The 72,089-nt window shown below is 46.2% G+C and overlaps 1 pseudogene across 1 annotated transcript; it reads right to left on the minus strand.

Annotated features, from left to right (window-relative positions):
• Positions 1-28,320: 28,320 nt before the first annotated feature.
• LOC149349090 (uncharacterized) lies at positions 28,321-49,900 on the minus strand (annotated as a pseudogene). Its single transcript, XR_016289378.1, has 2 exons — positions 49,780-49,900; positions 28,321-30,157 (listed from the first exon to the last, which is right to left on the minus strand). The product of XR_016289378.1 is annotated as an uncharacterized LOC149349090 (transcript).
• Between the last annotated feature and the right edge of the window lie 22,189 nt (positions 49,901-72,089).

The raw sequence follows: 72,089 nt of genomic DNA on the forward strand, positions 1-72,089 counted from the left end.
TTTCCATTCCTCAAAAATCGTTGCGTTCAAAGGGCAAGGCATCGCGCCGAACGGGTGGTGGCGTTCCGTGGAATCCTTGGCAGCGCTACAGCACGCTGTCGCGTTCCACTCCTAAAGGCGAAGCTTAAGCGTCATTCGTTAGCAGTTAATTAGTGTTGAGTCATAATAAATAATTAAAAATTAATTAGCAATTTGCCATTACTTAGTAATTAGTCATTAATTACGTGTGATACCATCAAGTGGTGGCGTCACCAGTGCCACAGAGGCAGTCAAAGTGGTGCGGAAAACGCTTTCGCCTCTACGCACTTTAGACACTCAAAATGCCCCTGAGTTTATTTTCAACCCTTAGGTAGTTTTCCAAGTTTCCATATTTTGTTGAAGAACTGTAAATGTGCTTCAACTGAAGCTTCGGTAAGAAGGGCCAGCATCTCGTAATGTATTTCATCAGGGCCTAGTGCTGTCTGTTTACCAGTCGACAGTACTTTAGGGATTTCCTGCAGTGTATTGAGTTGCTATATGGCTCGTGCGAACTGCCGCTTGTTGGAAGTCTGTTTTTCGGCTGAGTTTCTCTACTTTAAACACGTCTCCGTGTAATCTGGAACTAGAAATTGTAGAAAAATGTTCCGCTAGTATGTCTGAATGTTCTTTTATACTTGTTTTTGTACCTGGGGCTGTGAGAAAAGGGGGTTTGAAGGGGAGTATGTGCCGTCTATTTTATGGACTTGCTAACACAATTTCTTAGATGTGATTAAGCTGTTTACAGTTGATATACAGTTCTGGAATGATGTTTTTCAGTGCTTCGACGCATCTGCCTTGCTTTCGCTCTTGCCTTTTTAATTTTTTTTAGTTTCTTATCTCTTGGGTACATACGAAAAACTCGCCAGGCTTTATTTTGCTTCCTTTTTGCTTCTTTACACTCTTGTAAATACCACTCCTTATGATTTTGTCGTACCATGCCCGAGGACTGAGGAATAGAGAGGTGTGCAGCAGTAATTATGCAGACTGTGAACATTCCAGTAGGTTCGTCAACACCTAGATCATCCGAAAACAGTTTCTCCAGACTGGCATTTTCACGGAACAGTGCCCCGTCAGCGAAGTGTGACTTGTAACGGCGAGACTTGCTCGGGATGATTGACAGATAGGATGACTGTCTAATAATGGTTGGCGAACGATCACTTCCGTACCGGCTGTCCAGGACAACCCACTTAATATCAGTAATGGTGAACTAAACATTAAATCTAAATAGCTTACTTTTCAAGTGCTTGTGGAGCAGTACGTGTGCTCTCTTGAGTTCAGTAGGCACAAATTATTCCACAGAATAAAATCTTCTAAAATGCGACCTGTAGTGCTAGTTTCTTCACTTCCCCAGAAAGAGGAGTAGGCATTAAAACCCCCAAACTAGAAGATATGACTTGACTTCACGGGCTGCAACACCAGACTGGATGACAATATAACGCCTCCAGAAAGCCTACTCGCTTGCTCTCGGTCACACTGAAAGACTTTGTACTTTTTAAAAATGCTTGTATGTTTAGACCCTAGGTTAGTTTCTCGTGGACATAAAGCCGCAAGGGAAAGCGAGTTTAAAAGATCTGGCACATCACTCTAATTTTGAAATGTCCCCGACAGTGCCAACTGATTAGGAACACCGTGTTGGATACGCTTTGGCGGGAGGGGAGGCGCAGTTAAAAATTTGTTCCCGGTTTTAGGATCTCGTTACGCGGGTCCTGTTTTTTTTTTCTCGCTCAAGAGAGCTCTGGCGCCGCTGCAGCGGTGGCTAGTTCTATGTTGTCCAGTGCCTTCTTAGAGGCTCTGGAGGGCCGCGGGGAACCCGTGGGTGTACGGTTTAGAGGCCTCTCCCGACAGGGGGAAGCCTTCTGGGCGGCCCACTGAAATGCCGACGGGTTTTTTTGGGCTGGCAGAGCAGCCTTCGCGACACCTGCCGGGGGCGGGGATGGCCCTACCAGAGGCTTTGCCTGAGCAGTGGCCAGGGCAGAGGCGTGGTGCTCCGCTACTGCGCACCACATCGGCGAAGTTTGTCTTTACCATGAATACAAATAAATTTCGAGTGCCAACTTTTTCCTGGCTTTTCTGAACGTTTTCTTTTGTTTTCAATGTTATGATTTCTTTTTCGTTTTTCTATCTTGAATAAGACCTGGAGTATGCAGGATAGTCTCCTTCTCAGCTGGCACAGAGGAGCGAAATTGCATCGCAGTTCTCAGTAGCGTGCTCTTTCGAAGCACAATTCGCGGGTTCTGTGACCGTGGCACCTCTTTGTCCCATGGCCGTATCTTTGACAGTTTATGCATCTGTGGGGTAAGGTATACATGGATGGACTTGAATTTTAAGGTTACCTACGTCGTTTCTTTCGGGTGATGTGCTTATATGGAATGTGAGAATCAGGTGCGGAGTAAGGATTTCTTTGTCGCCTTTTCTGATTGTGACTCTTTGAACATTTAACATACTTGGTGAACGAGACCATCCAATAAAACGGAGAGTTGAGCGAGTCATACTTGAAGAAAACAGCGCAGCAATAGGGACAAGAGAGAAAACGAGACAGGCGCTGACTAGGAACTGAAGGTTTATTGAAAACGAACATATAAATATACTCTTAACAACTAGAAGCACGCTTGAGCAACACCAACAACACTGATATGATGTCAACTTAAGTCATGGTGGTGAAGATACAATAGTTCACAGTCATGAACGAGGATGGATGGGGTGCTTACGTATGTGTGGGGGTTTTTGTGAATATGAAATGCTTCGCTGATTTCTCTAGTCCGTTTATCTTTATGATTGTACAAGACCTTAGTATCGTTAAAAGTAAAGTACACGGTTCTGCAGTAGCCCTTAAGGTGTTACGACGACCTTCATTGTAGTGCAAGGCTAGGTTTGAGGAAGGGGCCCCTTCCAAAGAGGTGTTCTGTTTACGTAAGCGGGTTTTCAGGCACCTTCCCGTCCGTTCGATATAGTTCTTGCCAGACATGAAGGGAACACTATACACCGTACCCATGGCACGAGGGACGAACTTTAAGTTATGATTTACTTGACACGCTTTTTAAGGCGGAAGCCTTTAATGCCTCATCGTTGTAAGCAGCAGTTGTCGACAGAAATGTCACGCTTTTCAATTGGTCGAAACGGTCGTGACGTCACAGTGCGCGAATTTCAATCGGGGCCAATTGTACTTGGCTACTAACCATGCAACCACTTAAAGGGATTGTATAGTGATGCTCCAAGTAAGTTTGACTGAGTTTAGTTAATTGCTTACATAACACCAATTAGTCTAATTAACCTTTCTAGTCACACCAGATAAATAAATAAAACCGAGTAAGAAATTCGCCGAGCTTGGGAATCGAACCCCGGCCTCCGGAGTGCGAGTCGAGCACGCTACCACTCCGCCATGCCAGCACGATGGTTTGGAATGAACAAAGGTGCGTCTAGTGAATACGGTGTCTTCGTTCACTCCCATCTTCCTCCCTTCCCGTTACGGTGATGTTTAGGTGTCCACTGAGATATGAGAGACAAATACATTTCCTTTCCTCAGAAACCAATTTACCGACGAGCAAGGCGTATTTGACCGCGTTTCAGATTGGTCCAAATTATCGTTACGTCACCGATTGTGAATTTTGACGGGTGTCCACCGAAATATGTGAGACAGTTACTGCGCAACTTCCTTTCCTCAAATACAATTTTCGACTGGTGTCTACAGAGATATGTGAGACAGTTAATGCGCAATTTCCTTTCCTGAAATACAATTTTCATTTTCTTCATTACGGCCCCTCTTTCTTCTTTCACTCACACTTCCTCCCTTCCTGTACGGTGCGGCTCAGGTGTCCACCGAGATGACAGATAATTACAGCCCCATTTCCTTTCCTCAAAAAGCGTTGCGTTCAAAGGGCAACGCATCGCGCCGAACGGGTGGTGGCGTTCCTTGGACTCCGTGGCAGCGCTACAACACGCTGTCGCGTTCCGCTCCTAAAGGGGAAGCTTAAGCGTCATTAATTGGCAGTTAATTAATGCACCAACAAAATGTGCAGTGAACAACCGCGTAGCAGAATGCAGCACTCAGGCTTTCGCCTTTCAGCACTTTAGCCGCTAAAGTTCCTCGTAATTTTTTGTTTTTCCTCGTTTTTGTCTTTCTAGAGCGCAGCTCTTAGGCGCCCGTTTCTGCGTTTCGCGGCGTCGCCGTAGTCCGTTGTAACCAGTAGAGGACACCCTTTAAGCAGCGAAAGCAATGGAGCGGGAGCTTGGAAAGGAGAAAGTAAAAGCGCAACCTCTTCACCTCTTTAGCAACCGGCGCGCCAGTGGGGGGGGGGGGGCGCAGCTGTGCATAACAACCGTGACGTCACACAGTAGCGGCAGAACGGGCGCGCGCGTCGGCAGAGAGTTTTAGCTGAGCGGGTTTGCGCTCTCGCTCCGCTCAGCGAGCTAGCGGGAGCGCTACTGCGCATGCGCGAAGCGCTTAGGCGGGAGCGCGCGAGCGGAACGGCTCCTCCGCCCCGCTCCCGCGGGAGCCAAGCGGTGTCCGGAGCGGCCCGACGAGCGGGCCTCGCGCAAAGCCTTCTGGGCTCGCGCTAGCCGAACCAAACGTAAACATTCAACATGGCGGCCGCCAGCGCGAGTCTTGCCGGATACTTTTTGGCATGGCGAACAGATTGCAGGCGGTGTCGGATAACTTGCGAACGTAACTCGATCACGATCGACGCTCGCACGCGTAGAGGATGAACGTAGAGGATCGACGCTAGACAACGCTACAAATGCGTACACGCGCACGCTGGGAGGGGTGACTTGCGTGGTCTTGGCTTGGCTCTCGCAGTGGCAGACATTTAAATTTTTTTTGTAATACGAAAGCTTCACTGCTAAAACCAAATCACTGTTGTTACCAGAAAGCATACAGCAAACGTAAACAGCTATTATTTATTTATTCACGCGTATATCAGAGAGGCTTACTTATAACCATTTTCTGGCAAGTCCAGTTACCACCACTAGGAGGCGCAATGAGTCGCCTCGCTTGAGCGGACGGGGAAGACGCAGCGCTAAAACTCTAGTCTTGCACGACGCTCCGCTGTGGCTCCGCTGGGAACTGCGAGCGGAGCGGACAGTAAACCCGCTCAGCTAAAACTCTTATTATGACAGCTACACAGCCGCTCCTTCGCCAGACGTCTCGTTGCAGTCGAGTGAGTGAGACGTATGGCTCCGAAGAGGCCCAGTGATTCCGTGCCAAGCGGTTCGGGGAAGCGGCAGTGGGTTGACCGCAAGGCTTTCTCCAAGCATACTTTAGAATTTTCAAAGTGTCTTCGGTATTTTTTTAGGACAAGAAATGCGCAGTATCTGTCTCCCACAGCTGCGAAACCAATAGAGCGGGGGCTTGGAAAGAAGACGGTAAAATTTGTAAATTGGTTTTCAAGGAAAGGAAATGCGCAGTATCTGTCTCACGCATCTCGGTGGACACTTGAACCAGAGCGAAGGCGCATAACTGCCCTCTGGGAACAGCGGACACCTCAATCGTGCTTTAAAGGGAGACTGAAGCACTTTTTTTTTTAAATCAGGCTGGCAGCGGCGTCCTATAGCTTTTTGTGTTGTATACTGGAATATAGCATCCAAATAAGGCAAAAACAAGCGTGAATTGCCTTTTTTTTTAGCAGAAATATGCGGCCTGTGCCGGGCACACCGTGCGGCGCGCCGCCGGCCGTGATTGGTCAAGAGGTCGTGACGACACTTTGAGGACTGGAGAAGCTGCCGTGCGGATCCGGCGCTGCGTTGAGTGCAGATCGCAGCTTTCCGTCCTGTTGTAAAAGCGAATACGGGGGCTATTTTTTTACTGACCTCCAGAAAAAAGGATACTACATTTCTTTCATTCCACGTATCACCTGAAACCAAAAAAGACACAAGGAAAAAATTCTACGCCTAGCACAAGCATACGCCAGCGTGAAATACGCGCATGCAGACCATGCGTAAAAGGTGCCAGTACAACCTCGGCTCGTATTCTCGGAACGGAAGGGGTGCGAACAATACTCAAGTCAATCGGACGGATCCTGGCTCGCCCAAAAGGGCGTCATCCTAAAGAAAAGGCCCAAAGCGCTCTGTACGAAAAATCCTGTTCTCAGTACCCGGCGTTGTAGGTTGGGGCAAGAAAATATTTCAAGGAAACGACGAAGCAGCACAAAACTGAAGTCAAAATGAGGGAAGCGCAGTGGCCAAGCACTGAGAGGCATGCATGTATGTGACCACAGGATAGTGACGCAATCATTGTGCGCTCGAAACCAAGCCAAATACGAGCACAAGGCTACTGCTTCACTCGTGGTGCGTTAAGCAGATGCCAGAAAGTATTAATCGCTCCCTCGGAAACGTTCGCCCTTCCTACATTAGCAGTTTAGGTCAGTGAACTGGTGGACAACTATATGTGTGTAATTTAGCAATACGTTTTGCTGGGAAAGTTGAAGTAATTCATATTGTGGACGAGCGCAAAAACGGACAAGGGGCCAAGGAAAGCGAAGCGTCCGTGTCGTCTTCTTGGTCCCTTGTCCGTTTTTGCGCTGGTCCACAATATGTATATGTGTGTCTAAGCTATCTGCAAATGGCCTGCTGCCACAGCTTGATGAAGAAACCGAGTAAGGTTGCGAAACATGGTGTTTTTTTGCAAAAACTTGGTTGCCATTCATTTCTCTCTTAAATTTGCATCCGAAATCAGACAGACATCTGTCGAACGCTTTCATTTGAATCGCTTAGCTACGATTAATCGAGATGCCGGATACGAAGAGCTTCGGTGCTTGCTTGCTTTGCTTTATTGTGCTTTGCTGTGCTTGCTTGCTTGCTTGCTTGGACACGTCGAACCGAGTGTAAAATCAATAACCGAGCATTGCAGAACACCCCTCAGGTGGTCTGGCGGCACCTAAGCTGAGGAGAGCGGCACATGCTTGAGCCTCTATAACGTTTCTGCAGGAGCTAACTGAGCATGTTTCTACTTTGAGAAGAGGCGCTTCATTGCAATGGTGACACGCATCTCAGACGCGAAAAAATTGAAGGAACTGTGTAATGGTGGAGCCGTTTCTCTTTGACACAAATCACTAGAGATCGCACTAAAAACAAGATCTGCATGCAGCCGCTGTGACGAAAGTGCTTCGAGAAGAGTACGCTTGCTTTGGTCCGCTTGAATTATCCCTCATCACAGCAGCAAGCGCCTGCGCTTTGAGCTTATGATCTTGTGGAAAACAGTGAAAGATGACACAGTCGCGGCCGTAGTTGTTCGTGGGCACGAAAGTAGAGCAGTACCTCGTGTTGAACCTGACTCTCAAGGTCGGCTGACACGCTCTGTACGTCGCAACGCACGTAATATGAGGAACAATGCACGCAGCACGAGAAACAACGCTGGCTGAAAGTTCACTCGGGTGCGTCGAAGTACCCCCGGCTCCTCAACGTAACGTCACGTTGGCCAACCTGGACGCGGTTTCTTTCTCTGCTGTTCTCTATTGCGCTCGCGCGGGACGCGGGAGGTTTAAACATCGCGCTTTCAATTGGTGATTGCGTCACTCTTTTAGCCAAAATCTAAAAAGTAACTTCACAGACGTTATTAGCAATGACACTACTTGAAAACCATAGAAGGATAGCTCATCCGAAAATCGCCTCAGTATCCCTTTAAGCTACGTGGCGGTAGTGACAGGTGTGCGCTGCATGCTTTGGCATTGACAACGTTGTGCAAGAAACACTGCCACCTGCCAGGGTGGCAGGGTGGGTGGGGACTTTAATGTAGACATAAAGACAAGCGGCAATTTCTTAACACTTATGCGGGAGAACAGCCCGTTCCTCTGGTTCGTAACGGCTCTCACGGCTGTGACAACCTCGCGAAATACTTGATGCAGACCTCGTCTTTGAGAACCAGGCATTGGGGCAGCAAGTCGAGCATATATCCATCTATTTCTCCGTCCAGAAAGCTTACTTCACGACAATCAAGAACTGCTAGTGGAGTGTTTCTTGAAGAAGGAATATGTGTGAAAAGTAACAAGTTGTCTGTAATTGGGCATACATGTCTTGCTCGAATTCTTTGCCTAAATCTATCGAAAGCTGAAACAGCTGATGAGCTGTTTCTCTTTAGGAAGTAACGTAATCATCGGCAATTTTTGTTCTCTGGTTTTCTTATCAACCATGGCGAAAATCTTGCCCAGCGTATTAAGAACTGACGAAAGCATGTCTACCCCATATCTGCGGCCTACCTGCTTTAGCAGCTGGTGAACGTAGGGCAACACAGCAAATTTCTTTTTTTCCCGATTTGGAGGTTCTGGCGTCTCCTGCCTACAAGATGACTTCATCTTTTGTAGCGAACGCTACATTGGCCACTAACTTGCGATTTCGCTGTGGCGGTGCTCCGAGGAGGCACAGAGACTGACCTTGAGCCGTCCCCTAGCAAACGCCGCAGCTGGCGGGCGCCGCGCGCTAGCCGCGCCATCTGGCATGACGTCACGCCCGCACCTCACCGCGGAGCCGCCGACGCCGTTTGGTATGACGTCACATCACTTGACTCGTCGTTGCCCTCGCTTCGCCAGCTGTGTCGCATGCCTGGTAACAAGTCGTAGGATTGAAAAGGAGATCTCGCGTTCGCCGCAAACACAGTTGAGGCGGCAGTATGGCAGAGTATTTCACGCTGAAAAGGGCGGCGGATGCTGCCAACGCCTCCGCGTCGACATCGGCCACTGGTTCGGTTGACTTTCGCTCCGTATAACCCGGCTCAGCCGAGCTGAGCCACAGCCATTTTTTAAGTATTTTATTGCATGCAAGAATTATAGCACCATCCGGAAAGCCTGCTGACATCAGGCTCTGAACCTGTTGATTAAAACTCTGATAGCATGCCCACATTGCTTATTAATCGCAGAACCTAAACAAGGAACAGCTATACCACATTTGACTATCTTGGAATGGCCAGGACGGTAACTGAGCAAGGGCTTCAATTACCTCTGAAAGATAGACGAGCAAACATGGTCTGGCTTTAAAAACAGTCTTATATCAAGGCACTGTAGCTCATTCTTTTGCGGTGATTCAATGGCGAATTTTAAGCCTTGTCTGCATTCCTCAAACATCTTTAAAATACTTTCTATCCGTCCCTGGAAGTCACTGCTTTAAACAAAAACAAGATAATCACCTACATACCTGAATATCTCTTTTGTTCGGGTGCCCAAATTACTTTCAATGGCCTTAGCGACGTAAGTCAGAAAAATATTACCCAATATCGGAGCCACTTTCGAGCAGTAAGTGTTTTTTCCCGTGTTCAGTAGGCAGACATTGTTGCTGAGAATAAAATATTCTAGAATTCGGCCTCTGACTCAGTTTGTTCGCTGCCCCAGAAGGAAAGTAAATGAAATTGGTGCAACACTGAGTCTGGAACCCCTCGTCACGCACGACGTCACAGCAATCCACAGGCTGCCGTCGAAACGCGACAAAATACCTGGTGTCATCGTTCGTTTTGCCCGTCAGGAATTAAGGGATAAATGGTTTGCCAAGAAACGTGCCTTGAGTGACGAGAATAGTGACCAGTACATCCTGGAAAACCTGACAAAGCACGCTCGTAATCTTCTCTTTGTCACAAAGAACTGGGCTAAGGAGCATGGTTATGCGTTTGTTTGGCACGCAAACGGCAGGATCCTTATCAGAAAGAAGCAAGGTGATTCAGTCGTCGTCGTCCGATCTGAAGCGGACCTCGCTCAGCTATCTTAAGCTTTTTACACATTATGCAGTACCACGAGCTTCTCCTACCGCACGAAGTTAAGAGCAGCTTAGCAATAGAAAACAGCTTTTCAGCTTTACACCTAAACATTCGCTCGATAAGAAACAAGGCCGACCACTTGCCCTATCTCTTAGCACACCTTCAACATAGCTTTGATGTGCTGTTGTTCACAGAAACGTGGGCGGTGCATGAAATTGATTTTATAAACCTTCCTGATTATTCTCTTTTCTATTTGAACCGAAGCACGCGTGGTGGCGGTGTAGCCATTTATGTCAAAAGCGGTCTTAAAGCAGACCTGCTACCCGAGTTTTCTGTTATGAAGGATGATTTTGAGATACTTACAGTCAAAATTGCTGACAGTATTGTCTCAGTGGTATATAGGCCCCCGTCAGGTTGCACTGATACCTTTATTGAGTTTTTTGATGCCTTTCTTGACTTTTGCTCTCGGGAAAAATCTACGCTTATTGGTGGCGATTTTAATCTTAACATTGAAGATAATAGTCGTAACAGCAGTGCATTTTTAGAAGCTGTCTGGTCCAATGGATTTTTGAATTTAATAACCACACCTACCAGATTTACAGCTACTTCTTCGAGTACACTTGATCTTTTGATTGTTGACATCGCTTCGTATGTCAATTGTGCTGGAACTATAGTTTCGGATATTAGTGATCACTGCGCTGTATTTGCTTCTGTTGTTGCCCAAACACCTGCTGTCAATTGTGAACATAACGTATTTACTTACCAGTGCATTAATGAAGAATCCCTTAACCGTTTTAGGCTGTCAATAATTTCTGAAGGCTGGAGCTCGATTTTCAATTACTCTCAGCCGGACGATTGCTATAAGCACTTTCTTAATAAATTAAAAGTACACTACACACGCTGCTTTCCATGGAAGACAAAAACTAAAAAATCTAAGATCCGAAAACCATGGGTAACCCCCCTTCACATGAAAATGATGAACCGCAAAAGTAAGCTTTTCAAGCGTTTTATGCTCACTAAGGATCCTGCTGATTTAGTTTCATTCAAAAAATATCGTAATAATCTAACAAGTGAGCTAAGGAGCGCTAAGCAAGCTTACCAGCAGCGCTTAGTTAGTAATAACAAGCACAATCCCCGACAGCTATGGAAAGTTTTGAATGAAGCTTTTGTCCACAAAAAACATAACAAAACACTAGGTGAACTATTTGTCGAAAATGAGCTTTTATCCGGGGCCCCCCTTGCAGAAAAATTTAACTGTTTTTTTACTGCCTTTAAGCCAACCGGAGATGTAAAACCTGCCACTAGTACAATTAGCAATATGCCTAATGAATCACTATGAAAGAAGCCAACAGCCACAGAAACCAAGGGGCACAGGGGAATTTTTTTTTAAATTAATTTATTTATTTTGTGGTGTTGATCAATTTAGAATATTACTAAACATGTTATCGCTTAAACCTAATTGATTAGAAAAGCAGAAGAAAAAACAACCACTGCCGCCGGTGGGATCCGAACCCACGACCTCCGAATTACGCGTCCGGTGCTCTACCTCTGAGCTACGGCGACGGCTGTCAAATCTCCTGCTTTCGGGGGTATTTATGTTTACAAGTAACCTAACCTTGAGAGTGTTCATCAGCGCCACCCACGTTCATAAGCGGCGGACGTAGAACGTCCTGAGTTACCGCAGGTAGTGACGTAGAACGTCATCGAACGGAGAGGGTGGAAGCTGCGTGAGAACCCTCTTATGCTTCCTATGGAGTCAAGGCTGCCAGAACCGAGGCCCTCGCTAAGCAATTAAGCAAACAAGGGAAGGGGAATGAGGGGCTCGTTATAAATATGAAAGAAGCCAACAGCCACAGAAACCAAGGGGCACAGGGGAACTTTTTTTAAATTAATTTATTTATTTTGTGGTGTTGATCAAATTAGAATATTACTAAACATGTTATCGCTTAAACCTAATTGATTAGAAAAGCAGAAGAAAAAACAACCACTGCCGCCGGTGGGATCCGAACCCACGACCTCCGAATTACGCGTCCGGTGCTCTACCTCTGAGCTACGGCGACGGCTGTCAAATCTTCTGCTTTCGGGGGTATTTATGTGTGGTGTCCCCTTATTGCTTTTGTGTGTGTGCGCCCCCGCGTCCTCCTCCTAACGACAGTTCGCATCCTCCTCCTAACGACCACTCAATCCTCCTCCTAACGACCACTCGCATCCTCCTCCTAACGACCGCTTGCCCCTCGTCGCACGCTGTCGCCGGATGCCCCCCCACGGTGCGCCCCCGCACCCTCCTCCTGTTCTGGGAAGCCACTCCCTTCCGTGGACGCTTCTCCACTCCCTCCTTTCTTCGGGCGGCCAGTTCGGCTCCTGCCTCGGTCGACGCTGGTCGCACCCTCATCGGCTTTAAATAAACGAAGTCTTAAAGTACCGTGTGCGTCTTTCGCTGCATTCAACACAGCGACCGGACACGACAGTGGCGACGAGAAAGTGGATTCGACCCGCGCTACGCAACGCTATTGACAAGCCATGGCTACGCGAGGGTTTCCCAATCAGATACCAGAGTTCAACGGCTCATCGTGGTCATCGTGGGTTGGACGCCTTCAGTTCTACTTTGAAGCTAACAACATCACAGACCCAGCCTTGAAGAGGGCCAACCTGCTGACGCTGTGCGGGGAGCAGACCTACGATACTGTCTGCGCCCTTATTCAGCCAAGCACACCAGCGGCAGTGTCTTACGACGACATCGTAAAAGCGCTGCAAAAGCACTACGACCCAAGGCCATCCGAGGTCTACAGCCGGGCTCGTTTCCAACGACGAGATCAACTGGGAGGAGAAACTGTGAGCGCCTACGTAGCCGCGCTCAAGAAGCTCGCTGCCGACTGCAATTTTGGAACGCTGTCGACAACAGCTACCGGGCAGGAGGGAGACGCAGCTTCTTCTGCTAACACCACCATGCTCCCCTTGGACGTGATGTTACGCGACAGATTTGTGTGCGGACTGAGTGACGAGTCACTGCAGCAGCGCCTGTTCGCTGAGAAGGACCTCACATTCAGCAAAGCTTACGACATCGCCGTTCGAGCGGAGAGCGCCGGTCACCAGCAGAGAGGGATTCGCCGGAACACCGAGCCGGTACACCAGACAAGCAACCAGGTGCGCAAGCCTTCTGTTGTTGTAAAATCGGTCAAAAAGGCACAACGCTGCTGGCGGTGTGACGACCAACACAACCCCCAGGGATGTCGATTCCAGTCAGCCACGTGTAATTTTTGCCACAAGCGAGGGCATATCGAAAGAGCATGCATTACGAAACGGAGACTTGCCAAGATAAAGTCACCTTCCCAGCCTAATCACAGCGTCAACGCCTCAGAGAATACGCCGCTATCTGATCTCCATGGAACAACATCAGCAACACCATCTGTGTTGTACGACCTGAACACCATGAATCTCGGCACGCGACCGAAGATTTTTACAGAAGTAAGCGTACATCACCAGCTGATTAAGTTCGAGGTGGACTCCGGCGCAGCCTGTACTCTGATCAGTGAGGACACGTTCCGAACTTCATGGCCATCTGACGCACCCGCCCTGCAACAAGACGACACGCACCTGCGAACGTGGTCAGGACAGAATCTGCCACTATTGGGCTCTGCCAACGTGCAGGTTAACTACAACGGCCAGACCCATACGCTACCTCTGCTTGTTGTGAAGGGCACAGGATCAAGCCTTCTAGGGAGAAATTGGTTTTCTCCACTAGGCGTGATGATATGCGGCAAACATCAAAACGCCGATGCGCTAAGCCGTCTGCCACTAGACGCAACTGTTGACGAACCATTTCCACCAGGAGACGTTCTGATGTTCGAAGCACTGCCAGAACCTCCGCTTACAGCAGGCACAGTTGCAGCATCTACGCAGAAGTGCGCAGCTCTCCGGCTAGTTTACACAGCTGTTCAACAAGGCAACGTGCATAAACTCAAAGGGGACAACTTCGACGCTTACCGCAGGCGAGCTACAGAGTTGAGCACCCATCGCGGCTGCATCATATTTGGGTCCCGAGTTGTGATGCCGAGAGAACTACGCGCACAAGCTATGTCTCTCATCCACGCCGGACATCGGGGCATCGTTGCAATGAAAAAGTGTGCCAGAAGCTACATGTGGTGGCCTGGCATTGACAACGACATCGAAACAGTGGTGCGAGAATGCAAGCCTTGCCAGAGCAGCCGGAGCGCCCCGCCGAAAGCTCCTGTCCCAGAATGGGAAAAGCCAGACACACCATGGCACACACTGCACATTGATTTTGCAGGACCAATTGAGGGCTGCACTTTCCTTGTGGTCGTAGATGCCTACACAAAGTGGCTTGAGATAAGGCAAATGGGACAGACGACTTCGGCAGCAGTCATTGACAACCTGCGATCACTATTTGCAACGTTCGGCCTGCCGCGGAAGGTAGTGTCGGACAACGGAACACCGTTTGTGTCTGCGGAGATCCTCAAGTTTTATCGCGACAACGGGATCTCATCAGTTACATCGGCCCCCTACCACCCAGCGACAAACGGACAAGCCGAGCGCTACGTAGCCGAGCTAAAACGCGCCCTTGAAAGAGATCAGACAGGCTCGCTGCAGCGCCGCCTTGCGCGCTTTCTCTTCAAGCAGCACACGACGGTTCAGAGCACAACAGGCGAGACCCCCTCGAAAATGATGTTCGAGCGTGAAATGCGAACCCAGCTCACAGCCATCCTCCCCGAGCCAAAGGCAGAGACGTTCCGGGAAGAAAAAGCAATTCCGCGCTGCGGCACGCTTAATGAGGGGCAGCGCGTCCTCGCCCGACAGTTTCTGAAAAAGCCACGCTGGGAGGAAGCTACAATTGTCAGACGCATAGGCCTGCGCTCTTGGCTCGTCAACATAGATGGCACAGTAGCACGCCGACATCTCAACCAGCTGCGTAGATTTACGACGCCGTCTGAGAGCTGTCCGCCAGCGGAGAGAACACGTGCACCATTTTCCCACATAGCCTGGCACCTCTTCCCGGAAGAAGAGACTTCCCCCAGGACAGACCTAGGAGACACAGCGAACAACAGCCAGCCTACAAGTGTTTCTCCCCCGAGCGCACAAAGCCAGCGCGCCTCCACGCGTGAGCGCCGACCCCCTGCACGATACCAGGCAACTTTCTAAGGGGGAAGGAAGTGTTGTGTCCCCTTATTGCTTTTGTGTGTGTGCGCCCCCGCGTCCTCCTCCTAACGACAGTTCGCATCCTCCTCCTAACGACCACTCAATCCTCCTCCTAACGACCACTCGCATCCTCCTCCTAACGACCGCTTGCCCCTCGTCGCACGCTGTCGCCGGATGCCCCCCCACGGTGCGCCCCCGCACCCTCCTCCTGTTCTGGGAAGCCACTCCCTTCCGTGGACGCTTCTCCACTCCCTCCTTTCTTCGGGCGGCCAGTTCGGCTCCTGCCTCGGTCGACGCTGGTCGCACCCTCATCGGCTTTAAATAAACGAAGTCTTAAAGTACCGTGTGCGTCTTTCGCTGCATTCAACACAGCGACAGCGCCTGTTCGCTGAGAAGGACCTCACATTCAGCAAAGCTTACGACATCGCCGTTCGAGCGGAGAGCGCCGGTCACCAGCAGAGAGGGATTCGCCGGAACACCGAGCCGGTACACCAGACAAGCAACCAGGTGCGCAAGCCTTCTGTTGTTGTAAAATCGGTCAAAAAGGCACAACGCTGCTGGCGGTGTGACGACCAACACAACCCCCAGGGATGTCGATTCCAGTCAGCCACGTGTAATTTTTGCCACAAGCGAGGGCATATCGAAAGAGCATGCATTACGAAACGGAGACTTGCCAAGATAAAGTCACCTTCCCAGCCTAATCACAGCGTCAACGCCTCAGAGAATACGCCGCTATCTGATCTCCATGGAACAACATCAGCAACACCATCTGTGTTGTACGACCTGAACACCATGAATCTCGGCACGCGACCGAAGATTTTTACAGAAGTAAGCGTACATCACCAGCTGATTAAGTTCGAGGTGGACTCCGGCGCAGCCTGTACTCTGATCAGTGAGGACACGTTCCGAACTTCATGGCCATCTGACGCACCCGCCCTGCAACAAGACGACACGCACCTGCGAACGTGGTCAGGACAGAATCTGCCACTATTGGGCTCTGCCAACGTGCAGGTTAACTACAACGGCCAGACCCATACGCTACCTCTGCTTGTTGTGAAGGGCACAGGATCAAGCCTTCTAGGGAGAAATTGGTTTTCTCCACTAGGCGTGATGATATGCGGCAAACATCAAAACGCCGATGCGCTAAGCCGTCTGCCACTAGACGCAACTGTTGACGAACCATTTCCACCAGGAGACGTTCTGATGTTCGAAGCACTGCCAGAACCTCCCCTTACAGCAGGCACAGTTGCAGCATCTACGCAGAAGTGCGCAGCTCTCCGGCTAGTTTACACAGCTGTTCAACAAGGCAACGTGCATAAACTCAAAGGGGACAACTTCGACGCTTACCGCAGGCGAGCTACAGAGTTGAGCACCCATCGCGGCTGCATCATATTTGGGTCCCGAGTTGTGATGCCGAGAGAACTACGCGCACAAGCTATGTCTCTCATCCACGCCGGACATCGGGGCATCGTTGCAATGAAAAAGTGTGCCCGAAGCTACATGTGGTGGCCTGGCATTGACAACGACATCGAAACAGTGGTGCGAGAATGCAAGCCTTGCCAGAGCAGCCGGAGCGCCCCGCCGAAAGCTCCTGTCCCAGAATGGGAAAAGCCAGACACACCATGGCACACACTGCACATTGATTTTGCAGGACCAATTGAGGGCTGCACTTTCCTTGTGGTCGTAGATGCCTACACAAAGTGGCTTGAGATAAGGCAAATGGGACAGACGACTTCGGCAGCAGTCATTGACAACCTCCGATCACTATTTGCAACGTTCGGCCTGCCGCGCAAGGTAGTGTCGGACAACGGAACACCGTTTGTGTCTGCGGAGATCCTCAAGTTTTATCGCGACAACGGGATCTCATCAGTTACATCGGCCCCCTACCACCCAGCGACAAACGGACAAGCCGAGCGCTACGTAGCCGAGCTAAAACGCGCCCTTGAAAGAGATCAGACAGGCTCGCTGCAGCGCCGCCTTGCGCGCTTTCTCTTCAAGCAGCACACGACGGTTCAGAGCACAACAGGCGAGACCCCCTCGAAAATGATGTTCGAGCGTGAAATGCGAACCCAGCTCACAGCCATCCTCCCCGAGCCAAAGGCAGAGACGTTCCGGGAAGAAAAAGCAATTCCGCGCTGCGGCACGCTTAATGAGGGGCAGCGCGTCCTCGCCCGACAGTTTCTGAAAAAGCCACGCTGGGAGGAAGCTACAATTGTCAGACGCATAGGCCTGCGCTCTTGGCTCGTCAGCATACATGGCACAGTAGCACGCCGACATCTCAACCAGCTGCGTAGATTTACGACGCCGTCTGAGAGCTGTCCGCCAGCGGAGAGAACACGTGCACCATTTTCCCACATAGCCTGGCACCTCTTCCCGGAAGAAGAGACTTCCCCCAGGACAGACCTAGGAGACACAGCGAACAACAGCCAGCCTACAAGTGTTTCTCCCCCGAGCGCACAAAGCCAGCGCGCCTCCACGCGTGAGCGCCGACCCCCTGCACGATACCAGGCAACTTTCTAAGGGGGAAGGAAGTGTTGTGTCCCCTTATTGCTTTTGTGTGTGTGCGCCCCCGCGTCCTCCTCCTAACGACAGTTCGCATCCTCCTCCTAACGACCACTCAATCCTCCTCCTAACGACCACTCGCATCCTCCTCCTAACGACCGCTTGCCCCTCGTCGCACGCTGTCGCCGGATGCCCCCCCACGGTGCGCCCCCGCACCCTCCTCCTGTTCTGGGAAGCCACTCCCTTCCGTGGACGCTTCTCCACTCCCTCCTTTCTTCGGGCGGCCAGTTCGGCTCCTGCCTCGGTCGACGCTGGTCGCACCCTCATCGGCTTTAAATAAACGAAGTCTTAAAGTACCGTGTGCGTCTTTCGCTGCATTCAACACAGCGACCGGACACGACATTATGTTTACAAGTAACCTAACCTTGAGAGTGTTCATCAGCGCCACCCACGTTCATAAGCGGCGGACGTAGAACGTCCTGAGTTACCGCAGGTAGTGACGTAGAACGTCATCGAACGGAGAGGGTGGAAGCTGCGTGAGAACCCTCTTATGCTTCCTATGGAGTCAAGGCTGCCAGAACCGAGGCCCTCGCTAAGCCCTCGCTTGTTTGCTTAATTGCTTAGCGAGGGCCTCGGTTCTGGCAGCCTTGACTCCATAGGAAGCATAAGAGGGTTCTCACGCAGCTTCCACCCTCTCCGTTCGATGACGTTCTACGTCACTACCTGCGGTAACTCAGGACGTTCTACGTCCGCCGCTTATGAACGTGGGTGGCGCTGATGAACACTCTCAAGGTTAGGTTACTTGTAAACATAAATACCCCCGAAAGCAGAAGATTTGACAGCCGTCGCCATAGCTCAGAGGTAGAGCACCGGACGCGTAATTCGGAGGTCGTGGGTTCGGATCCCACCGGCGGCAGTGGTTGTTTTTTCTTCTGCTTTTCTAATCAATTAGGTTTAAGCGATAACATGTTTAGTAATATTCTAAATTGATCAACACCACAAAATAAATTAATTAATTAAAAAAAAATTCCCCTGTGCCCCTTGGTTTCTGTGGCTGTTGGCTTCTTTCATATTTATAACGAGCCCCTCATTCCCCTTCCCTTGTTTGCTTAATTGCTTAGCGAGGGCCTCGGTTCTGGCAGCCTTGACTCCATAGGAAGCATAAGAGGGTTCTCACGCAGCTTCCACCCTCTCCGTTCGATGACGTTCTACGTCACTACCTGCGGTAACTCAGGACGTTCTACGTCCGCCGCTTATGAACGTGGGTGGCGCTGATGAACACTCTCAAGGTTAGGTTACTTGTAAACATAAATACCCCCGAAAGCAGAAGATTTGACAGCCGTCGCCGTAGCTCAGAGGTAGAGCACCGGACGCGTAATTCGGAGGTCGTGGGTTCGGATCCCACCGGCGGCAGTGGTTGTTTTTTCTTCTGCTTTTCTAATCAATTAGGTTTAAGCGATAACATGTTTAGTAATATTCTAAATTGATCAACACCACAAAATAAATAAATTAATTTAAAAAAAAATTCCCCTGTGCCCCTTGGTTTCTGTGGCTGTTGGCTTCTTTCATATTTATAACGAGCCCCTCATTCCCCTTCCCTTGTTTGCTTAATTGCTTAGCGAGGGCCTCGGTTCTGGCAGCCTTGACTCCATAGGAAGCATAAGAGGGTTCTCACGCAGCTTCCACCCTCTCCGTTCGATGACGTTCTACGTCACTACCTGCGGTAACTCAGGACGTTCTACGTCCGCCGCTTATGAACGTGGGTGGCGCTGATGAACACTCTCAAGGTTAGGTTACTTGTAAACATAAATACCCCCGAAAGCAGAAGATTTGACAGCCGTCGCCGTAGCTCAGAGGTAGAGCACCGGACGCGTAATTCGGAGGTCGTGGGTTCGGATCCCACCGGCGGCAGTGGTTGTTTTTTCTTCTGCTTTTCTAATCAATTAGGTTTAAGCGATAACATGTTTAGTAATATTCTAAATTGATCAACACCACAAAATAAATAGATTAATTTAAAAAAAAATTCCCCTGTGCCCCTTGGTTTCTGTGGCTGTTGGCTTCTTTCATATTTATAACGAGCCCCTCATTCCCCTTCCCTTGTTTGCTTAATGAATCACTAGTCTTTTATCAAACGGATTCGGAAGAAGTGTTCTCAGTATTAATGAATCTGAAATCAACACGCTGTGTGGATTATGATGGGCTGCAAATAAAACCACTGAAGTTTGTTGCAGACCTAATAGCCCCGTATCTAGCTTTCATTTTTAATCAGTCCCTTTCATGCTCTATTTTCCCTAATGAAATGAAAAATGCCAAAGTAACAGTTATCTTTAAAGGAGGTAATAAAGCCGTATTAACCAACTACCGCCCGATTTCCGTAGTTCCGGTTTTTTCGAAGGTATATGAGAAGATTATTCTAAAAAGAATGGATAGCTTTTTTACTAAACACAGCTTGCTAACAGATTCACAGTTCGGGTTTCGAAAAGGACGCTCTACCGAATCTGCTCTCCTCTTACAAAAAGAATTTATCTTGCAAAATTTTGAACGTAAATGTCTAACTCTCAGTATCTTTGTTGATTTCAGTAAGGCTTTTGACTTTCTTAACCACACTATTTTGCTTGCTAAACTAGAAATGTATGGTGTTCGAGGAATGTGTCTCCATCTTCTACGGTCATACCTCACTGATCGAAAACAGGCTGTTTTCTGTGATGGATCCGCTCTTCAGGCTATAAACTGTGGCGTGCCTCAGGGCAGCCTTTTAGGTCCTTTTCTCTTTAACGTATACATAAATGATCTCGTAAACATTGACAGTAACGTTAAATTCATTCTGTACGCAGATGACACCAGTATTTTCTTAACGGGCTCCTCAACAGATCAGTTATTAAATCGCGGTAATGCTGTTCTTAAAACTTTGCATGCGTGGTCCGTTCAAAATGGGTTGTCTATTAATACCAATAAATCCAAAGCTGTTTTCTTCAGGCCTAAAAACGTCAAAATTAACTTAAACGATGACCTTCAACTTGGGAATTATAAAATAGAAATCGTGGACACCTTCAAATCACTCGGTGTAATTTTTGACGCCTGTATGAGCTGGACCGCACACGCAACACATCTTCGCAAGAAATTAGCTCCTTCCGTTGGTTTTCTTGCTCGGTACCGCACTGAATTTCCTCCCTGTATAAAACGAATGATTTATCATGCCCTATTCCAATCACACATTAACTATTGCCACATAGTTTGGGCTACCACATCCAAAACAAATCTACAGAAAATTCTAATTCTCCAAAAGAAAGCTATCAGGATTATCGCAGGTGCCAGTTTTACTGCCCATACGGCTGAATTGTTTACTAAGTATGAAGTAATTTGTGTCAATGTTTTTCTTGAGTACCGCCTATTATACTATCTAAAATTTTCTTCACCGTCAATATGTAATTTTTTGCTTAATATCGCATTGTTAAAGCCCATAGAAAAGTATGTTCAAACCCGATCAACTACAAAATGGACACTTCCACGAGCTAGAACTAACTATGGTAAACAAGCACTTAGCTTCCTTATACCCAATGTTCTAAACAGCTACGAATCTAACCAGCTGAGCATGTATAACCTCCGACCACATTATTTAAAAGTGTACTTTGTAAATAATATTCCATAACTTCTTTTCATATATTGTATTTGTGTATGTATCGGTGTCCTTTTCCCCTTTGTAATCAACCCAGCAGTGTATAACTTTCAAATGCATTTGTTCAGTTTTAATTGTTTTTTTTCTAGTTTCAAACTACATCTCTGTGTACCCATCAGTTTAATCGTAAATATTATAAATTCTTTCTACAGTGTGCTCGTATGCGATCTGCCACCGTTGTATGCATGTGTTTATTTTATTATTTTGTAATGGCTCTTAGATGAGCCACAGGCATTTTCAAGCTATTTTCTTTAGCTTTTGGCCTGTGGCTCATCCTAAAGACTGTATGCACATTTGTAAAATAAAATGAAGTTTGGTTTGGAATGATCATTAAAATCCCCAACTAAAAGGTATGGCTGCGGTGGTTGCATTATAAGTGCTTTTAAATCGTGATATCTGACGGTTAGGTGAGATTCAATGTATATGGAACATATAGTTATGGTTTCAAGATCAGGGATGGTGCCCGCAACTGCCTCATATGAGGTTTTTAGGTCGATTGTACGAGTTGACCCACCACCCTGGACCACAATAGCAGCGCCTCCAGACTGCCTGCTTAAGTTTTCTCGGTCACAATGAAAGACTTGATACTTTTTAAGAATATTTTTTTCTAAGGCCGTAGGCTAGTCTCCTGGATACACAGTGCTACCGGGGAGAATGAATTTAAAATATGTGTTATGTCAGTGTAGTTCGTTAAAAGTCCACGACAGTTCCAGTGAACTAGAAATGCCATCGTTACAGACTAGTTGGTTTAGTTAGTTTATTTTATGGGGTTTAACGTCCCAAAGCGTGTGAGGCTATGAGAGACGCCGTAGTGAAGGGCTCTGGAAAATTTCGACCACCTGGGGTTCTTTAAAGTGCATTGGTTCGTACAGTACACGGGCCTCCAGAATTCCGCCTCCTTCGAAATTCGACCGCCTAGGCCGGGATCGAACGAAATCGCGTATTTCAGGTCAGCAGCCGAGCACCATAACCACTGAGCCACCGCGGCGGCCTCCACAGACTAGTTAGGGATAAGGTTAAAACCCTAGATTGGTGGCTCTTTTGCACCAGTTATTGGGACTTTATCCGCTTTTTGCGCTCGAGAGAGCTTTGCCGCCGCTGCAGCGGATGCGAGGGAAGAGTTGTGTCCATCGCCTGCTCAGAGGTGCTGCATGATTGGGCAGAACGCACGGGTAACTGGGGTTCAGACCTCGACGTGTGAGGCGAGGCCTTGGGTCCCGCTGACCTGGAGGTTCGCGCAGCCTGTTTTGTGGGTGGTGGCGCAGCGCTAGCAACTGCCGCTTGGGTTACGGGTGGCCCTGATCCAGGCTCAGTGTGTGTGTGCGTGGCCTGAGCAGAAGCCGGAAGCCGCTGTGATGCCGTGCCGCGTTGCACCATAACGGCGAAAGCAGGGTGTTGAACCATTGAGAAACGCCTTCGCGCTTCTCTGAAAGTGATGTTTTCTTTAACTTTGAGTGTGATTATTTCTTTCTCATGTTTCCAAGCTGGACAAGCACGTGAGTAGCCAGGATGACTGCCCTCACAATTTACACAAAGATGCGGTTCAACTTTACAGCTGTGGAATGATCGTGTGAGGCGCACCTTGCACATGTGACTTGGCCCCGGCAGCTCTGGGAGCGGTTGCCGCACCTTTGGCATTTGAAGCAACGTCTTTGGTTTGGTATGTACGGTCGTAGTTTGATTTTAAAGTACCCTACCTCTACAGAGTCGAGGAGTGTGCTTCAGGCGAAGGTCAGGACGAAGTGTTTTGTTTCTACTTCTTTTTCATCTGACCTTATTTTTATTCTGTACACATTTGTTACATGTTGATCTTTGCGTCAATCTGATAGTTCTTTTTCCGTCATGTACTTCAGGGCCCCATCAGAGAGGACGCCAAGAACAGCGTTCTGTTATCGGTGAGGGCTGATTACTATTGCAATGTCACCGAAGGCTGTCAATTCTGCTAGTTTCTCGTACTGATGGTTGTAGAGTATGTCGAGAAGTAGGTCCCCATTTGCGTGCTTCTTTATTTTATAACCTTGGACTATGGTGTCAGTTAAAGTTCTTGAGACGATGAAAGGCGAGACATGTCATGCGGGTTTTTCAGGGTGCTCACTGTGAAACACGTGGAACCTCGGGAAATCAGTCTAGTTCTTTGAAAACAACTCGGCAGCTACATCGGCGCGCCCCCGTTTCGGAGGGCAATCAGTTGATAAGAAGATGCTAGCCATAAAAAGGATGTGTTTTTCGGTCACGGTGGCAGCCGCCCACCTTGGAGTCCAACGAGAGGACGGGACAGAAACTTGTCCTGCCCACTCCAGGAGTAGGCCCCGACTATAACCAAATATGGGGTAGTTACCCCACAGAAGGTTAACCCTATACGCCTGTTAAAAGTAAAAAAAAACTGAGAAGGCAGGAGAAAACAGGAAAGTTATAAGAAAGGAGATAGAGAAGTGAAACATGAAGGGGAGGACAGGAAAAGGCGACGGCTGATTTCACCCGGTCGGGTCAGGCCGGAGGTTCATCTACAGGAAGCTGGGGCTTAGTGGTGTGTTGCCTCCGCCGACGGGCCTTAAAGGTAGAAACGCTCGGCATCGGCTAAACCACCAGGATCCCGTTTTCTCCGGTCACGGCGATGCCCCGCACGGCTAAACGCGGGTGCTCGGGTCCGTGGTGACGCACTGCTCACCATCATCCCCTTGCGGGAGTGTCCGTGCGGATGCTCAGGAACTCGTGGTGTCTCAACTCGCCAACACATGCATATAGCAGATGTCCCTGCGGGGAAAATCCGCATGTGCACGCTTCGGTTCGAAAACCGCTCGGCTCCGATGCGGCAACTGCAACAGCAGAGTTGAAGGACTAGACGTGCATCCGGAAGCTGCCGCCACTGCCAAATAACTGCCAACTAGGAAACGCCCCACTATATGAGACTGCGATGTGTAGACCGGCGCTTCCATAGACAAGGTCCGCTATAGCCGAGCCTCCGGACAGCGTTAACAGTAGATCCAAATGCGCACACTTGAGTTCGAAAATAGGAGGGTTCCGATGCTTCAATTGCAAAACCAGAGTTGAACGACTAGACAAGCATCTAGATGTTGCTGCCACTGCCAGATGACCGCGAACTTAGAAACGCCCCTTTATATCAGACTGCAATGTGTAGAGCGGCGGTTGCGTAAACAAGGTCCGCCATAGTCGCGTAGCGAGAAGCAGAGTAAAGGCGAGCCTCCGGACTTAGTTAACGCTAAGAGTGGCCACAGGAAAGCAGTAGATCCGAATATGCACACTTGGGTTCGAAAACAGCATGGTTTCGATGCGGCAACGGCAACAGCAGAGTAGAAGGACTACACGTGCTTGCAGATGCTGCCGCCGCTGCCAAATTACCGCCAACTGAGAAACGCCCCACTATATCAGACTGTGATGTGTTGACTGTTGCTTCTGTAAACAAGGTCCGCCGTAGTCGCGTAGCAAGAAGCAGAGTACAGGGGAGCCTCCGGACTTCGCTAACGCCAAGAGTGGCCACAAAAAAGCAGTAGATTCGAATATGCACACTTGGGTTCGAAAATAGCACGCTTCCGATGCGGCAACGGCAACAGCAGAGTCAAAGGACTACACGTGCTTTCAGATGCCGCCGCTGCTGCCAAATGACCGCCATCTGAAAAACGTGTCTCACGCGCCTTTGGAGCAAAGAAGATTAATTCTCAAGGCCTTAAAAGTGCCCGTGCGACAGGGTTATTACCAACCAGCATTGGGTATTCCGTAAGCGTTCGTCCTTAATTCGTCAACGTAACCGTGTTACCTATTCTTTCACTGGCAGTGAAGCTGACGTGTAACCTTCTTATTCCTCCGCATCATCATCAGCCTGACTAGGTCCTCTGCTGGGCAAAGGCCTCTCTTATATCTCCCCCTAAACCTGTTCTGCGCCAGCTGCGACCCCTCTTTCGACGCAAACTTCTCAGTCTCAATCGCCCATCGTTTTGCCACACTCTACTACGCTTGCCTATTTTTGCTAATCAGCTTCTTACTGTTCGCAACCATCGGTTATCTTGCCTTCAGATTACAAGCCACCCCGCTCTCAATTTTTCCCTCTTGATTTAGACTGGTATATACAGTAAGATCGGAACGAAACGCAAACACGCATATGTCATATTTTTCTATTTTGCAGCGTGCTATTTCTTTACAACCGGTTTTTGGAGACCCTTTACCCAGAAAAATTAATCGGGCTAGCTGTACAGTGCAGCCGATTGTACACACATAAAGTGCTTTGTTTTGTTCATAGACGTTGTTCACATTTAATTCCGGCCTGAATTTGCATACATAGTGAACAACTTTATTCAGCACTTCAATTAATTTACCACTGCTCCAGATTTTGGCAGAACTTGTTGCTAGACCACACCAGTGCAATCACAGGTACCGTTGGTGAGCCGGAGAACTGCAAGCGTGTGATGCCGCGTTCGTCATGGACGCCGATTGAGGGTCAGAAGTCTGCAGTTAGCAAACAGCGAGAAATACGAAAACACGGAAAACTTTTCTATTGAAATTATGCAGATGGTGGCTGGGCAAAAAGCTTTATTGACATATTTAATAACACAGGTCGAGGTCTTCAGAGCAAGATTTCGTTGGGTGCTGCTGCAACCCTTGCACGGTCAAGGAGCCATACTTAAACCTTGAGCTGCGATTCATTCATTTCATTTATTTATACTGTCAGCCCAGATCACGGGCTATAACAGGAGTGGATAATGAGGTATAAAAAATAGCAAAAACACAAACATTGAAACGGGCACAAAAATTCGGTACATAAAGCGTTCACCACTTATACAAAAAATAAAACACTGGCATATAATTCATGTAGACAATAAAACATCATGCAGCTTATCTAAAAATTCCCTAAGTGATTGTGAGGTGACAACAGAGTTTGGTAGCATATTCCATTCCTTAATGGTTCTTGGGAAAAAACTAAATTTAAAGCAATCATTCCGGACTGTGGGCATTGGTATGTACAAGCTGTGACGATGGCGTGATATTTCTCCAGTTTTAATTTCAGAGTACTTTGAATGGTTTATTTTCAAGCTGCGGTTAATAATCTGAAAAAGAAACTTGAGCCTGTGACATTTGGTTCTAAAATCGAGCGGTTCCAAATCAGCACGTTTACACAAAGACGTTGGGGGATCAGAATATCGGTACCTATTAAATATAAACCTGGCACTGAGACGCTGAATTCTTTCCAGCTTAGAGCAACTGAATGGAGTGTGGGAGTCCCAAACAATTTTTCCATATTCGAGAATGGGCCCTATCAAGCTCTTAAAAACCAGACATTTGATTGAAGGGGTTGCACTACGCATATTTCGTCTGAGGCTCCAAAGTGCTTTTGAGGCCTTGGAACATGTATTATCTATGTGTGAATTCGAACGTAAGTCAGAAGTAAGTGCTAATCCAAGATATTTGTATTTATTGACCCTGGTTATTATTCTATCATTGTTACTATAACTATAATCTGAGATAGTTTTCTTTCTTGTAATGGTCATAAAAACTGTTTTATTTGGATTTATTACCATCCATCTGCCACCTTTTGCACTATTCGTTGATTTTTTGCAAATTTAGATTTAGTTCAACATGATCTTCCAGAGTACCAATTTGTTTATAAATGATGCAGTCGTCTGCATACAATCGGACCGGTACACTGAGTTCGTTAGGCAAGTCATTGATGAAAATCAAAAACAGGAGCGGGCCCAGGACGCTGCCCTGCGGAACGCCGGAGTCTACTGGACTAATGCTGGATTTATGAGCATAAACTTGAACATACTGTGCTCGACAGGAAAGATAGGACGTAACCCACTTAGTTATCGTTTCATTTTTAAATATACATCTGATTTTAAGTAACAGTTTAGGGTGCGAGACTTTATCAAACGCTTTTGCGAAATCTAAAAATACTATGTCTGTTTGCATGCGGGAATTAATTGACAAGCAGAGGTCGTGTACAGTTTCAGTGAGTTGTGTGTTTGTGGAAAGTCCCTTGCGAAAGCCATGCTGATTAGCAAATAACAAATTATTACAGTCAAGGTAAGTTAATAAATGTTTGTAGATGATATGTACAAGTATCTTAGTGCAAGCACAAATGAGGGAAATAGGTCTGTAATTCTCAACGTTCGAAGTAGGACCACTTTTAAGCACAGGCACTATTTTCGCATTTTTCCAAGCAATGGGAACACAACCACTGTCGAAAGACGACTGAAAAATTTTAGCTCGAAATTTGGAGGTCCACTCTGCATATCTATATAAAAAATCATTCGGGATTCCATCTGGGCCTGGACACTTTTTGGTGTCTATATTCAAGAGCAAATTCAGGACCCCTTCCTCACTGATCTCTACATCCGATATAGGAGGACTATCCGCAGGCTGAAAACACGGCGATTCGCCATCATCACGTGTGAAAACCGATGTAAAATATGAATTAAATCTCTCAGCTAACTCTACGCTCCCTTCATGATTTGCCTGCTTATTTTTACCTGACCGATTTACATACCTCCAAAACTTGCTAGGTGCCTCGGTTAGAAACGTTGTGAGAGTCTGACTGTAGAATTTGTCTTTACTTTCTTTGATGAGGCGTTTTAATTCTTGGCTCATTAGATGTATGGAGTTTTTCAGTACAGGACTTGGGTGGACTGAGCATCTTTTACGCTTACGTTTTAGCTGTCTTTTTTTGTGAATGATATCCCTATTAATCCAAGGATTCCTTCCTCTTATTGTTTTCATGGTTTTAGGAATAAACATATTGATTACATGCGCTATCATGTTTACAAAGAACTCTCACAACTCATCGGTTCCAGCTCCGTCTTCATAGAAGCTCATGAATTCATTAAACGAGTTTTCGAGGTAGTCTAATACTCCGACATCGTCAGCAGCAGCAAAATTCAAAACAACTCTTCTACAAGGTTTATGACGGATATCAGGAATCATATTGAGGGACACAACCACCATCTTATGGTCAGACAAACCTTCTTCCACATCACAACTCTGCAAAAACTCTTGTAAACCGGATGACAAGAAGACAAGATCCAATATCGAAGATGTGGTTGAACATACTCTTGTGCTCTGGTGAACAATCTGGTTCAAATCGTAGCAATATGCGAGTTCAACCAGCTGTTCACTGGTAGCTACATCAACATTGCCAGGAGAAAGAAACAACCAATCAATTTCAGGCAGATTGAAATCACCAAGTAACAAGATATTGTCACCATAGTGAATTCTGGAGTCCAATAATCTTTTCAAGGCAACAAGCACATCAGTAGTTGAGTTTGGAGCTCGGTAGAAAGCCCCCCACTAAGACACTGCGAGAATTCAGCCTGATTTTGACCCATGCAGTTTCTAAATCTCCAAACCCTTCCATGACAGAAAAGGCTATGTTGCTCTTTATCATTATCGCAACGCCACCACCTCTCCTTTCACGGTCTTTTCTTACTATGGAGTAGCCGGGGGGTGTAACTTCACAGTCTCCGATACCTTTGTGTAGCCAAGTCTCAGTGATTATGATAATATCAGGATCATGTTCAAGACATATACTTTCTATCGCATCTACTTTCTTAATCATGCTTCTGGCGTTCATATTTATAATCTTGAAGCAATCAGGTTTATGATCGTTCAGTCACTCATTGCTAGAATCCTCCCGGCATTTAAACCGCTGCTTGGCTTCGTCGTCCCAAGCGTAGAGGGTATTATTAACTTTTAACTTATCAAAAATTAACTTTGCTTTCGCACCGTTCTTTCGTTCATTCGCACATGAGTTCCAGAGATTTTTCCTTATTTCAACAATTCGCTTAGAAAAATCCTCACTTACACTATACGCAGTGTCCTTCAGGTTGAAACAATTACTCAAGATTCTCATCTTGTCCCTAAAGTCTGTAAATTTATTTATTTATTTATTTAACATAAATAATAACATAAATTTAACAATGATCGGACGGTCACTACCTTCTTTCATCTTTCCAAGTCGGTGAATGCGTTCAATAGAGTCAATCCTTTGTTTAAGTTTCGCTTCAAAAATATCCTCATTCACTTTTTTCAATAGGACCTCTGCGCTCTCTGACTCCTCTTCTTTCACACCTCTTATGATTAGATTATTGCGTCGCCAGCGATTCTCTAATTCATCAAGTTTTCGGGAAACAGTTGCCATTTCTATGCCAGATCTTTCAGCAAATGTCTCTAGTTTAGAAAGCTTGTCTCTAGCGTCATCGAAGTTTATTAGCTTTTGTTCAATAGTAGACAGCCTGGATTGCACGTCAAGCATGCGTGCCTCTGAAGACGTTTCATTTTTTTTTCCTGAATTTCCTTCAATTTGGTGAGGATTTCAGTTTGAGTTTCCATCACTTGCTTAATCATTTCCGCCGTCTGAGGACCAGGATTTTTCTCCACATCACCTGATAGCTTCAGCAACAGGCCTACCATTGACATAGAATCATTCAAGCAAACGATCAATGTGCGTGGACACGGTAACACGATCAGAAAAAGGTAATTGCTACGGAAGGCATATTTTCGTTTACCAACCTGCACAAACAGTGGTACATCAGCCGACATTGTCACGACGATTTTGCCGCGTCCACTGCCGATGGAAGGCCCAGACGTTCCTTTTATAGGCAAGAGCCTGGCTTGAGAGGGGGATGACGTCACTGTGCTCGATGAAGGTGCGCAGATGGTAGAATCCACGTGAAGCCACCCCAGCATATCGGAGTTCGTAAAGAATACCCCTCCCGCACCGGATGGGCGAAAAGCATCAGTAGATACCAGGCGACGATCGAAGCCCGTGTCAGCGTACGATGCATTTCCCAAGACGATGGAAATGAATCCGGCAAGAACCTGCACAAACAGTGGTACATCAGCCGACATTGTCACGACGATGTTGCCGCGTCCACTGCCGATGGAAGGCCCAGACGTTCCTTTTGTAGGCAAGAGCCTGGCTTGAGAGGGTATGACGTCACTGTGCTCGATGAAGGTGCGCAGATGGTAGAATCCACGTGAAGCCACCCCAGGATATCTGAGTTCGTAAAGAATGCGCCTCCCGCACCGGATGGGCGAAAAGCATCAGTAGATACCAGGCGACGATCGAAGCCCGTGTCAGCGTACGATGCATTTTCCAAGACGATGGAAATCAATCCGGCAAGAACCTGCACAAACAGTGGTACATCAGCCGACATTCTCACGACGATGTTGCCGCGTCCACTCAAAGCCGCCTCTCAACCCTCGGTTTTTCGCTTACAAACGCGCAATAATTTCGCATTGACCTAATAGCTCCAGACCATTTGATATAGACTGGATATGTCGCCCCAGAAGCGACATTTCCGATGAAAGGAATCCGAGTCTTTGCATGCCAATTGGATAAATATGGGAATATCTGTATTCTCAGGCGTGAATGATATCAAGTCGCAAAAGCGATAAGAAAGAGCCACGGAAATTATGAAAAGCATGTAAGCACGAAACGAGAAAAAGGAAAAAAATGCACGAGGCACACAGCGCAAGTTATGCCTTTCACTTTTTTGAAGGCGCAAGTAGAAGGATTGAAGATATATGCCATCTCATGTAGTGAGATGCCATATAACCCAAACTACTGCCTTGCAGGTTTCCTTCACTTGCCGACGAGAAATATTTCCTTAGCGTGCGTGCACAAGCTCGAGCAGTAGCATTTAATCAGAGAGCCGTGCGTGGGATGGAGTAACGTACAGGAAAAGGCCGCGGCGCTCATTTGAGGCGCGTGCTATAAGCGGAAGCTTTTCTGATAACATGGCGATGCACGCTACAGACGGGGTCGCGGCCGCTGGCACGATGACCCAGCTGCCGGGGCGCGTCGGAAATAGACGCACCTATTTCGGGTGCCCGAGTAAATAAAGGTATTTATATCCTAAGTCAGCGCAGGTGCCGCGCACCCTGCAAGAGATTCCCCGCATTTCCCCTTGTTTTTAAACATGCGACACTGTCCGCTTTGTACATCAGTTTCGAAACCATGGCTTCCACAGAGAATGCCGGACGTTGCAAGCGCATGTAAACAGTGGACACCGACGCTATGCTCTTTGTTTAGTAATGAATCGCCAGGGTTATGGAGCACGTGCCCAGGGATGCTGTCACACCACCTCGTGACAGAGGCGAGCATTACTCACCACAACTCATCAGCGCTGCTGCAGCGCACGCATCAAAATCTTTCTCTTGGGGGCAAAGGCAAGTTTCATCAAGCATTAGTGGATTAGTGCAATTGAGCATTTTTCGGGGACCTCCCCGTGAGCTTGGGCTTCGCTCTGTGTAGCTTATAATTTCCAAAGGAAACCATTGGAATTCTAGCCTATTTTGTCTATTCTGCCCTGACAAAGGCAAGCACCGCTGCACACTAAGAATTTGGCTAACATTAATAAAATAATATGCATTTCATAAAAAGGTTTAGCTCCCCACAACAAAACAACTGTTAGGTATTTCGTGGACATCCATCTTCCAAGAGGGTTTCCGCTAGTTCTTGTACATAGCAATTACATCTTCTCGTAGGCTAGCCGATCAATCATCATGAAAAATGACAGCGCAAAGGAAACAATGACATCAAAGAAACATCGGCCACTGGACATGCGAGTGATTTCGTTATTTTTTTTAAAGTTAGGCCACATTTTATATATTCTATGGCATCACATGGCAGTTATTATGACTAAACAAATGAAAGAACACCAGCTCGCGTCGTTTCTTTATAGCAAAAGCAGACTTACCGAGAAAAAGCAGTGCCAAGGAACAGCCAATAAAAACCATAACAATAAACCAGCAACAAAATAAAGTCGAAGCCTAGTCATGTATTTGCGCATACGCATGATAAATGGCAAAAAGGAACACTTAAAAGAATCGGAAAGAAAGAACTCGATACCGCCAACTATTTAAGTAGTGTATTTCTTGGACAATTAAACTGACGGTCTGCTAACACTGCAGTCACCACCTTTGGAAATGCGCCGGACTTCAATCACCGCCCTCTCAAGTTTGTACAATGAAATTTACTGTTTGCTAACGCTCAATTCAAAACCTCTAGAAATTAGCCAAGCTTCAACCACCTCCCTCTGATGTCTGTGGAATGAAACTGACGGTGCGCTAACACTCCATTCACCACCTGCTGAAATGAGCTGATCTAAAAGTACCTCTGGAACATCTCACGTTTGTAGAACGAAAGCGAGGTGAGCTAATGCTGCTTTCGCCACCTCTGGAAACGTGCTGAACTTCAATCACCACACTCTCACATTTGTACACTGAAACTGACGGTGTGCTAACGCTCAATTCAAAACCCCTAGAAATTATCCGAACTTCAATCACCACCCTCTCACATTTGTACAGTGAAATTAAAAGTGTGCCCACGCTCAATTGGCAAGCTCTGCAAATTAGCCGAGCTTCAATCGCTTTCCCCTAATGTTTGTACATGAAACTGACGGTGTGCTAAAGCTCAATTCAAAACCTCAGCAAATTTAGCCGAGCTTTAATCGCCTTCGTCTCATATTTGTACAACGAAACTGATGGTGCGCTAACGATCAATTAAAACCTCAGGAAATGAGCTGAACTTCAATCACCACCCTCTCACAATTGTACAATGAAACTGATGGTGTACTCACGCTGAATTCAAATCCTCAGGAAATTAGCCGAGCTTCAATCACCTTCCCCTCACATTTGTACAATGACACTAAAGGTGTGGTAACGCTCAATTCAATACCTCTGGAAATTAGCCGAACTTCAATCACCACCCTCTCACATTTGTACAATGACACTGATAGTGTGCCCACGCTCAATTGGCAAGCTCTGCAAATTAGCCGAGCTTCAATCGCTTTCCCCTAATGTTTGTACATGAAACTGATGGTGTGCTAAAGCTCAATTCAAAACCTCAGCAAAATTAGCCGAGCTTTAATCACCTTCCCCTCACATTTGTACAATGACACTAAAGGTGTGGTAACGCTCAATTCAATACCTCTGGAAATTAGCCGAACTTCAATCACCACCCTCTCACGTTTGTACAATGACACTGATAGTGTGATAGCGCCTTATCCAAAACCTCCGTAAATTAGCCGAACTTCAATCACCTTCCTCACATGTTCGTACAATGAAACTGACGGTGCGCTAGCGCTCCATTTACCACCTCTGGAAATTCGTCGAACTTCAATCACCACCCTCTCACATTTGTAGAGTGAAATTAAAGATGTGCTAACGCTCAATTCGAAACCTCTGGAAATTAGCCGAACTTCAGTCACCTTCGTCTCATGTTCGTGCAATAAAGCGGACGGTGTGCTAACGCGCAATTCAATACCTGTGGAAATTAGCCGAACTTCAATCAACACCCTCTCACATTTGAAGAGGGAAACTGACGGTGTGCTAACCCTTAATTGAAAACACCTGGAAATTAGCCGAACTTCAATCACCTTCACCTTATATTTGTGCAATGAAACTCACGGTGCGCTAGCGCTCCATTTGCCGCCTCTGGAAATGAGCCGGACTTCAATAACCACCCTCTCACATTTGGACAGTGGAATTAAAGCTGTGCTAACGCTCAATTCGCAACCTCTGCAAAATTAGCCGAACCTAAATCACCACCCTCTCACAATTGTACAATGGAACTGATGGTGTGCTAACGCTCAATTCAAAACCTCTCGAAATTAGCTGAACTTTTAACACTTTCCTCTCATGTTTGTACAATGAAACTCACGGTGCGCTAGCGCTCCATTCACCACCTGCGGAAATGAGCTGATCTACAATCACCTCCAGAACCTCTCACATTTCTACAATGAGCCGCCGCGGTGGCTCAGCGGTTATGGTGCTCGGCTGCTGACCCGTAAGACGCGGGTTCGATCCCGGCCGCGGCGGCTGGAATTTCTTTGGAGGAGAAATTCTAGAGGCCCGTGTACTGTGCGATGTCAGTGCACGTTAAAGAACCCCAGGTGGTCGAAATTTCCGGAGCCCTCCACTACGGCGTCTCTCATAGCCTTAGTCGCTTTGGGACGTTAAACCCCATAAACCAAACCAAACCAAACGCTTCTACAATGAAACTGATGGTGCACTAACGCTCCATTTACGCCCTGTGGAAATGAGCTGAACTTCAATCACCACCCTCTCGCATTTGTATTGTGAAATACAAGGTGTGCTAACGCTCAGTTTGAAACCTCTGTATATTAGCCGAACTTCACTCACCTTCTTCTCACGTTTCTGCGATGAAGCTGACGGTGGGCTAACGCTCAATTCAAAACTTCTGAAAATGACCCAAACTTCAATCACCACCCTCTCACATTTGTACAATGTAACTGATGGTTTGATAACGCGCACTTCAAAACCGCTGTAAATTAGCCGAACTTCAATCACCTTCCTCACGTGTTTGTGCAATGAAACTGACGGTGCGGTAGCGCTACATTAACCACCTCTGGAAATTAGCCGAACTTCAATCACCACCCTCTCACATTTGTGCAATGAAAGCGATGGTGTGCTAATGCTCTATTCCCAACCTCTGGAAATTAGCCGAGCTTGAATCACCTTCGTCTCACGTTTTCGCTAACGCTCAATTCAAAATCTCTGGAAGCTAGCCGAACTTCAATTACCACCCCCTCACATATGTACAGTGAAACTGACGGTGTGCTAACAATCAATTCACAACCTCTGGAAATGATCCGAGCTACAATCACCTCCATCTCATGTTTGTACAGTAAAACTGCCAGTGTGCTAACACACAATTGAAATCCTCTGGAACTTAGCTGATCTTCAATCACCACCCTCTCACATTTGTACAATTAAACTCAAGGGTGCTCACACCCAATTCAAAACCTCTGAAAATTAGCGGAACATTAATCACCTTCCTCTCACGTTTGTAGAATTAAAGTGACGGTGCGCTACCACTCCATTCACCTCCTGCGGAAATGAGCTGGTCTAGAATCACCTCCAGAACCTCTCACGTTTGTACAATGAAACTGACGGTGCACTAACACTCCATTTACCACCTCTGTAAATGAGCCGATGTACAATCACCACCCTCTCACATTTGTACAGTGAAATTAAAGCTGTGCTAACGCTCAATTCTAAACCTCTGGAAATTAGCTGAACTTCAGTCACCTTCGTCTCATGTTCGCGCAATAAAGTTGACGGTGTGCTAACGCTCAATTCAATACCTATGGAAATGAGCCGAGCTTCAATCACCACCCTCTGAAAATTGTGCAATAAAACTGATGGTGTGCCAACGCTCAATTCAAAACCTCTGGAAATTAGCTGAACTTTAATCACTTTCCTCTCATGTTTGTACAATGAACCTGACGGTGCGCTAGCGATCCATTCACCACCTGCGGAAATGAGCTGATCGACAGTCACCTCCAGAACCTCTCACGTTTTAAGAGGATTCTGGTGTGGGCTAGTTGGTTCATGCTTAATAAACAGATTCACAACAGCGCTACGGAACGAGGACAGAAGTAACACGAAAAACATAGGACGGACGCTGCGGAGGCCAGCGCCCGTCCTGTGTTTTTCGTGTTCCTTCTGTCCACGTTCCGCAGCGCTGTTGTGAATCTCTCACGTTTGTTCAATGAAACTGACGGTGCGCTAACGCTCCATTCACCGCCTCTGGAAATGAGCCGGACATCAATCACCACCCTCTCATAATTGTACAGTGGAATTAAAGCTGTGCTAACGCTCAGTTCACAACCTCGGGAAATTAGTCGAACTTCAATCACCACCCTCTGACAATTGTAGAATGAAACTGATGGTGTGATAACGCTCAATACAAAACCTCTGGAAATTAGCTGACCTTTAATAACTTTCTATAATGAGACTGATGGTGCGCTAACGCACCATTTACCCCCTGTGGAAATGAGCCGAACTTCAATCACCACCCTCTCACATTTGTACTGTGAAATACAAGGTGTCCTACAGCTCAATTTGAAATCTCTGTAAATTAGAGGAACTTCAATCACCTTCGTCTCAGGTTGGTGCAAGAAAGCTGACGGTGTGCTAACGTTCAATTCAAAACCTCTGGAAATTAGCCGAAATTCAATCACCACCCTCTCACAATAGTGCAATGAAACTGATGGTGTGCTAACGCTCAATTCAAAACCTCTGGAAATTAGCTGAGCTTTAATCACTTTCCTCTCATGTTTGTACAATGAATCTGACGGTGCGCTAGCGCTCCATTCATAACCTGCGGAAATGAGCCGATCTACAATCACCTCCAGAACCTCTCACGTTTCTACAATGAAACTGATGGTGCGCTAACGCTCCATTTACCCCCTGTGGAAATGAGCCGAACTTCAATCACCACCCTCTCACATTTTTACTGTGAAATAGAAGGTGTGCTAACGCTCAATTTGAAACCTCTGTAAATTAGCCGAACTTCAATCAATTTCCTCTCATGTTTGTACAACGGAACTGACGGTGTGCTCACGCTCAATTCAAAACCTCTGGAAATTAGCCGAACTTCAATCACCACGCCCTCACATTTGTACAAAGAAACTGACGAAGTGCTAACGCTCAATTAAAAACCTCTGGAAATTAGCTGAACTTCAATCGGCAGCATCTCACATTTGTGCAAAGAAACTGATGAAGTGCTAACGCTCAACTAAAAACCTCTGGAAATTAGCTGAACTTCAATCGGCAGCATCTCACATTTGTACAATGAAACGGATGGTGTGCAAATGGTCAATTCACAACCTCTGGAAATGAGCCGGACTTCAATAACCACCCTCTCACATTTGGACAGTGGAATTAAAGCTGTGCTAACGCTCAATTCGCAACCTCTGCAAAATTAGCCGAACCTAAATCACCACCCTCTCACAATTGTACAATGGAACTGATGGTGTGCTAACGCTCAATTCAAAACCTCTCGAAATTAGCTGAACTTTTAACACTTTCCTCTCATGTTTGTACAATGAAACTCACGGTGCGCTAGCGCTCCATTCACCACCTGCGGAAATGAGCTGATCTACAATCACCTCCAGAACCTCTCACATTTCTACAATCAGCCGCCGCGGTGGCTCAGCGGTTATGGTGCTCGGCTGCTGACCCGTAAGACGCGGGTTCGATCCCGGCCGCGGCGGCTGGAATTTCTTTGGAGGAGAAATTCTAGAGGCCCGTGTACTGTGCGATGTCAGTGCACGTTAAAAAACCCCAGGTGGTCGAAATTTCCGGAGCCCTCCACTACGGCGTCTCTCATAGCCTTAGTCGCTTTGGGACGTTAAACCCCATAAACCAAACCAAACCAAACCAAACGTTTCTACAATGAAACTGATGGTGCACTAACGCTCCATTTACGCCCTGTGGAAATGAGCTGAACTTCAATCACCACCCTCTCGCATTTGTATTGTGAAATACAAGGTGTGCTAACGCTCAGTTTGAAACCTCTGTATATTAGCCGAACTTCAGTCACCTTCTTCTCACGTTTCTGCGATGAAGCTGACGGTGGGCTAACGCTCAATTCAAAACTTCTGAAAATGACCCAAACTTCAATCACCACCCTCTCACATTTGTACAATGTAACTGATGGTTTGATAACGCGCACTTCAAAACCGCTGTAAATTAGCCGAACTTCAATCACCTTCCTCACGTGTTTGTGCAATGAAACTGACGGTGCGGTAGCGCTACATTAACCACCTCTGGAAATTAGCCGAACTTCAATCACCACCCTGTCACATTTGTGCAATGAAAGTGATGGTGTGCTAATGCTCTATTCCCAACCTCTGGAAATTAGCCGAGCTTGAATCACCTTCGTCTCACGTTTTCGCTAACGCTCAATTCAAAATCTCTGGAAGCTAGCCGAACTTCAATTACCACCCCCTCACATATGTACAGTGAAACTGACGGTGTGCTAACAATCAATTCACAACCCCTGTAAATGATCCGAGCTACAATCACCTCCATCTCATGTTTGTACAGTAAAACTGCCAGTGTGCTAACACACAATTGAAATCCTCTGGAACTTAGCTGATCTTCAATCACCACCCTCTCACATTTGTACAATTAAACTCAAGGGTGCTCACACCCAATTCAAAACCTCTGAAAATTAGCGGAACATTAATCACCTTCCTCTCACGTTTGTAGAATTAAAGTGACGGTGCGCTACCACTCCATTCACCACCTGCGGAAATGAGCTGGTCTAGAATCACCTCCAGAACCTCTCACGTTTGTACAATGAAACTGACGGTGCGCTAACACTCCATTTACCACCTCTGTAAATGAGCCGATGTACAATCACCACCCTCTCAGATTTGTACAGTGAAATTAAAGCTGTGCTAACGCTCAATTCTAAACCTCTGGAAATTAGCTGAACTTCAGTCACCTTCGTCTCATGTTCGCGCAATAAAGCTGACGGTGTGCTAACGCTCAATTCAATACCTATGGAAATGAGCCGAGCTTCAATCACCACCCTCTGAAAATTGTGCAATGAAACTGTTGGTGTGCCAACGCTCAATTCAAAACCTCTGGAAATTAGCTGAACTTTAATCACTTTCCTCTCATGTTTGTACAATGAAACTGACGGTGCGCTAGCGATCCATTCACCACCTGCGGAAATGAGCTGATCGACAGTCACCTCCAGAACCTCTCACGTTTTAAGAGGATTCTGGTGTGGGCTAGTTGGTTCATGCTTAATAAACAGATTCACAACAGCGTTACGGAACGAGGACAGAAGTAACACGAAAAACATAGGACGGACGCTGCGGAGGCCAGCTCCCGTCCTGTGTTTTTCGTGTTCCTTCTGTCCACGTTCCGCAGCGCTGTTGTGAATCTCTCACGTTTGTTCAATGAAACTGACGGTGCGCTAACGCTCCATTCACCGCCTCTGGAAATGAGCCGGACATCAATCACCACCCTCTCACAATTGTACAGTGGAATTAAAGCTGTGCTAACGCTCAGTTCACAACCTCTGGAAGTTAGTCGAACTTCAATCACCACCCTCTGACAATTGTACAATGAAACTGATGCTGTGATAACGCTCAATACAAAACTTCTGGAAATTAGCTGACCTTTAATAACTTTCTATAATGAGACTGATGGTGCGCTAACGCACCATTTACCCCCTGTGGAAATGAGCCGAACTTCAATCACCACCCTCTCACATTTGTACTGTGAAATACAAGGTGTCGTACAGCTCAATTTGAAATCTCTGTAAATTAGAGGAACTTCAATCACCTTCGTCTCATGTTGGTGCAAGAAAGCTGACGGTGTGCTAACGTTCAATTCAAAACCTCTGGAAATTAGCCGAAATTCAATCACCACCCTCTCACAATAGTGCAATGAAACTGATGGTGTGCTAACGCTCAATTCAAAACCTCTGGAAATTAGCTGAGCTTTAATCACTTTCCTCTCATGTTTGTACAATGAATCTGACGGTGCGCTAGCGCTCCATTCATAACCTGCGGAAATGAGCCGAACTACAATCACCTCAAGAACCTCTCACGTTTCTACAATGAAACTGATGGTGCGCTAACGCTCCATTTACCCCCTGTGGAAATGAGCCGAACTTCAATCACCACCATCTCACATTTTTACTGTGAAATAGAAGGTGTGCTAACGCTCAATTTGAAACCTCTGTAAATTAGCCGAACTTCAATCAATTTTCTCTCGTGTTTGTACAACGGAACTGACGGTGTGCTCACGCTCAATTCAAAACCTCTGGAAATTAGCCGAACTTCAATCACCACGCCCTCACATTTGTACAAAGAAACTGACGAAGTGCTAACGCTCAATTAAAAACCTCTGGAAATTAGCTGAACTTCAATCGGCAGCATCTCACATTTGTACAAAGAAACTGACGAAGTGCTAACGCTCAATTAAAAACCTCTGGAAATTAGCTGAACTTCAATCGGCAGCATCTCACATTTGTACAATGAAACGGATGGTGTGCAAATGGTCAATTCACAACCTCTGGAAATTAGCCCATCTTCAATCACCACCCTCTCACATTTGTACAATTCAACTGAAGGTGTGCTAAACTCAATTCACAACCTCTAGAAATTAACCGACCTTCAATCACCTTCCTCTCATGTTGTACAATGAAACTGACGGTGTGCTAACACTCAATTCAAAACCTATGGAAATTAGCCGAACTTCAATCACCACCCTCTCAAATTTGTACAATGAAACTGAAGGCGTGCTCACGGCCAATTAAAAACGTCTGGAAACTAGCCGAACTTCAATCACCTTCATCTAATGTTTTTGTTAACTCTGAATTCAAACCTCTGGAAACTAGCCGAACTTCAATCACCACCCCGTCAAATATTTAAAATGAAACTGACGGTGGGCTAACACTCAATTCACAACCTCTGGAAATTAGCCAACCTTCAATCACCTTCGTCTCATGTTTTTGCTAACGCTCAATTCAAAACCTCTGGAAACTAGCTGAACTGCAATCACCACCCGTTCACATATGTACAATGAAACTGAAGGTGTGATAACACTCAATTCACAACCTCTAGAAATTAGCCGAGCTTGAATCACCTTCCTCTCATGTTTGTACAGTGAAACTGCTGGTGTGCTAACACACAATTCAAACCCTCTGGAAATTAGCCGAACTTTAGTCACTTTCGTCTCATGTTCGTGCAATAAAGCTGACGGTGTGCTAACGCTGAATTCAATACCTATGGAAATTAGCCGAACTTCAATCACCACCCTCTCACATTTGACAAGTGAAACTGACAGTGCGCTAACCCTCACCTCAAAACACCTGGAAATTAGCCGAACTTGAATAACGTTCCTGTCACATTTGTACAATGAAACTGACGGTGCGCTAGCGCTCCATTTACCGCCTCTGGAAATGAGCCGAACTTCAATCAGCACCCTATCACATTTGTACAGCGGAATTAAAGGTGTGCTAACGCTCAATTCGAAACCACTGGAAATTAGCCGAACTTCAATGGCCTGCTGCTCATGTTTTTGCAATGAAACTGACAGTGTGCTAACGCTCAATTCAATACCTATGGAATTTATCCTAACGTCAATCATCACCCTTTCACATTTGTACAATGAAACTGACTGTGTGCTAATGCTCAATGCAAATCCTCTGCAAAATTAGCCGCGCTCTAATCACCTTCCTGTCATGTGTTGTACAAGGAAACTGATGGCGCGCTAACGCTCAATTAAAACCTCTGGAAATGAGCCGAACTTCAATCACCACTCTTTCATATTTGTACAATGAAACTGATGGTGTACTCACGCTCAATTCAAAACCTTTGGAAATCAGCCGAGCTTCAATAACTTTCCTGTCACATTTGTTCAATAACAATAAAGGTGTGCTAATGCTCAATTCAATACCTCTGGAAATTAGCCGACCTTCAAACACCACTCTTTCACATTTGTACAATGAAACTGATGGTGTATTCACGCTCAATTCAAAACCTTTGGAAATTAGCCGAGCTTCAATAACTTTACTGTCACATTTGTTCAATGACAATAAAGGTGTGCTAACGCTCAATTCAATACCTCTGGAAATTATCCGACCTTCAAACACCACCCTCTCACATTTGTACAATGACACTGATAGTGTGATAACGCTCAATTTAAAACCTCTGTAAATTAGCCGAACTTCAATCACCTTCGTCACATGTTTGTACAATGAAACTGACGGTGCGCTAGCGCTCCATTAACCACATGGGGAAATGAGCTGATCTACAATCACCTACAGAACCTCTCACGTATGTGGAATGAAACTGACGGTGCTCTACCGCTTCATTTACACCCCGTGGAAATGAGCCGGATTTCAATCACCACCCTCTGACATTTGTACTGTGAAATACAAGGTGTGCTAACGCTATATTCAAAACCTCTGGAATTTAGCCGAGCTTCATTCACCTTCCTCGCATCATGTTGAAGGTTGAAGGTTTATTTCCGCAACTGGGTGTTTCGAGGACAGCCAGGGAAAAAGCTGTATAGACAGCTTGAGAGGTCCTGGCTGCCTCTTACAGTGCAGCATTGACGGTGGCGGAGTACGACATCACAGAAAATGTAAGTAAAGTATGTTCGGTACAGAGAATGAGACATGTACGTTCAATACGCAGTACATTGTGCTTATAAAAGAAAGAAGAACTACATTAGATCAAAGAGCCTATAAAGGCAAACACAGGGAGGAGAAAGTAAATGACAGAAAAATTGACAGGTGCACTCAAAGTGGTAATAGGAAGAAAAAAAACTACATGAACATTTGGGGCAATTCTTTCAGAGAAATATTGGATAGATCAAGATTCTTGTGGCAGTACAACTGGTTCAGAAGTGTCGGTAAGGTATGCTGCAACATTTGTTTGCCATAGTTTGTGCGGCATTTCTTAACATTCCAAGGTTCTGCTACGCGGGTATCATGTAAACGAGCATCTCTGTCCTGCACTTAAAAAACTACTCGGTGCAGCCAGCAAAAGGAAAACGGAGCACAAATGGAAATCTGTGTGGTCGTTTAACGGTAAAATCTTTGCAAAGAGAACAGAAAAGTCGAAGATTATACACATATCAGGAGAGCGTGACCTCTCAAAGATAACAAGCTCGGAAGCAGCTAGCTCGGAAGTACCCGCTTAGGCGCACAGTATGGATTATGTAACTTTCGCTTTACCGGAATCCATTAGAGCTGTTTCCTTAGCAAGCGCCTCACTTCTACATTTGAACACCCGTTCAGCAGCTAATAAACACGATGCCATTAACAATCTTTTAAGTCAATTTTCCTTTCCAATAGACACCATAATGTTCACTGAAACCTGGTACTATGAAGGCTGTAACCCTCTTACGCTTGATGGTTACAAAGGTTTTTTCCTTAACCGCCCAGGCCGAAAAGGTGGCGGCACCGCTATATATACAGAAGCTTCTAAAAAATACGACCTTGTGCCAGAATATAGCAAGATTACTGCGGATTATGAAATGCTGGCGCTACGATCCAACAATGAAATTGTGTCGGTTGTATACCGCCCACCCGGCGGTAATATGCTATGCTTCTTCAATTTCTTTGAACAGTTTTTGGAATACGTCTCTGAAAATAGATTCCGACTCATATGTTCTGGAGATTTTAACATAGATGTTTTAGAGCAGAGTAATACAACTATTGACTTTACATATATATTGTCCTCAACTGGTTTCAAAAACATAGTTTCTACACCCACTCCTGTCACGTTATCGAGTTCATCAGCATTGGATCTAATTATTACAAACATTGAAACGCCTGTTCACCATGCTGGTACAATCACGTCCGATGTCAGTGACCATTGTCCTGTATTCATGTTTTATTCAAGAGACCCAGACAAGAAAAAGAGTATATCCCGCGATCCATTTTGCTTTCAGTGCGTAACAACAGATGCCTTAGAATCATTCAGAAATGAACTAAGTGCAGTAAACTGGTCTTCTGTATTTGAAAAGACAAGTGCGGATGAAGCGTATAGCGTGTTTATCAAAACTTTTACATGTGTCTACACAAAGCACTTTCCCTTCAAAACAGCTAAGCCATCGAATAAAATCAGAAAGCCGTGGATAACGCAGTGGCATGCTAAAATGATAAGGCATAAAAACCATCTATACCATTCATTCCTGCGTTCGCGTACACCAGCGTCACTTGAAGAATTTAAAAAGACCCGGAATAAACTTAATGCCGAACTAAAACGGGCCAAGCTTGCATATTATCACCAGTTATTTGCTAATGCTTCAGGCAAACAGCCAGACGTAGCCTGGAAAACATTAAACGAAGTCTTGGGCTGCAACCGCTCAGACTTTCACCCTGATAAGATCACTGTGGACGGCCACGAATTCACCGGCAAGTCCCTTGCTGAATATTTCAACAGGCATTTCGTCAACATTGCTGCAACAATACAGACGGTGCCGCCAGAGCAAGAACCAGGACAAGATGTAGAGTTTAGCCCCCAAAATAGTTTTTTTATGGAACCAACAGACGAAACAGAAGAGCACAGAACTTTCAATAACCTAAAGAATAGTGCTGCATTGGACTGCGATAACTTACAGATTAAGCCGATAAAACATGCGTTAGATTTTCTTCTTCCCGTGCTGATGCACATATACAACCTGATCTTTGAAACTGGCGTATTTCCAAGTGAAATGAAGCGTTCAAGAGTTTCCGTCATTTACAAGGGTGGTGATAAAAACACGGTAGCAAATTATAGACCAATAAGCATTATTCCAATCTTCTCCAAAGGACTGGAAAAAATCATGTTTTCTCGTCTAATAAAATTTTTTTCGTTAAAAAATGTCTTCAGTGAAGACTTGCATGGCTTCAGAGCCGGGAGATCAACCGAAACTGCTCTCGTAACAATGAAAGAGTGTGTACTGCATAACATCGATCAGAACTACTTTACTTTAGGTCTTTTTGTAGATTTCACGAAGGCTTTCGATTGTTTGAGTCATAAAATCCTCATAGATAAACTGTCCCGGTATGGAGTTCGTGGTATTCCTCTAGAATTGATTAAATCGTACTTAAGCTGCAGAACACAGATGGTACGCCTGGGAAATCACCGATCCAGTTTTCTACCCATTAATAAAGGCGGCCCACAAGGAAGCCTCTTAGGGCCTCTCCTGTTTAATGTTTTTATTAACGACATTGTCCTCATTGACAGATCAGTGAAGTTTATCATATATGCCGATGACTGTTCAATACTTATGCCGGGGCCAGATGTAGGTATGTTGGTAAAGCAATGCGAAGACTTTCTTTTAAAATTATCCTTATGGACACAATCCAATGGACTGAAACTGAGTCCATCCAAAACCAAAATTATTGTTTTCCGAGCGAAAAATAAAAGATTTCAGGTTAATCACCCAATAAATTATGAAGCCCAAAATATTGAAATTGTAGAATCCCACAAAATACTTGGAGTCACGTTTAGTAGTAACTTGAACTGGGACTTGCATGTTGAGAACATATGCAAGAAAGTATCCGCAGCAGCCGGGGCGATCTCACGCTGTCGAACATTCCTGCCTACGCAGATAAAGATCCAGCTCTATCACGCATTATTTGCATCCCACATCCGCTATTGCAATTTTGTCTGGGGCACCACTACAGGTACCAATAAGCATAAAATTCTTACACTACAAAAAAGGATCATGCGATACATCGGAAATCACCCATACCTCTCGCACACTGGTCACTTGTTCGCAACCTATAAAATAATCCCTGTGACTTCTTTGTACGACTTCCGAATTTTGCGCACGTTTTATTTTTCAAACGGCCCATTTCATGACTTTGTAATTGCAACCGCCTCACTACAGCGCCACAAACATATTCTTTCAACCAGAAGCATTGATAACTAGTACATTCCGCGCTTTCGAACTAATTATAAACATCAGTCACTAAAACGCAATCTCCCTTCGGTTCTAAACACGTACATATTTCCTACTAAGCCTACGATAAACCAGTTGAGGCAGCAATTTCTTAACACATTATGACAAAGTTTTAAACACTACTTTGAATGTTTTTCACTTCAAAAATGTTGGTTTTGTTATGTCTAATGTAGTTGTTGCTTTTGAAATTAAAGATGCGTGAGCTGGTTTTTCTTTTTTTTATTATTTCTTCTTATACATGCAGTATGTTTTCCTTTATGTGCCACATTATAAAATGTCTGACTTCGTATTGTAATTAGTATAATAATGAACTTTGAAAATGTTGTCTCTCCTGCATCTAGAATGTACACTGAACATCTAATGTAATACGCTCATTGATGACTGACTGCACTATTGCAATACTAACTGCTTGTCTACCTACTTGATTTGTATTGCGTGTCCTCATGTATGAACATGTCAGCTTCGATTTTATATTTGTTTTCTCCCTTGGTGTTTGTATTGCCACGCTGGCCTGCCTTGTTGTGGTCTCTTGGGCCCTGTCAAGCTCCCTCGAGCAGCTTTTTGCCCAAGAGTTCCTACCATGCATATGGTGAAATAAACGAATTGAATTGAATTGAATACACAGTTCTGCTTTGCTCTAGCCCAGCCAGTGTAAGTAAGGAGTCATCATTTTTCATTATGGTGAGTTTATATTTATAGCACAGCCTATAGTTATACATGGACTTCACTGGTATGACGTTGTGTCGATGGAAAAGGCTCGCAGTGTGGAAGAAATATGGCACTTTACATGCAATGCGTATAATTCGTTTTTGTAACACTGAGTTTGTTAATATTTTCAGCTGTTGTTGTTGCCCACACCATACATCCGTAGTTGGCTATAGAAGAGAACAAAGAGTGGTAAAGTAACATGTTGACTGGCATAGGAAAATTAAAGCAATTGCGGCGCATGATACCAACTGTTCTGGAAAGTTTCTGAACTACGTAATTAATATGGTCATTCCATGACATATCTGCTGCAAAGTAAACGCCCAGAGTTCTAACAGACTGCACAAACTCTATTCTGGTATTGTTTAATTCAATTAGAGGTAGTTCAAAGTGTTTGTGACGTGGGTGAAACATGACTGCTGCCGTTTTACTAACGTTAATTCTTAAGTGATTATCAACCGTCCAAGTATTTATTGCTTTTAAAGTTTTATTAGCTCGATTTGCAAGATCAGCAGTTGAAGTACCCGAAAAAAAACAGACTAGTGTCATCTGCATAAATTATATACTTAGCAGTGCTATCAATGCGGACAATATCATTGACATAAAGAACAAAAAGAAACGGACCCAAAATGCTTCCTTGCGGAACGCCAGAAGCTACCGCTTTCAAATGGGAGCATTCACCAGCAATACTGACAAACTGAGACCTATGTCGCAAGTATGAGGAAATCAGCATATGGGCTATGCCTCTAATACCGTAGTGATCTAATTTTTTAAGCAGCACAGAGTGATTAACAAGGTCAAACGCCTTTGAAAAATCTAAAAATAATCCAAGTACCATGTTTTTTGACTCAAAATGTTTTAGTATGAATTCTTTCTGAGCAAGGAGAGCTAACTCAGTCGATCTGTTTTTACGAAAGCCATATTCAGCGTTAGTGATAATGTTATATCTTTCAGTGAAGCAGGATAGTCGTTTCAGAATAACTTTTTCGAGGCCTTCAGAAAATACAGGTAAGATTGATATCGGGCGATAGTTTGACATTTCATTTTTCTTTCCTTTTTTATGCACTACTGTAACTTTTGCCCTTTGCATAAGACGCGGAAAAACTCCGGAAACCAAGGAGAGGTTGAAGATATGGGCGAGGCAAGGTGCAAGAATGTCGACGGTAAATTTTATGGGCTGTATCTGGAAACCTGACGCATCTGTAGCTTTACTATTATTAAACTTTGTATTGCTTGTTGATTTCACTGACCACTGATTATGAAACGACCTTTCCCCCCCCCCTTATGTAATGCCCTAAGCCAAGGGCCCTTAAGGGTAAATAAATGATGATGATGATGATGATGATGAAACGATAAAAATTCTGTAATTACTTCATTTACTGTAACCGGTGTTAGAAATATTGTTTTACCATTTCGGGCACTCATATAGGACAGATTTACGTCGCCGCTTAATGTGTCAGCAAAGGAAAGAAAGTAGTCATTAAAGGCATCTGCTAGATCAGCACCTTTTAGTTCAATCCCTTCATGAATAATTTTTGTGGTCGGTTCGGAAGAATTAGCGAAGATAGATTTTAAAACCTTCCAAACTTTTTCAGATTGTCCAGCAGTTGAATTAAAGCGGTTATAAAGATATTGCTTTTTAGCTACGCGAAGTTGCTTTGTGACGAAGTTCCTAAACTTTTTGAACGTGTTCAGCTCTTCAGGGCACCTACTTTGCAAAAACAGTCTATAAAGTTTATCTCGTTTTTTTATCAACTGCAACATGTCCTTGTCGACCCACGGTTTCTTACTTTTCTTTGATTGGGAGAATTTCTTCAGTGGAAAGGAAGCATTATAAATGTCAGTAAATGTCTCTAAAAATTTTTCGTAAGCTTCATCAGGGTCGCTTTCCTCAAGAACATGTTCCCAGTTAACAATAGATAAGTGTTCCTTAAACTGGCATAACGTGTGATCATTTATAACTCGATAAAATGATGTTTGGTCTGGTTGTCCTTGAGAATTCAGAGTGAGATTGACAGATATGAATATTAGCATGTGATCACTTAGAGCATAAGCGATGGTGCCAGATTTCAAGCTTTCTGTTTTGAAGTTTGTTATGAACAGATCTAAAAGTGTTTCTGATTCTGTCGTAATCCGTGTAGGTGACATGATGACGTTTTCACAGGAGTGAACGTTAAGTAAAGTATTGAACTCGGCTGTTGTGTTATTGTTGGCCAGCATGTCAATGTTAAAATCGCAACCTAAAATTAACTGATATTGGTTGATGTTAACAAATTCTAGGAATGAATCAAGAAATCAAAAGAGCTCAGCAGAACTGCTACCCGGGGGACGATAGCAGACACAAAATATCCTTGTGCCAGACTTGACTGCCAGGACTTCATACAACAAAATTCAGGCACCATTTCTGATTCCATAAGATTTGAAACTAACATTGAAACACCACCTCCCCTTCTTATGGATCGGTTCAAATAGAAACACTTGTACGTCGGAATAACATAGACGTCACCTTCACAAGTAAACCACGTTTCTGAAAACATAACAACATTGAAACGAGCTTCCACTTGGCCGAAAAAACAGTCGTTCTTCTTGCTTATTTCGACCAGATCTGAGATTAACATGAATACAAGAGCAACAATGAGGATTATCAGGCTTAATGGAACTACTGAGGTCAGAAAGATCGACAAGATTAGTATAAAGAGACATTGAAAAAGAGTGCCGCGTGTTACCGCAAATTACTGGCTTTATAGCTGGTCCAAATCTGCTGCACAATGGATGACAATCGCGGGATCATGTTGTTTCCTTCTAACGAACACTTTCCCATTCCGGTCCCAAGCGTACTGGTAATCATTTTCACCTGCCCAAGCCTTTGCATAGCGCAAGAGCTCACGGCTTTGAAGCGTCATGTTTACGCTGACTGAAACATCTGACTGAACATCTCTTAAAACTGTCTGCTTCTGAAACCACATATCACGAGTTGAGAGCTTTGAGAACCGTACAATGATCCCGGGCACCTTTCCTGGCTTTGAAGGAAGTCTGTGCACAACATCGACATCATTCAGCGTGAGCTCTGGCAAATTCACAGATTTTGCTACGTCATTTACCTTTTCCATCAAATTCTCATCATTTGTCACCGGTATGCCGTGCACCTCAAGGTTCAGCTTTCTGTTTCGCCACTCAAGGTCGTTGACAGTCATTATCAACGACTCAACATCATCAGCGTCGACTCTGGTCTCAAGTGCACTAACACGTTTCTTTAAGGTACTGATCTCTTTCTCGTGTTTTACCTGTTGCTCAAGTATATCATCGTATTTTTTTTACATTAGTTCAATAGACTTCTTTACTTCATCGACTTGGTCAGGGAGGCCAGCAAGAGCATCAAGTTTTTGACATATGCCGGCTAAACAGCTAGCAAGGTCAGGTTGCGTGCTGGGTGTGTCAGAGCTTCCTGCGTTTGTTTTACGACCGTCTGGACATCTCCACGCTTTGCGACGTTTCTCGCCTTTTCCCTTATATGTTGACGCAGAAACACCAGAGCAATTGCCGAAATGGTAGGTGTACTCACATTCGGCGCACTTGATGGCGAGTCCGTCACTTGGCAGACATTTGTCGCAGGAAGGACATGTCTCCGGCATGTTAGCCTTGGTATAGCTTGTGCAACATACAGGTTTAAAAATCGAGAAATCTTTCTCCTAACACTACAACCGAGAGCACGGTAGGAAACAAGGCGGCAGCGAGCAACACGGCAGCAGCAGCGGTGGTGAAAGAAAAAAATGGCAAGTAGAAAAGTAGGTTTTTCACCAACCTGTAAGACGAAAACAAGCAGATAAGGGGGCGTCCGATCACCACCGTCGCTGCTGCTCGTGTGACCCGTTTACAGCTTGGCCGGTAGAAGCGCGGTGGCGCAGAAGTCTGTGACGTCACACTTAGAGCTCTCTTGAGGCCAGCGCAGCAGGGTTCGTCGCTGAAATCTGCAGATGTAAGTAATTCACGGGAGCTGAGCGTCGGTAGGCACACTGGAATGTCCGCCTTCAGGACAGAACAAGGCAGCGCACTGTAGCAGCAGGCAGTCAGGGGTAACCCACCTGTAAGACGAAAACAAGCAGATAAGGGGGCGTCCGATCACCACCGTCGCTGCTGCTCGTGTGACCCGTTTACAGCTTGGCCGGTAGAAGCGCGGTGGCGCAGAAGTCTGTGACGTCACACTTAGAGCTGTGTTGAGGCGAGCGCAGCAGGGTTCGTCGCTGAAATCTGTAAGACGAAAACAAGCAGATTAGGGGGCGTCCGATCACCACCGTCGCTGCTGCTCGTGTTTCTACAATGAAACTAACGGTGTGCTAATGTTCAACTGAAAACCTCTGGAAATTAGCCGAACTTCAATCACCACCCTCTAACAATTGTGCAACGAAACTGATGGTGTGCTAACGCTCAATTAAAAACCTCTGGAAATTAGCTGAACTTTAATCACTTGCCTCTCATGTTTGTACAGTGAAACTGACGGTGCGTTAGCGCTCCATTCACCAACTGTGGAAATGAGCTGATCTACTATCACCTCCAGAACCTCTCACGTTTCTACAATGAAACTGATGGTGCACTAACGCTCCATTTACCACCTCTGAAAATTAGCCGAACTTCAATCACCACCCTCTCACGTTTGTGCAATGACACTGACGGTGTGATAACACTCAATTCAAAACTTCTGTAAACTAGCCGAACTTCAATCACCTTCCTCACATGTTTGTACAATGAAACTGACGGTGCGGTGGCGCTCCATTAAAGGGGTGGAGACACCAAATTTTGAAGCTATAAAAAGCCTGCTATGGGATTCCTATGTATGCAAGGGCACTCAAGGCCAGGTGTTGGACGCAACAAACGTTTAAAAAATATTTTAATTCGGTTCCAAAGATTACCTAAATGCTCACTCTCACAATCTAGACCCATCGCTAGCGCCATCAACCATGACGTCACAAGGGGTGCAGAAAAATTAAAGTTTTAGTGACGTCATACCAAAATACAGTGACGTACGATGAGCGGGGCACAGCCGCGTGAGCGCAGTCGACGCACCAGCTAGCCGCGTTTGCTGCTAACCGCCACTCGCTCGGTTTGCGGCGCGCCGTTGCGAACAGCGTCGCAACGTCCGATTGCAGCTCGTTGCCTGCGTCCAGCCTGCTAGATGTCAACGGCGGGCCGCTCGCGGCAACAACGACGGGAAGCGGCAGCGTCATGATGACATAGGGCGCACTCCTTGGAGCCGGGTGGTCTGCGCCAGTCTTCGTGCCGAACGCCGGCATCTGAAGAACGCGATAGTATTGTTTGTTCACGTTCATAGCAAACCCTGGGATATATGAATATCAAAAATGCATCGTTTCTGACGATCGTTGGCAAATACCGAGTTCCTGGTAGAAGTGATGACTGCGATGCAAGCAAATTTCATCAGCCGGTTTTGTGCTGCTGCTACCTGGTGCGGATCGCCTGCCGTCTGCTAGCTCTGTTGCTGAAGACGTCGTGGAAATCGAACATATCTTTTATTATGGGACGAGTTCACAGTAAAGGGGTGCCGAGCGGAGCACGTTTCTGAGTGCTGGCCAGTCCCGAAGCGCCCTCAGCTGCGGAGTCGATATGCGAAAGCAGCTAGGCCTAGCGACGACTAGGGCAGTCTGGGACCAGCGCGCAGGTCGTCGGCCGGCGTTGCCGCAGGCAGTGTCGCTGCCGAAAGATCCACTTTTAGCACAGTCATGCTGTCGTATCTCGAATCTAGAAAGCATCCTTTCTGGTAGCATGGCTGTTTTGTATTTTCTTGTGCGGATGTGAAGTACGCCGAGTCTGCCGGCCGGTAGGTCAGCCTGGATACCGTCTGCCGACGTCATAAAAGCGAGCTAAAGAGTGTTCTTGACGTAAATAATAAACCATGGGACAAGAAATGTGAAAAAAGTGTCATTTTTGAGGATCGCTGACCAATACTGAGCTGCTGGTAGAGGTAACAACTGTGATATGAGCAATTTTCTCACAACCGCGCCTAGCAGCTGCCGCTGGCGCGACGTTGGGGTCCGGCTCGCCTGGCGCCCGCTAGCTCCGCTGCCGAAGGCGTCGAGGAGATTGACCATACTATTATTTTATTGTGAGATGATTCTGTTAACACTACAGCTATTTGTGAAAAGTAGGCCTTTTATTATAGCGCAGACGACTTCCGAAGCGCCGGCCGCTTGCTAAACAGGCTATAGGCCTAGCAACGACCACGGCAGCCAGGCAGCAGCAGAGCTCGTCGCCCGGAGCGCCCGCGAGCGGTGCTGTTGCCGAAAGCTCCCAACATAAGCAGACATGCTTTGTCGCTGCTCGAGTATAGCTGGCAGTTCTGATAACAAGGCGATCTCGTGTTTTGTTGTGATATTTGTACACCATCCCAAGCAGCGCTCAGGTACTGCCGCACGGCAGCGAAGTGTGACACCGGTTGTGGGCGCAGCTTCGGTAGAGCGGCGCAGCGATGCTTACTGGCATTTTGCAAAGTGTTTCGCATCCTCACGCGAATCCGCGAAGGCGATATTAGCGTGCGAACAAAAAAAAAGTCGATGTCCTCACTCATTGGAATCAGATCTGTCAGAATCCGAGCTGCTGGGACTAGACGTGCAGTAGTTTGTTTTCATGCGCTGGTCAGCACATGTGTGGGAAAGCAGACGATGCAGCAGTAGGTGCGTCACAACTTTTGTGGGCCCACGTGACCAAGCGAAGCAGTTGATCTTCCCCCTCTGTGACGTCACTGTACAACTCGGCGTTCCGAAACCGAAACCGAAAATCGTTCACCTAAAAATGCTATAATAAATTATTCACTGTGAATATATGAATCTTTGGGTGTGTATCATGCTTCCTGGAGCCATAAGAAACGTTTGAAACTAAGAACGCGCGAACGACAAATTTGGTGTCTCCACCCCTTTAACCACCTGCAGAAATGAGCGGATCTACAATCACCTCCAGAACCTCTCACGTTTGTGGATTGCTTTTGATACTGTTTCACACGATCTCCTAATTTTTGAACTTAGCATGCTTAACATTCATCCAAATGTACTAAACTGGATTAAAAGCTTTCTGTCAAATCGAACTCAGTACGTTTCTGCTAACGACTATTCATCTTCTCACATTTCTGTAACATCGGGCGTACCCCAGGGATCGGTACTGGGACCTCTTCTCTTCGTTATCTATATTAACGACCTTCGTAAATGAATTTCTCATTCATCTATCAGACTTTTCGCATATGATTGCGCCATTTATACATATCATTGCGTCTTGACGCATATGATTGCGTCAAGACCTTACAAGTATATCTAACTGGTGCGATAAATGGTTCATGCAACTAAATGCTAGCAGAGACAAAACAATGCATGTATGGCGTCGCACTAACATCACTGACAACACGCGCACTTACTTTCTTCGCGGCACTTCCCTTGAATCCGTCAAGTCGTACGGACACCTCGGTGTTCATATTTCACGTAACCTATCATGGCATATGCACGTCGAGCATGTCACTCATAACGCTAACCGGGTTCTTGGATACTTACGTCGAAATTTCTCTGCTGCGCCTCTCCCAATAAAATTAACACTTTACAAAACATTAGTGCGGCGGAAGCTAGAATATGCTTGCGCAGTATGGGATCCCAATCAAATCACATTAATCAACACACTTGAATCCATTCAGAATCGCGCAGCACGTTTCATCTTATCTAACTATTCCCGTCACGCCAGCATAACTTCCATGAAAAGCACCCTTACCCTGCCAGACCTTTCTTCATGCCGTAAATGTTTTCGACTCTGTCTTTTCCATAGGATGTACCATCATAATCGTGTATTAAAGGATCATCTTTTTGCTCGCCCATCATACATATCGTCCAGTTCTGACCACATGTTTGAACTTGCTGTTCCATTTTCCAGAACAAAAATGTGTCATAATTCATTTATTCCCAAAAGGAGCGCAGACTGGAACGACCTTCCTCCCTCCATCGCTGCCATTTCTGACATCTGCAACTTCAAGACAACTGTATTTTCTGCCGTTTTGTAAATAATATTGCATAATATGCACTGTTCATTTCATGTACCTTACCACTCCTTTCTGTAATGCCTTCTGGCCTGGAAAGAATCCAAAATAAATAAATAAATAAACGGACGGTGCACTAACGCTCCATTTACACCTCTGTCACAACCCAATCACGTTTGGCCACTGATACAAACATTGCGCTAACGCTCCATTCACCACCTCACAAAATAAGCCGATCATCAATTACCAGGTTTGTCCGCTCAAACTAACAGTGTGCTAACGCTCCATTCACCACAGCTCAAAATAGCCGACTTTCAATCACCTCCCTATCACGTTTGTCTAGTGAAACTGACAGTGCGCTACGCTCCATTCACCACCTCTCAATATGAGCCGAACTTCAATCACCTACCAATCACGTTTGCCCACTGAAACAGAAAGTGCGCTACGCTCCATTGACCACCTCTCAAAATCAGCAGATCGTCAATCACATCCCAATCATGTTTGTCCACTGAAACTGACAGTGCGCTAACGCTCCATTCACCACCTCTCAAAATGAGCCGATCTTCAATCACCTCCCAACCACGTTTCTCCAGTGAAACTGACAGTGTGCTAACGCTATATTCAGCACCTGTCAAAATCAGCCGATCTTCAATCTCATCCCTATAATGTTTGTATACTGAAACTGAAAGTGCGCTGACGCTCCATTCACCACCTATCAAAATGAGCCGATCTTCAACGACCTGCCAATCACGTTTGTCTAGTGAAACTGCCGCTGCGCTAACGCTCCACTCACCACCTCTCAAAATCAGCCGAACTTCAATCACCTCCCAATGACGTTTGTCCAGTTATACTGACAGTGCACTAACTCTCTATTCACCACCTCTCAAAATGAGCCGATCTTCAATCACATCCCAATCACGTTTGGCCACTGAAACATACAGTGTACTAACGCTCCATTCACCGCCTCTCAAAATGACCCGATCTTCAATCACCTCCAATCACGTTTGTCCTGTGATAGTGAAAATGCGCTAACGCACCATTCAGCGCCTCTCTAAATGAGCCGATATTCAATCACCTCCCACTCACGTTTGTCCAGTGAAACAGACAGTGCATTAACGCTCCACTCACAACCTCTCAAAATGAGCCGATCTTCAGTCACATCCCTATCATGTTTGGCCACCGAAACAGTGTGCTTACGCTCCATTCACCACCTCTCAAAATGAGCGGACCTTCAATAACCTACCAATCACGTTTCTTCAGTGAAACTGACAGTGCGCTAACGCTCCATTCACCACATCTCAAAATGAGCCGATCTTCAATCACATCCCAATCACGTTTGTCCAGTGAAACTGACAGCGCACTAATACTCCATTCACCACCTCTCAAAGCGAGGCGATCTTCAATCACCTCCGAATCACGTTTCTCCAGTGAAACTGACAGTGCGCTAACGCTCCATTCACCACCTCTCAAAATGAGCCGATCTTCAATCACCTACCAATCACGTTTGTCCACTGAAACAGACAGTGCGCTAACGCTCTATTGACCACCTCTCAAAATCAGCAGATCGTCAATCACATCCCAACCACGTTTGTCCAGTGAAACTGACAGTGTGCTAACGCTATATTCAGCACCTGTCAAAATCAGCCGATCTTCAATATCATCCCTATCATGTTTGTATACTGAAACTGAAAGTGCGCTGACGCTCCATTCACCAGCTATCAAAATTAGCCGATCTTCAACGACCTGCCAATCACGTTTGTCTAGTGAAACTGCCACTGCGCTAACGCTCCACTCACCACCTCTCAAAATCAGCCGTACTTCAATCACCTCTTAATGACGTTTGACCAGTTATACTGACAGTGCACTAACTCTCTATTCACCATCTCTCAAAATGAGCCGATCTTCAATCACATCCCAATCACGTTTGGCCACTGAAACATACATTGTACTAACGCTCCATTCACCGCCTCTCAAAATGACCCGATCTTCAATCACCTCCAATCACGTTTGTCCTGTGATAGTGAAAATGCGCTAACGCACCATTCAGCGCCTCTCTAAATGAGCCGATATTCAATCACCTCCCACTCACGTTTGTACAGTGAAACAGACAGTGCCCTAACGCTCCACTCACAACCTCTCAAAATGAGCCGATCTTCAGTCACATCCCTATCACGTTTGGCCACCGAAACAGTGTGCTTACGCTCCATTCACCACCTCTGAAAATGAGCGGACCTACAATAACCTACCAATCACGTTTCTTCAGTGAAACTGACAGTGCGCTAACGCTCCATTCACCAGATCTGAAAATGATCCGATCATCAATCAAATCCCAATCACGTTTGTCCAGTGAAACTGACAGCGCACTAATACTCCATTCACCACCTCTCAAAGCGAGGCGATCTTCAAACACCTCCGAATCACGTTTCTCCAGTGAAACTGACAGTGCGCTAACGCTCCATCCACCACCTCTATAAATGAGCCGATCTGCAATCACCTCCCAATCACGTTTCTCCAGTGAAACTGGCAGCGCACTAACGCTCCATTCACCGCCTCTCAAAATGAGCCGATCTTCAATCACCTCCCAATCACATTTCTCCCGTGAATCTGACAGTGAGCTAACGCTCCATTCACCACCTGTCAAAATCAGCCGATTTTCAATCACATCCTAATCATGTTTATATACTGAAACTGACAGTGCACTGACGCTCCATTCACCACCTCTCAAAATGAGCCGATCTTCAATGACATCCCAACCATGTTTGTCCACTGTAACTGACAATGCGCTAAGACTCCATTCACCACCTCTCAAAATGAGTCGATCTTCAATCACATCCCAATCGCGTTTGGTCACTGAAACACTCAATGCGCTAACGGTCCATTCACCACCTCTCAAAATGAGCCGATCTTCAATCACATCCCAATCACGTAAGTCCACTGAAACTGACAGTGCGTTAACGCTCCATTCACCACCTCTCAAAATGAGTCGAATTTCAATCACCTCCCAGTCAGGTTTGTCCAGTGATACGACAGTTCGCTAACGCTCCATTCACCACCTATCAAAATGAGCCGATCTTCAATCACATCCCAATAACTTTTGTCCACTGAAACTGACAGCGCGCTAACGCTCCATTCACCACCTCTAAAAATGAGCCGATCTTCAATCTCATCCGAATCACGTTTGTCCAGTGATACTGACAGTGCTCTAACGCTCCATTCACCACCTCTCAAAATGAGCCGATCTTCAATCACATCGCAACCAGGTTTGTCCACTGAAACTGAAAATGTGCTGAGGCTCCATTCACCACATCTCAAAATGAGCCGATCTTCAATCACAACCCAATCACGTTTGGCCACTGATAAAGGCAGTGCGCTAACGCTCCATTCACCACCTCACAAAATGAGCCGATCATCAATCACCAGGTTTGTCCACTCAAACTAACAGTGTGCTAACGCTCCAATCACCACATATCAAAATGAGCCGACTTTCAATCACCTCCCAATCACGTTTGTCCATGAATCTGACAGTGCGCTAACGCTCCATTCACCACCTCTGAAAATGAGCACATCTTCAATCGCATCCCAATCATGTTTGTCCACTGAAGCTGACAGTGCGCTAACGCTCCATTCACCACCTCTCAAAACGAGCCGATCTTCAGTTACATCCCAACCATGTCTGTGGACTAAAAGTGACAATGCGCTAACGCTCCATTCACCACCTCTCAATATGGACCGATGTTCAATCACATCCCAATCAGGTTTGGCCACTGAAACAGTGTGCTAACGCTATATTCACCGCCTGTCAAAATCAGCCGATCTTCAATCTCATCCCAATCATGTTTGTATGCTGAAACTGAAAGTGCGCTCACGCTGCATTCACCACCTCTCAAAATGAGCCGATCTGCAGTCACCTCCCAATCACGTCTGTCCAGTGACACTGACAGTGCGCTAACGCTCTATTCACCACCTCTCAAAATGAGCCGATCTTCAATCTCATCCCAGTCACGTTTGTCCAGTGATACTGACAGTGCGCTAACGCTCCATCCACCACCTGTAAAAATGATCCAATCTCCAATCACCTCCCAATCACGTTTGTCCCGTGAAACTGACAGTGCCCTAACGCTCCATTCACCACCTCTCAAAGTGTACCGATCGCTAATCACCTCCCAATCTCGTTTGTCCAGTGAAACTGACAGTGTCCTAACGCTCCATTCACCACCTCTCAAAGTGTACCGATCTTTAATCACCTCCCAATCTCGTTTGTCCAGTGAAACTGACAGTGCCTTAACGCTCCATTCACCACCTCTCAAAATGAGCCGATCTTCAATCTCCTCCCAATCACGTTTGTCCAGTGAAACTGACAGTGCGCTGACACTCCATTCACCACCTCTCAAAATGAGCCTATCTTCAATCTCATCCCAGTCACGTTTGTCCAGTGATACTGACATTGCGCTAACGCTCCATTCACCACCTCTAAAAATGATCCAATCTCCAATCACCTCCCAATCACGTTTGTCCCGTGAAACTGACAATGCGCTAACGCTCCATTCACCACCTCTCAAAATGAGCCTATCTTCAATCTCATCCCAGTCACGTTTGTCCAGTGATACTGACATTGCGCTAACGCTCCATTCACCACCTCTAAAAATGATCCAATCTCCAATCACCTCCCAATCACGTTTGTCCCGTGAAACTGACAATGCGCTAACGCTCCATTCACCACCTCTCAATATGGACCGATGTTCAATCACATCCCAATCAGGTTTGGCCACTGAAACAGTGTGCTAACGCTATATTCACCGCCTGTCAAAATCAGCCGATCTTCAATCTCATCCCAATCATGTTTGTATACTGAAACTGAAAGTGCGCTCACGCTGCATTCACCACCTCTCAAAACGAGCCGATCTGCAGTCACCTCCCAATCACGTCTGTCCAGTGACACTGACAGTGCGCTAACGCTCTATTCACCACCTCTCAAAATGAGCCGATCTTCAATCTCCTCCCAGTCACGTTTGTCCAGTGATACTGACAGTGCGCTAACGCTCCATCCACCACCTCTAAAAATGATCCAATCTCCAATCACCTCCCAATCACGTTTGTCCCGTGAAACTGACAGTGCCCTAACGCTCCATTCACCACCTCTCAAAGTGTACCGATCGTTAATCACCTCCCAATCTCGTTTGTCCAGTGAAAATGACAGTGTCCTAACGCTGCATTCACCACCTCTCAAAATGAGCCGATCTGCAGTCACCTCCCAATCACGTCTGTCCAGTGACACTGACAGTGCGCTCACGCTGCATTCACCACCTCTCAAAATGAGCCGATTTGCAGTCACCTCCCAATCACGTTTCTCCAGTGAAACTGACAGTGCGCTGACGCTCCATTCACCACCTCTCAAAATGAGCCGATCTTCAATCGCCTGCTAATCACGTGTGTTTAGTGATGCTGACAGTGCACTAAAGCTCCATTCACCACCTCTCAAGATCAGCCGATCTTCAATCACATCCCAATCATGGTCGTATATTGAAATTGACAGTGCGCTGACACTCCATTCACCACCTCTGAAAATGAGCCGATCTTGAATCAAATCCCAACCATGTTTGTCCACTGAAACTGAAAATGCGCTGAGGCTCTGTTGTGTCCCCTTATTGCTTTTGTGTGTGTGTTACCCCTGCAGTGCTCCCTCCTAACGACAGTTCGCATCCTCCTCCTAACGACCACTCAATCCTCCTCCTAACGACCACTCGCATCCTCCTCCTAACGACCGCTTGCCCCTCGTCGCACGCTGTCGCCGGATGCCCCCCCACGGTGCGCCCCCGCACCCTCCTCCTGTTCTGGGAAGCCACTCCCTGCCGTGGACGCTTCTCCACTCCCTCCTTTCTTCGGGCGGCCAGTTCGGCCCCTGCCTCGTTCGACGCTGGTCGCACCCTCATCGGCTTTAAATAAACGAAGTCTTAAAGTACCGTGTGCGTCTTCGCTGCATTCAACACAGCGACCGGACACGACAGTGGCGACGAGAAAGTGGATTCGACCCGCGCTACGCAACGCTATTGACAAGCCATGGCTACGCGAGGGTTTCCCAATCAGATACCAGAGTTCAACGGCTCATCGTGGTCATCGTGGGTTGGACGCCTTCAGTTCTACTTTGAAGCTAACAACATCACAGACCCAGCCTTGAAGAGGGCCAACCTGCTGACGCTGTGCGGGGAGCAGACCTACGATACTGTCTGCGCCCTTATTCAGCCAAGCACACCAGCGGCAGTGTCTTACGACGACATCGTAAAAGCGCTGCAAAAGCACTACGACCCAAGGCCATCAGAGGTCTACAGCCGGGCTCGCTTCCAACGACGAGATCAACTGGGAGGAGAAACTGTGAGCGCCTACGTAGCCGCGCTCAAGAAGCTCGCTGCCGACTGCAATTTTGGAACGCTGTCGACAACAGCTACCGGGCAGGAGGGAGACGCAGCTTCTTCTGCTAACACCACCATGCTTCCCTTGGACGTGATGTTACGCGACAGATTTGTGTGCGGACTGAGTGACGAGTCACTGCAGCAGCGCCTGTTCGCTGAGAAGGACCTCACATTCAGCAAAGCTTACGACATCGCCGTTCGAGCGGAGAACGCCGGTCACCAGCAGAGAGGGATTCGCCGGAACACCGAGCCGGTACACCAGACAAGCAACCAGGTGCGCAAGCCTTCTGTTGTTGTAAAATCGGTCAAAAAGGCACAACGCTGCTGGCGGTGTGACGACCAACACAACCCCCAGGGATGTCGATTCCAGTCAGCCACGTGTAATTTTTACCACAAGCGAGGGCATATCGAAAGAGCATGCATTACGAAACGGAGACTTGCCAAGATAAAGTCACCTTCCCAGCCTAATCACAGCGTCAACGCCTCAGAGAATACGCCGCTATCTGATCTCCATGGAACAACATCAGCAACACCATCTGTGTTGTACGACCTGAACACCATGAATCTCGGCACGCGACCGAACATTTTTACAGAAGTAAGCGTACATCACCAGCTGATTAAGTTCGAGGTGGACTCCGGCGCAGCCTGTACTCTGATCAGTGAGGACACGTTCCGAACTTCATGGCCATCTGACGCACCCGCCCTGCAACAAGACGACACGCACCTGCGAACGTGGTCAGGACAGAATCTGCCACTATTGGGCTCTGCCAACGTGCAGGTTAACTACAACGGCCAGACCCATACGCTACCTCTGCTTGTTGTGAAGGGCACAGGATCAAGCCTTCTAGGGAGAAACTGGTTTTCTCCACTAGGCGTGATGATATGCGGCATACACCAGACGCCGAGCCAGAACATGGTTGGTAAACATCAAAACGCCGATGCGCTAAGCCGTCTGCCACTAGACGCAACTGTTGACGAACCATTTCCACCAGGAGACGTTCTGATGTTCGAAGCACTGCCAGAACCTCCGCTTACAGCAGGCACAGTTGCAGCATCTACGCAGAAGTGCGCAGCTCTCCGGCTAGTTTACACAGCTGTTCAACAAGGCAACGTGCATAAACTCAAAGGGGACAACTTCGACGCTTACCGCAGGCGAGCTACAGAGTTGAGCACCCATCGCGGCTGCATCATATTTGGGTCCCGAGTTGTGATGCCGAGAGAACTACGCGCACAAGCTATGTCTCTCATCCACGCCGGACATCGGGGCATCGTTGCAATGAAAAAGTGTGCCAGAAGCTACATGTGGTGGCCTGGCATTGACAACGACATCGAAACAGTGGTGCGAGAATGCAAGCCTTGCCAGAGCAGCCGGAGCGCCCCGCCGAAAGCTCCTGTCCCAGAATGGGAAAAGCCAGACACACCATGGCACACACTGCACATTGATTTTGCAGGACCAATTGAGGGCTGCACTTTCCTTGTGGTCGTAGATGCCTACACAAAGTGGCTTGAGATAAGGCAAATGGGACAGACGACTTCGGCAGCAGTCATTGACAACCTCCGATCACTATTTGCAACGTTCGGCCTGCCGCGCAAGGTAGTGTCGGACAACGGAACACCGTTTGTGTCTGCGGAGATCCTCAAGTTTTATCGCGACAACGGGGTCTCATCAGTTACATCGGCCCCCTACCACCCAGCGACAAACGGACAAGCCGAGCGCTACGTAGCCGAGCTAAAACGCGCCCTTGAAAGAGATCAGACAGGCTCGCTGCAGCGCCGCCTTGCGCGCTTTCTCTTCAAGCAGCACACGACAGTTCAGAGCACAACAGGCGAGACCCCCTCGAAAATGATGTTCGAGCGTGAAATGCGAACCCAGCTCACAGCCATCCTCCCCGAGCCAAAGGCAGAGACGTTCCGGGAAGAAAAAGCAATTCCGCGCTGCGGCACGCTTAATGAGGGGCAGCGCGTCCTCGCCCGACAGTTTCTGAAAAAGCCACGCTGGGAGGAAGCTACAATTGTCAGACGCATAGGCCTGCGCTCTTGGCTCGTCAACATACATGGCACAGTAGCACGCCGACATCTCAACCAGCTGCGTAGATTTACGACGCCGTCTGAGAGCTGTCCGCCAGCGGAGAGAACACGTGCACCATCTTCCCACATAGCCTGGCACCTCTTCCCGGAAGAAGAGACTTCGCCCAGGACAGACCTAGGAGACACAGCGAACAACAGCCAGCCTACAAGTGTTTCTCCCCCGAGCGCACAAAGCCAGCGCGCCTCCACGCGTGAGCGCCGACCCCCTGCACGATACCAGGCAACTTTCTAAGGGGGAAGGAAGTGTTGTGTCCCCTTATTGCTTTTGTGTGTGTGTTACCCCTGCAGTGCTCCCTCCTAACGACAGTTCGCATCCTCCTCCTAACGACCACTCAATCCTCCTCCTAACGACCACTCGCATCCTCCTCCTAACGACCGCTTGCCCCTCGTCGCACGCTGTCGCCGGATGCCCCCCCACGGTGCGCCCCCGCACCCTCCTCCTGTTCTGGGAAGCCACTCCCTGCCGTGGACGCTTCTCCACTCCCTCCTTTCTTCGGGCGGCCAGTTCGGCTCCTGCCTCGGTCGACGCTGGTCGCACCCTCATCGGCTTTAAATAAACGAAGTCTTAAAGTACCGTGTGCGTCTTCGCTGCATTCAACACAGCGACCGGACACGACAGGCTCCATTCACCACCTCTCAAAATAAGCCGATCTTCAATCACAACCCAATCACGTTTGGCCACTGAGACAGACAGTGCGCTAACGCTCCATTCACCACCTCTCAAAACGAGCCGATCTTTTATTTATTTTTATTTATTTATAGGTACCTTACAGGCCTCCAGGAAGGCATTGAGTAAGGGGGGAGCAATAAATATGTGCAGCAGTAGCTAGAAAAAAACAAAAATGCTTAGAAACAAACACTGTTACGTTCTAAAAGCTGATTACAAATTATCACGACAGTACAAAATACATGCAGAAAAACATTGAATAAAAAAATAGAATATAAATACGACATAATAGTAACGGGAAAAAGAAAGAACATGAGCAAATACAGAGGAAGGCAAATGGGCTGATAAACAGGGTGTGAGAAAAAAAAAACAGGCATGATTCGGTTAAAGAAGAAAACGTGCCAGGTGTTATCTATATAATATTTGACCAGATGATTATGAAACGTGCCGTGGTTGCACTGCGATGCAATGCAGTTTGGAAGATCATTCCATAGACATATAGCACGTGGGAGCGGAGAAAAGTTAAAGGCCTGAGTACTGCCATAAATGCGCGTGTAGTTGAGGTTATTTTGCGATCTGGTTGATGAATAAGAGGGTCGTTGCAGGTGCGATAAAGGTGACTGAGTGGCATGGATTAATTTGTGAAACAGAGATAACAGGGCTATGTCTCGACGAGTTCTTAATGTAAGGAGAGAAACTTCCAGCTTTATTTGGGTAACCCTTGATTGAAAACGTTAATTTCGTGAAATAAATCGACTAGCCCTATTTCGGATTGCTTCTAGCATGTCAATTAAGTGCTTTTGGTGAGGAGACCAGATGGAAGACGCATACTCGAGCTGAGATCTAACAAAAGTTAAATAGGCTTGTTTACGCACATTAGCAGTAGTGCTTTGTAAGTTGCGGCGCAGGAAACCTAATGATCGTAAAGCATTGGCAGCAATGGTGGTTATGTGAGCAGTCCAAGAAAGGTTTTGTGAGAAGTGAACGCCTAAGTATTGGTATTGAGTAGCCCGACCTAATATGTTGTTATTAATGTGGTAAGGGAAGTAAGAGTTTGCCGATTTTCGAGCAAAAGAGATTGTTTTACACTTGGAAACATTTAGGGTCATTAGCCACGTTCTACACCAATCATGAATTAAATGCAGGTCACTTTGAAGTGAAATGTGGTCGTCAGTACTCTTTATGGATCGGTATACAATACAATCGTCAGCAAGTCTATTTCATCATCAAGGCTGCCCAGAGACTGGAAAATGGCAAAGATCATACCTATTCATAAATCAGGGGACACTACCTCACCCTCAAACTATAGGCCAATCTCTCTTACAAGTACATCATGTAAAATTTTGGAACACATAATTTCGAAGCACATAACCGCATTCCTGGAGCGCAATAGTATATTGACACCCCATCAGCATGGATTCCGACGCGGGTTATCAACCGTTACTCAACTAACAGAGGTTGTACACGATCTAGCACTTAATATTAATAACTGTAGCCAGACAGACATAATATTGCTCGATTTTTCAAAGGCATTCGACTCTGTATCACACAATAAGTTGCTAAGAAAACTAAAAACTGTTATCGGGGAAGGCGACTTACTATCTTGGTTAGAAGATTTTTTGTCAAATCGGTCTCAGTTTGTGGTTTTTGAGTATGTTTCATCCAAAACAGTTCCAGTAACGTCGGGCGTTCCTCAGGGATCAGTCCTTGGTCCATTGTTATTTCTGCTCTTCATCAATGACATAACTAATGACATTGATTGCAACATTAAGCTGTTCGCAGATGACTGCATTCTTTACAAAACTATTAACAACCGCGAAGACCATCTGTCGTTAAACAGTTCTCTAAAAAAAATAACAGAATGGTGTAACACGTGGCAAATGACAATAAACACTAAAAAATCCGTTTGTATGACAGTAACAAGAAAAAAATTCCCGTTTTGCTTTTCTTACTCTGTAAACGGCGTTCCATTAGCGAAAACTAAACACCATAAATATCTAGGTATTACGCTGTCTTCTGACCTGAGGTGGGACTCTCACATTGCTAACATCACGTCTACTGCTTTACGGAAACTTCTCTTTATCAGGAGACGCTTGCGGTCCGCACCAGTATCTTCTAAACTCCTGGCCTACAAGACCCTTGTAAGGCCAGTCTTAGAATATGCGATCACAGTCTGGTTCCCCCAATCAATAACTAACATCACAAAACTTGAGGCTATACAACGCAAAGCCCTACGAATAATTCACAATAAATACAAGCGCACAGATTCCCCAACATTGCTTGCAGCTTCATCCGGTCTCCAAACATTATCCGCAAGAGCAAAACAAGCGCGCTTAAAATTTTTGTTTCAATTATTACACGAGCAGTACAGGATAGATGTGAAAAAATACGTGACGTACTCACAATCGCCACCTTCACGACACAAACATACGAACACACTAACCGAGTATCTGTGCCATAATGACACGTTTAGGCATTCCTTTTTCCCTCTCTCCATTAGTGAATGGAATCGCTTGGATCGTGCCATCACCTGCACTCAATCCTTATCATCATTCGTGTCACAGATAGAGCATTTGTCGTAATGCACAGTGGCGATGCAGTAACCGTGACTGCAAATCTAGGCAAGAAGACAACCCCTTCTAACTTGTCATGTATGCGATTTTGAGTGCATTTTGAAATTGTGCCTACCATTGTCGAAGATCTGTTCTGTATATCCTTTTGCTATGGCCAATTCACTTTTCCCTACCTTTCTTTTGATGCCATGTTTGCTGCCTTTGAATAATATGTTTATATTTGTTTTTTGCACTGTACTAATTGCCCCTGCTACGGTCTTGCAATAAGACCAGCAGTATTGTAAATAAAATAAATAAATAAATAAAATAAATAAATATTCGTATGCGGGATGAAATGTTGCACGGCAGGCCATTTATGTAAAGTAAGAAAAGTAAGGGAACAAGGACGCTCCCTTGTGGCACACCTGACGTAACATCAGAAAGAGGATATAAGTGATTATTAATGACAGTGAACTGTTGCCGATTCGAAAGAAAATTACGGATCCGTGACAAAGTTAGAGCATCTAGTTTGAGCGCTGAAAGCTTAGATATTAAGCGACAGTGAGCGACACGATGAAATGCTTTTGAGAAATCGAGGAATGCACAATCAGATTGTAAGTTGTTGTTCATGTTCGAATGAAGGTCAGTAGTGAATTTGAATAACTGTGATTCACATGAAAAGCCTTTCCTAAAGCCATGCTGATTGGGGAAAAAGAAATGAACAGATTCAAAGTGACCGTAAATATGAGACGCAATAATGTGCTCGAGCATCTTGCAGCCGATACATGTTAGAGAAATCGGGCGATAGTTTTCACGTGCATGTTTATTGCTCTTTTGTAAACTGGTACCACTTTTGGTATTTTCCGGTCATTCGGAAGCATGCTTTTCAATAATGACTGCCGAAAGATATTAAGTAAGATGTTACTAGACGCGGAGAGGGTGTTCTTTAATATTTTGGAATTAATTTCATCGACGCCACATGAAGAAGACACTTTCAGGTTAGTGATCAATAGGGTTATGCCTTCGAGAGTAATATCAATCGGAGCCATATATGGGTAGTCAAAATCGGGCACGCAAGGAATGTAGGAACTGTCTTCTCTAGTGAATACAGATGTGAAAAATGAGTTAAATGCAGTTGCGCTGTCAGCATCAGAGTAGGGAATGTTGTTGTTGTCATGTATTGAAATATCGTTACTAATGTTACGCCGACCTATTACCTTCCAGAACTTGCTGGGATTGTTCTTGAGCAGTGCTGGAAGGTCTTGTGAATAATATTTATCTTCAGCGTCGCAAATAGCAGAACAGTAAGTGTTTAGAGAGTTTTTGTATTTATTCCAAGCACTTGGAGAACTCACGCGCTTTGCATTTTTGTACAGCCGTTTTTTCTTATTTCTCATTCTGTGATGGAGTTTCGTGAACCAAGGGTTGGATTTATCATTAGTTACAGTGATGAGCGGGACGTATTTGGCTACTAATTCTGACAGCTTTTCTCGGAAGAGAATCCAGTTATCATTGATTGACCTATCCTGAAAGAAAGGCAGTAGTATTTTGTCGGCAAACTCTTCGAGTTCGGTGTTAATAAGGGCATAATCAGCTCTGTTGTAATCGCGAATTTGCTTTCTTGTGACTCCAGTGAAGGGAAGCGGAATGTTAATAGTCACCTGAAGCAAATCATGGTCACTAAATCCATCTAAGTATCAAATGTTACCGACTTTTTTAGGGGCTGTTGTAAAGATCAGGTCTAGTATATTGGAGCCACGGGTGAGCTTGGTAACTACTTCAAATAGGTTAAAATCTAAAGTCATGTTTATGAATCTTAATGAAGCATTACGAGGGGATGAGAACTTCGTCCAGTCAATCTGCGGATAATTAAAATCCCCAAATACATGTGATATCGACTGGAAAGAGTTCAAATGCCTTAGCCATGCTGTCATGAAGTTTATTTAAAAAAGAATTGTCGTAATCTGGGCCTCGGTAGCAGTTACCTATTAGAAGTTTTCTAGAAGAAATCATGCTTGCTGCCCATTATTTCGAGATCCGAATCGGTATCAATAACAAAGGAAGCAACTGATTTCCTTATACCTAATAGGACTCCGCCCCCTCGCCTATGCGGGCGATCCCGCCTGTATATGTTGAATGGACTGGAGGCTGAAATAACTTCATGATAACCGATATCGGGGTGCAGCCACGTTTCAGTGAATACGATAACGTCAGGATCACTGTCCTCCAGAAAAGATGTGATAAGAGCGCGCTTTGATAGGATACTTCTGATGTTAGCAAATGAAATTGATAAAGGGGAAGAGACGACGGCTGGTTTAGGTTTTTGATAGGTGCGAGCACACGAGATGGGTAGTGGCTACCGATCAGACAGGATAACTGAGTCAGTAGCGACGTCGTAGACATATGTTTGTGAATCCATACATAGCTTGTCAACCGATAGCTTGAATTTCATTTTGTGCGTTTTTGCGAACTGAATCAGCTTTGCCCTGGCTTTTCGTGTTGTAAGTGAAAAATCTTCACGAATGGCAAAATTTGTTTCTTTCGGTTTATACCAAAAGGATAGGATGCGTTCCTTGTCCTTAAAATACGTGAGCTTAGATATAATAGGCCGCTGTTTTTCAGAATCATATTTGCCCAGTCTGTGGACTCGTTCAAATTGTTGGCCAGTTGTAGCGATACCCAGTTTATCCCAGCAGAGATTAATTACTTTATTTTCAGACATTGCCCAGTGTTCCTGTTCGTCATCATCCACCCCAAAGAAGAGTAGATTGGAGCGTCGCATCCTATTTTCAGTGTCGTCACATCTTGACGTAATGGCTGTCAGACGTTCCGAGGCACCAAGCACAGCTTCCGCATTAGTATTTGGCCTTTCTTCTGCTGCGCCACTCGAGGCTATGGATGCTTCCAATGCCGCCACTTTAGCAGTGAGCAGTCGAACTTCATTTTCGGTTGCTACCTGCTTTTCCTTTGTTTTTAATTTCCTCCAGTGATGAAGCATGTCCTTCTTCTAGCTTACGGATAGCATCCAGAGCCTCGACAAATGCTTCAGCCTCAGCTTTTGACACCGGGTCAGGGTTTGACTCTACATCACCCGATAGCATGAGAAAAATGTCAAACAGTGTGAGACAAATACCTGCCAAAGATGCTAACACTCGCTTAAACAAATCATTCAACGCTGGTGGGCACGACACCGCAAAAAGAGAGTAATTTCTGCTTTTAACGCAAGTCGCATTGTTCGGGTAACTAACCTGTAACATTAACCATCGTGAGTGCGTCATCCATGGCGCGTTGTCGTGCCCGAAGTGGACGCTTGCTGGGTGGCTTTTATGCTGTGGCCCGGCCGCGTCGAGCTCTGGTGTAGTAGTTCCGGGTTGCGTGACGAAGAAGCAGGCTTCGTCCAAAGTTGGCGTTCGTCGCATCGTGGCAGGTAAGGTGGGCGGTAGGTAGGTAGACAGGTATTGATCCATTCCAAGCGGCCCAGAACACACCGCCCAGGTGAGAGTTGCCTGTAACATTAACCATCGTGAGTGCGTCATCCTTGGCGCGTTGTCGTGCCCCTTCAATCACATCCCAATCACGTTTGTCCACTGAAACTGACAGTGCGCTAACGCTCCATCCACCACCTCTCAAAATGAGCCGATCTTCATTCACCTCCCAATCACGTTTGTCCGGTGAAACTGACAGTGCCCTAAGTTTTGGCAACAGCAAGAAAAAGCATAATGAGCGCTTGCGCGCGGCACTGAGAAGGGCAGAGGAAGCTGGTCTCACGTTCAACCGTGAAAAGTGTGCCTTCGGTGTGAAGGAAATAACATTTCTTGGCAACGTCATCAGTGAACATGACATACTGCCGAGTTCTGATCTAATTTCAAACATTCAAGCTATGCCACACCTGAATGACAAAAATGCAGTACACAGAATGCTTGGAGTCGTTAACTATTTCCGCAAGTACGTGCCTCGACTGAGCGATAAAACGTCCCTGCTTCGCAGCTTGGTGAAGGAGAACGTCGTCTTTGACTGGAGTTCTGCTCATGAGCGCGAGTGGAAAGAGGTCTCGGAACATTAACAACGCCTCCTGTGCTGGCCTTCTTCGACGCGAAGAGAGAAACCAAAATTTCGGCTTACGCATCCGGGCTAGGGTTAGGTGGAGCACTGTTGCAGAGGTATGGCAGTGAGTCGTGCCCAGTGATGTATACGCTTCGCGAGCGCTCACGGATAGCGAAACACGGTACTCACAAATCGAGAAAGAAACCCTGGGCATTGTTCTCGGATGCGAAAAGTTTCACCAGATGGTATATGGCCGCAGGATTGTCATTGAAACAGATCAGAGACCTTTGCTGGCAATCGCGAAAAAGGCCATCGCAGATATGCCACCAAGGCTGTAGCGTTTCTTTATTCGGCTTCGTTACGACTATGAACTGCAGTTTGTTCCCGGCAAGGACTTGCTGTTGGCGGACATGGTATCCCGTGCTCCTGCTCTTCGTGCCGTCCTGAAGTCAACCGAAGACGTCGACGTTCATGCTGTACAGGTTCTCTCAAGCATAGTAAGCACAGCAAGAAAACGGAGCCTGCAAAGTGAGACTATAGCGAATCCATACTTGATCAAAGTTTTAGAGCAGGTGGCACAAGGAACTAAGATTGAAGGATAGTTAAAGCAATTTGCAGTAGAACTATCTGCAATGGTGGAATACTGCTGAAAGGATGCAAAATTGTCCTACCGAAGATAATGAGAGTAGAGATGCTGCACAAGTTGCACGCGGGACATCTTGGCCTGAATAAAAGTAAGACCAGAGCTCGGGGCCTGATCTTCTGCCCAGGAATGGTTGGTTGGTTGGTTTATGGGGTTTAACGTCCCAAAGCGACTAAGGCTATGAGAGACGCCGTAGTGAAGGGCTCCGAAAATTTCGACCACCTGAGGTTCGTGAACGTGCACTGACATCGCACAGTACACGGGCCTCTAGAATTTCTCCTCCAAAGAAATTCCAGCCGCCGCGGCCGGGATCGAACCCGCGTCTTTCGGGTCAGCAGCCGAGCACCATAACCGCTGAGCCACCGCGGCGGCTGCCCAGGAATGGGCAGTGCCATTGAAACGCTCATTCGCAAATGCAGCGCATGCCAAAAGTACGCCTACAAGCGAACCTTTTATTTTGTGGCCAACACCCAGGGTGCCATGGCACCGGGTGGGAATCGACCTTTTTCATTTCGCTGGAGACATGTACGCAGTGGTGTTTGATGCGCATTCAAACTTTGCAGATGTATCCAGATGCGCCTATTTTTGTGCGGTACGGAATTCCTTCCCAAGTGCGTACCGACAACGGACCTCAGTTTGCTTCTCAAGAGTTCGCGGAGTTTGAACGCCGCTATGACTTTGTCCATATTACTTGGTCGAGAAAGGAGTACAAATAGTGAAGCGCATTATGAAGAAAACTGCAGCGTCTCGTGATGATTTCTGGAATGGTCTTTTGCCATGTCGCGCCTCTCCATTAGAGGACGGGCAATCACTGGGAGAATTGTTGCAGGTTGTCGGCTGCTCACTACTCTGCCTGAATGCCTGAATGAAGCCATTGATGGCATTCACGCTGCCATACAACGACTGGAACTTCGCCAGACGCAGTTCCTTCAGGAACTGCATATGTTTAAACAGCAGCAGGACGCTACAAGTACGTCTTTAAAATGTTTACTGGGCAGGATCGCTACACTAGAGAACGACCTGCATTCCTCACGGCTGGCCTCAAGGGCTGGTGATTCAAACGCATCATCGTGTGTTGACGCCTTGACCAGAGAGGTTGGCCAACTTAAGGCCTGTTTTGAAGATGTTTCTAATAAGTCCCGCAGGAATAACTTGCTTATTCTAGGTCTAAATGATTCCGCAACAGAGAGTTGGTCTCAATCTGAAAAAAATGTGCGTGAATTCTTCTCGTCTTATCTTAACCAAAATGTTCCACCTGAAAGCATCGAAAGGGCTCATAGAATAGGTCGCTTTGGTGTAGGAAAGCACCGACCGATTGTCGTTAATTTTTGTAGTTATAAAGTCAAAGACAATATCTTATCGTGCGGCTTTAAGCTAAAGGACACTAAGTATGCCATACGCGAAGACTTCACGCCCGCAGTCAGAAAGGCACGCTTCATGCTTTCACAATACGCACGTGACCTGGCTTTTCCTTCCAAGTTACGATTTGATAAGCTTCTCGGCAACAAAAAGTGTTTTGTCTATGATTTTGAACATGACCGTGTCGTCGAGCTTCGAGAATGACAGAAAGGGAGGCAACTGCCCGCTCCGCTGCTCGTGCCCACCTTACAATATGTGCCCTTGGCGTCATCAAATTTTGAATTGATACCTCTCGTCGTGAATTGCAGGAGTATCAAAAACAAAACTGATGA

Source organism: Amblyomma mixtum, chromosome 3, assembly GCF_055824585.1.
Source record: "Amblyomma mixtum isolate Tamu chromosome 3, ASM5582458v1, whole genome shotgun sequence".
In the NCBI taxonomy this organism is placed as follows: Eukaryota; Metazoa; Arthropoda; class Arachnida; order Ixodida; family Ixodidae; genus Amblyomma; species Amblyomma mixtum.